Source organism: Sorex fumeus, unplaced genomic scaffold (genome assembly GCF_029834395.1).
Source record: "Sorex fumeus unplaced genomic scaffold, SorFum_2.1 ptg000086l, whole genome shotgun sequence".
NCBI classification, from domain to species: Eukaryota; Metazoa; Chordata; class Mammalia; order Eulipotyphla; family Soricidae; genus Sorex; species Sorex fumeus.
Window position 1 is genome coordinate 36,233,082 of NW_026606143.1, and position 60,948 is coordinate 36,294,029.

At 43.1% G+C, this 60,948-nt stretch overlaps 1 protein-coding gene across 6 annotated transcripts; it reads left to right on the top strand.

The window, feature by feature from the left end:
• The first annotated feature begins 28,803 nt into the window (after nucleotides 1-28,803).
• Nucleotides 28,804-59,821, top strand: AP1S2 (adaptor related protein complex 1 subunit sigma 2). Of its 6 annotated transcripts, XR_008794857.1 has the most exons (7): nucleotides 28,804-28,946; nucleotides 31,118-31,296; nucleotides 39,449-39,557; nucleotides 40,420-40,557; nucleotides 46,279-46,326; nucleotides 57,194-57,245; nucleotides 58,357-59,821. XR_008794857.1 is itself a non-coding variant. In XM_056131201.1 (6 exons), the coding sequence occupies exons 2-6, from the start codon at nucleotides 31,118-31,120 to the stop codon at nucleotides 58,362-58,364; spliced, it is 486 nt and encodes a 161-aa protein (XP_055987176.1). In that variant the 5' UTR covers nucleotides 28,804-28,946; the 3' UTR covers nucleotides 58,365-59,821. The 6 variants fall into 6 exon arrangements, 5 of the variants coding, with proteins under 5 accessions (XP_055987176.1, XP_055987181.1, XP_055987177.1 ...); XM_056131201.1 differs by lacking the exon at nucleotides 46,279-46,326; XM_056131206.1 differs by lacking the exons at nucleotides 57,194-57,245; nucleotides 58,357-59,821 and adding an exon at nucleotides 53,561-53,813.
• The last annotated feature ends 1,127 nt before the right edge of the window (nucleotides 59,822-60,948 follow it).

The following is a 60,948-nucleotide window of genomic DNA, read 5'->3' on the forward strand; positions in this document are numbered from 1 at the left end:
AACACAGGATGTTCCTCTCGCCCTTCGTCCGGCACACTGTGGGACAGGACACTCCCCACCCCCTCAATTTCTGCGCCAGTCTGCAGCAACAGGGGAGCAGGGCCCCTAAAACTAGAAATCTTTGAGAAAAAAGTTGAAGGGTAAACCAGGCCTTTGGATTTGGCAATATGTTCTTAGACATGAGACCACAAAGCACAAGCAAGTAAAGTGGTGGTGGGGAAGTGGAAACTGATAAATTAAACTTCAACATTTAAAAATGTGAATTAGGAGGCAAAAAAGTACAGTCGAAATGATATCTGCACTTCTATGTTCATTGCTGCACTATCCACAATAGCCAAAATCTGGAAAAAACCCGAGTTCCCAAGAACAGATGACTGGTTAAAGAAACTTTGGTACATCTACACAATGGAGTACTATGCAGCTGTTAGAAAAGATGAAGTCATGAAACTTACATGCAAGTGGTACTACATGGAAAGTATCGTGCTAAGCGAAATGAGTCAGAAAGAGAGGGACAGACATAGAAAGATTGCATTTATCTGGGGAATATAAAGAAACAAATTGGGAGACTAACACCCAAGAATAGCCAAGATAAGTACCAGGAGGTTCATGCCATGACTTGGAGACCAGCCGCACGTGCTGAGGGAGAAGGCAGCTCAGATAGAGAAGGGAGCACCAAATAAAGGGTGTTGGGAGGATCCTCCCAGGATGGGAGAAGCATGCCGAAAGTAGACTATAGACCAAACATGATTGCCATTCAATACCTCTTTTGCAAGCCACAGCACCCAAAAGGAGAGAGAGAACAAAAGGGAATGCCCTGCCACAGAGGCAGGGTGGGATGGGGGGTGGGGCGAGGGATTCCGGGAGCATTGGAGGTGGGGAATGGGCATTGGTGGAGAGATGTATAAGTGATTGGGCATTGGTGGAGGGATGCATAATCATTGTATAAGTGAAACCCACGCACAAAAATCTGTAAGTCTACAACTGTACCTCATGATGTTTCACTACTAAAAAAATAATAATAAATGTGAATTAGGAGCTAGAGAGATAGAGCAGAGGGTAGGGCATTTTCCTTGCATGCAGCTGACCCTGGGTTGATCCCCGAAACCCCATAGGATATCCTGAGCCCTGCTAAGAGTGATCCCTAAGCACAGAGCCAGGAGTGATGCCTGAGCACAGAGCCAGGAGTAAGCCCTGAGCACAGAGTCAGGAATAAGCCCTAAGCACAGCGTGAGGAGTAAGCCCTGAACGCAGTTGGATCTGGGTGTGAACCAACCTTCTTCCCCTCAAAAAAAAAAAAAAACCTCCAAAAGTCAAAATAACCCAAAAGTTTCAACAAGTGTCCAGGATTTGGGTGACTGTGTGGCAGCTAAGAGCCTCAAAAGCAGGTCACCATGAGTTTGGTGGCTGGTGTTGCCCTCCACCCCACCCCATCCCTGCCCTGACCCCAGCACTGAGCACAGTTCCTGTGGCCCAGCTGTCTGTAAACCTGGAGTTGTGACCGAGTGTTGTCACAGTGACTCTGCAACCAGGTACTGCTAACATGACACCCAAAGAGCGTGATTCCTGGTGAGTCTCAGCACTGAAGATGCGCCGAGGGGGTATGGTGCCACCAGCAGGTCAACCTGTACCTGTGAGACGAGTGCATCAGCAGCCTCATGGTGCCTTCAGACTTCCAGATACCCCAAAAATTGCTGCTGTGCCTTTGGCCAGACCCCAAAAACTTGGGGCAAAGTTTACCAAGAAAGTAAATGGCCACAAGTTAGGTATGTGGGAGACACACCCACAAACCACCTCCAGATGAGCATTATAATTGGAGGCATGGCCTCTCTGGTTCCTGATTGAACTGCTTAACGGCCGTGATCCCAGAGACTCAGAAACGAATCTCGGAACCCAAAGGCTTTTGGCAGAAATGCATGCGGTCCTGCAGTAGGTTACCGGCGCTGGGCCACCCCAGGTGGGAATAGGTTTTGTGCCTTGGCCTTTCCCCCCTGGTGGCCCAGTGACTGCCATCTTCCAGAGGCCACAGGACAGTCAGGTTTGGGCCTGCAGTGATAAGACACGCGGGGCCTCACCAGATGGGGGTGGAACCGGCCCTTTCCTCCCCATCCCAACGAGACCCCAAGTCGCCACCTACAAACGGCCTCTCTGGCTCCTGATGGCATTTGTAGGTGGCAACAAGACCCCAAGTCACCACCTACAAACGGCCTCTCTGGCTTCTGATCAAACATATCAACGGCCATGATCCCAGAGACTCATAAACAAATCTCAAAACCCAGCGGCTTTTGGCAGAAATGCATCTGGACCGCATACAAGGTGTCCGCCGCCTCAGAGCCAGGTATGAGCCGGAGGTGATGGGGCAACTGCAGTCTCATGGGAAGGGGACAGTACCGGCTCGTCCTTCACGCCCTACTGAGTTGCCCCCCATGAGCGGCTCTCTGGCATAGCCATGGTGCCAGAGGCAAAAAGACTTAATCCAGAGCCCAGCAGTTTGTGGCAGAAAAGTGAATGGACCATGTGTTAAACTACAGTGCCATGCCTCCCGGGGAGGGAAAGTGTGTTGCTCCCTTCCGCCTCCCCTCCCCCACTTCCCCCCACAGCAAGGTGGCTGCCGCCTTGGAGCTTATTGGAAAGCCAGGTATGAGCCTGTGGTGACTGGGTAACTGCAGTCTCATGGGAAGGGGGATGGTACCAGCTCGTCCTTCACGCCCTACTGAGGTCACGAGTTGCCCCCCACGAGTGGCTCTCTGGCACAGCCATAACACCAGACACACAGAAACCAATCTCGTAATTATCTGGCTCTTTGCAGAAATCCAAAATCATATGACATTATATGATTCTCATACCAGCTATGTAGAAAACAAAGTATTTCACAATGCCTTTTCAGCAATTCTGATTGTTGGAGGGGGGAAATTCTAAACAATAATGGTGCATCTTCTGTCGAAATAATGAATGTAATCAATGTAGAGAAGAGTTAAGTAGAAATCATCTGCCTCACAGGAATTGGAGGGGTGAAGGGGGGTATATTGGGGTTCTTGGTGGTGAAAAATGAGTACTGTGAAGGGAAAGGTGTTTGATCATTGTATGACCGAGACTTAAACCTGAAAGCTTTGTAAGTTTTCCCACAGTGATTCAATAAATAAATATAGGAAGAAAAATAAATAAATAAATAAAATTATGGAAAAAAGATGTGCTGGTGTCACAAAACACCACAGCAAGAGGGCTGTGCCCTCCTCCAGAGAAGGGGTGCAAGGAACCAACTCAGCTGTGCAGCCTCTGCAAGCACTGTGGACAGGCACTGGAACGCCCTCATGGGAGGGCACAACCCTGGTTTTCACCACAACAGCAACAAAGGGAAAGGGAAAACACAAACACACACAATAAAAAGAAGAATAAAAACAGGAGCATGGGGAACGGTAAAGCACCCTGGGTTCAATCTCTGGCATCCCCTTCAAATAAATGAATAAAAGGAACATAAAAATGAGTGTTGAAACAAAAACCTGCCCAGAAATGTTTATAGCAATACTGTTCGCAGCCCAAAGGTATAAACAACCCAAATTTCTATCAGCTAGATAAATGGATAAACAAGATGTGTTCTAGTTCATATAACGTAATGTCATTCAGCTATATAAAAAAACAATGAAACCATGATATGAGCTACAACCTGGATGGACTCGGGAAAGATGATGTTTGGTGAAAGAGGCCAAACAGAAAAGGTCACAGCGAATACGACCCAGTTCATAAGAAATACCCAGAAGCAAATTTATAGAGACAGAAAGCAGATGGGTGATTTTCTGGGGGCTGGAGGGGGAGAAGGGGGTCGTTCCCCTTGAGGGTGATGACAAACTTCTGAAACTAGATCATGGAGGTTATGTGTTTTTTTTTTTACTGCAATCAGCAAAGGCAGTAATATATTTTTCCCCAAAAGAGAACCATCAAAAAGAGTGACCATTCAGAGTATTCATCTTTGTCCAGGAGGATACTGAGACCTTTCTAAATACCATGCAGAAATCTCTGAAGCAGATGATACCACATTAGTTTGATCAAACAGCCTAGCATTATCAGCGAAGGTAAGTCTAAAAGGAAATCTAATGACGGAGTGAGGTTTTTTGTGACCCCCATCATCCTCATCTCACAGCTCACTAATTTCCTCTCTGGGTACTTGCAATTATTCTTTGAACATTGTAATCAATTACCTGGGAGTAACATCAAGGAGACCAGACTGTTTGGACAGTGTGTCCTTTTATAGAATTAGGGCCCCCGCACATCCTGCCTTTTTGCCTACTTCAGGATACCATTTGTCAATTTTCTCCGATGGTTTCTCATATTCTCCTGGACCTAAACCCCAGTACTTAGAGCAAATTAGTGCTACTTCTTTTGTCTGCAATTTTCTCCTTTTGATCTCACCTCTCACCACTCTTCACTCCTTTACTCCATCGACTTCAATTCCTGACATCAAATACCACCCCAGGGACCGGGGGCCAGAGGCCTTTAGCCATGAAGCCTGAGTTCAATCCCAGGCAGTGTCCACCCGTGCTGAATCTTGGCAGCTATAGATTCCAGATTACAGTGCTCAGGCCAGATAAATCCTTCCTAATAGCACAGCGGTAGGGCATTTGCCTTGAGCGCTGCCAGCCTGGCCGAGCCGGGTTCAATTCCTCCGCCACTCTCAGAGAGCCTGGCAAGCTACCGAGAGTATCTCGCCCACACAGCAAAGTCTGGCAAGCTACCCGTGACGTATTCAATATGCCAAACACAGTAACAGCAAGTCTCACCATGGAGATGTTACTGGGCCCGCTCGAGCAAATCGATGAACAACAGGAGGGCAGTGCTATACAGTGCTATACGGTGCTAACCCTAGCAGGGTCCTAACCTAGTTGTTACTTTTTAGATCATGACAGAATTTGTCCATGACCATGCTCTTAACTTATAATTATTATGGCGCTTTGGCCTGGACCATTTCTATGGCAAGGTAGCTCACAGTTTGTCCTGGATCCATCCAGTCCCTCGTTGAGACCCTGCTTTTGGGGTGCTAGGAAGTAAGGGCAACTGAAGTTTTTTTTGTTTTGTTTTTGGCAATTGAAGTTTAAGTCAAGAGAACAAATGCCCAGGAATGAATATCATTCGGAGTCAATGAGCTCCCAAGTTACAAAAAGCACAGCATTAACTGTCTTCCTGTGTCCATACATAAAGGACATTACTCTGAATTAACTATGCAAAGGACATAAGGCGAAGAGAAAAGCAATATTTACAAGTTAACAGAGTCTGATTAGGAGATAAAGGTGACTGACTGGTTGGGGGAGCAGAGCACAAAGAAAGAGGTCACAAATACACACAGATGAATGGGAGTACTGTGATGGGAGTAAACCCAATAAGCCTAAGCTCCCTATGACAAGGCAAAAAGGACAAAGCAATGTTACCCTACAGTCTGCAATTTTCTCCTTTTGATCTTGCCTCTTACAACTCTTCACTCCTTTCCTCCATCGACTTTCAATTCCTGCCATCAAATACTACCCCAGGGGCCGGGGCCGGGGGCCTTGCACCTTAAGGCCTGAGTTCATTCCACAGTAGTGCCCACCTGTGCTGAATCTTGGTAGTTTTGCTCTTTGGGATCCCTGGTGCCTCGACAGAGTGTTTGGCCATGGAGACCGGCCAGGTGTCTGAGAACCCTAGGGGCACCGTGACTAATGCATGAGCACTGTGGCCAGAAGTCTGAGCCCCCACCAGCCACAGGCACCAGCACCACAGTGGCCCCCAATGAGCACTGAAGCCCTAATGTGAAGTGCGGGTCAGTCGTGGCAGGTGCTATGGGCTTCGTGTGCAAGCCCTGCCATCAGAGGTGGGAGCTCCACACTACGCCATCAAAACATCAGCAACCAAGAGAAAAGAAGGAGGTACCCAGTCCACCTGGCCTTTCCCCAGCCTGGCACATGGCACGCACCTCTTGTTCTGAAAGCTTCCTCCTGAGAATGAACCAGTCTCTCCCTTTCTTAGGTCGCTAGAGTGATAGCACAGCGGGTATGGCGTTTGCCTTGCATACAGCAGACCCGGGTTCAATTCCTCCACCCCTCTCAGAGAGCCCGGCAAGCTACCGAGTGTATCTCACCCTCATGGCAAAGCCTGGTAAGCTCCCCGTGATGTATTTGATATGCCAAAAACAGTAACAACAAGTCTCACAATTTGTTGTGAGATGTTACTGGTGCCCGCTCGAGTAAATTGATGAACAATGGGAGGACAGTGCTACAGTGCTACCTCAAACATGCCGTGGCAAGGAGGCCTTCCCCTCCACCTCAGTCTGTGCTGGCATTTCTCTCCGGCTCACACCTGCTGCCTGCGACTCCTCCTCTTTGCTCCCTTCCCTCAGGTCTTGGCAGGTCTCAGTACCTGATGGATGTCTGTGTTGATTCTAGGGTTGTCTGGCTCCCCAGAAACAGTGTGGGGGTTCAGTTTATTTGTGTCACAAGTCTAGATAAGGCTTGGGCTCTCCCTGCCCCCACTTCATTCCATCAACCAGAAATGACTGAGGGATAGCATAGCCGGAAGGGCGTTTGCCTTGCACATGGCTGACCCGGGTTCAATCCTCAGCATCCCATATGGTCTCCCGAGCACTGCCAGGAGTAATTCCTGAATGCAAAGCCAGGAGTAACTTCTGAGTATCGCCGGGTGTGACCCAAAAAGAGAAGAAAAAAAACAGAAGTGACCAGGCAAACTTCTGATGTCAGGTGCTGTGCTAAGTCTCTGAGCCAGAAGATAAAAAGGCCAGATGTGTGTAGGGAAGGACACTTGAGGCTAGTAGGGTAGACTCCAGGTTATAGGCGGGGCACGATCAGGGGGACTGAACGGTGAAAAGGGAAGAGCATTTCTCTGAAGGCACAACCAAGGTTTCTGTGGTGTTCAACTGAGCCCCTGAGCTGGTGAAGCTTGTGGTACATTCAGTGATCTTGGCTTTGCTGAGTCGGGAGTTGGGGACGCAGACCGTGAAATGCAGCATTTCCAGCCACCTGCTTATCCGTCGAGCCTTTATCTGCCCCCCCGCCTTCCTGAGCTTAATGCATCCTGAGCCCCAGGAGCCTGATTCTGAAGGGCCCTCACCCAGGGGTTCAGACCTGCAGGCAATTGAGTGTGGTCAGGAAGAGAGAAAACGGAGAGAATGAGGCAAGAGGGCCAGCAGCGTTACTGTTGCTCCAAAGCTCTCCTTCTTCTCCCGGCTTGCTCATTGCGGTGGGGCTTAAGACAGCTGCCAAGGCAGATTAAAATCAATCAAGAATGTGAAATACGGGTCTTCGGTTCAACAGACAGAACTAGTGGCCAGGGAGTGGTTGCTATGCAAAAGCTTCTGTATTTCAGAGGAGGTGGAGGCGGGGCAGCGTTCGGGGGAAGGCTGGTTAACTGACACAGCGTGTAATTCCGTTTCTGTTTTTCTCTCTGTTCTACTAATGATTCATTAAACGGAGAGGACCCCTCGCTGTGATCCAGCTCCTGACTTCAAATCAAACAGAGAAGGCCAATTTCGGCAAAGTACCTGATGGAAAGTATCAACGCCCTAGGCTTGGTTAGGGCAGCATCTAGCAGCAGGAACCCTGTGGAAGGCCTTGGGGACAGTTTCACAACTAGGTAGAGAAAGGAGCCTAGGCCGGCGCCTACTGGAGAGATAGTCCAGCAGGTAGGGCACTTGCCTGTCATGCAGCCGGCTTGGGTTTGATCCCCAGCACCTCATATGGGCCCCCAGGCCTGCCAGGAGTGATCCCTGAGATCAGAGCCAGGAGAGAGCCCTGAGTACCGCCAGGTGTGGCCCAAGAGATGAAGGGAAGAAAATCTGGGCCAGTGTTTCCCAAAATGGGGGGAACCACCCCCAGGGACTCTAGAATAATCTAAGTAGTAGCCTTGGATGCCACTGAGGGTGTTTTCTGTTTGTTTGGCTGAAAGAAGGTAGATTTCCTGGGGGGACACGGACGAACTCTTCTTTTCTAAAAAGGGGGTGGTAGACCAAGAAAGTTTGGGAACCTTTGAACTAAGATAAAGGTACACATGTGCCTTGTCCTTGATCACCATCACACCAACATTTTAGAACAAGCCTGAGATTATATTCGAGAACAAAGCAAACAACTGGCACTAAATATTTTAAATATAAACTCTATAGCAGTAAGAAATTAACGTTGATGTTACATGATGATACTTGATAACCTTTCAGTATGTGCACTGCAAACCATAATGCCCAAAAGGGGAGGGGGGAGAGAGGAAAGGGTAGGAGGAGGAGGAGGAGAAGGAGGAGAAGGAGAAGGAGGAGGAGGAGGAGGAGGAGGAGGAGGAGGAGGAGAAAAACAAGAAGAATAAGAACATGAAGAAGGAATACAAGAAGAAGGAGAAGGAGAAGGAGAAGGAGAAGGAGAAGAAGAAGAAGAAGAAGAAGAAGAAGGAGGAGGAGGAGGAGGAGGAGGAGGAGGAGGAGGAGGAGGAGGAGGAGGAGGAGGAGGAGGAAGAGAAGGAGGAGGAAGAGAAGGAGGAGGAAGAGGAGAAGGGAGAAGGGAGGAGGGAGGAGGAAGAAGTGGAGAAGGAGGAGGAGGAAGACGAGGAAGAGGAGGAAGAGGAGGAAGAGGAGGAAGGGAGGGAGAAGAGGAAGATGAGGAAGAGGAAGAAGAAGGAAGAAGAAGAAGAACAACAACAACACAACAACAACAACTAAAACCCAGTCAGGATCAACTTTGTACCTCGCAGTGATTCAACAAAAATAAGTAAACAAACCATCACGTTAAATACACACACACATTCACATCCACACTCTGCGACTTGACAGAGAGGGAAGAGGAAGGACCCCTGCATGTGTAAAAAAAAAAAAAGATACAATTTTCAAGTCAGCAGGAAAAAAAATCCACTTTGAGGCCTAAGGATATATGCCCATGGTGGAGTGTCTGGCTGGCAGCCATGAGGCCTCAAGTTCAATCCCCACCACCATTCTCAATCACTGGGTTTGATCCCTGGGAACTGCTATCAGGAACCTTGGTGGAACATGAAGGCAATCCCTTGATACACTGCAATTGAGTTTGCAGCTCTAGGAGAACTGCAAATGAGTACACTATCGCCAAATATTTCAACAACAACAACAACTGGGAACAACTGGGGTAAAAAGAAATTAACTTGGGCCTGTTAATTTATGGAGAGTCGAGAATTGTGGCAATATGACTGAGTGAAGAATAACTATACTCACATTTCATTGTATATGTTTTATACATTCAGCATTAACAATAGGTCCTTAATAAACTGTATTTTGGGGGACTTCAAAATAATTTTCCGAAATATATTTAAACCACCTCACTTAACAGATAAGTAAACTGAATTTCTGAAAGATTAAGCAAACTATGAAACACAGAAAAGTCAAGATATAAAACCTGGAAATGTCTGACTTGAAGCTCTACACTTTAAAGGTTTTGTAGCAAACACCAAGTACCTTCCAAAATAAAATTTTACTGGATATAGAACAAGATGAGAATTGAAGGAATATTTTCACTCAATGTAAATTACCAAGGATAGAAATCACAGTGAGCAATACTGGTACTTTCATAGTTGTAAAAATGCATGATTCTCCATTCTTAAATTTGCACAAAAATCTAGAAGCAGAAAGAAAGCAGTCAAAGGAAAGAAATCATCTCAATTCAAGGTTATAAATAAGGTATAAAATAAGTAAACATCTTCACAAAAAACACAGAATAGCTTCAAGAGATTTCCTGTTAGGTTCCAGGGTACAGCAGGATACAGCAAGGTACAGTACTTAGGGCATTTGCTTTGCACACAGCCGACCCAGGTTCGATTCCCAGAATCCTTTACGATCCTCCAAGCACTGTCAAGAGTAATTTCTGTGTGCAGAGCCAGGAATAACCCCTAAGCATTGTTGGGTGTGACCCTCAAACCGAAAAAAATAGATTTCCTGTTACAATGAATTTTTATTATAGTTTAGGTAGTATGGTTATGATAGTAGCAACATTTGTGGTATTGATGTAAGAAGTTCTTATACCCCACCACCACCAATGTCTCCAAGATCCCCCCTACTGTACCCATTTCACCTCTAGTTCATCTCTTCCTTCCCTCCAACCCATTTCTCTCTCCTCTGTTTGTTAATCTGAGTTTTTAAATCCAAGACCAAGGGGCTGACACCGTTCAATATTGTCTATTCCCTTGTTTGTCTATTTATATTCCATGAATGAGTGACATTATGTAACATTTGTCCGTCTTCCTCTCCTTGGACTTATTTTGCTTAACACATCACTCTCCAGTTTGACCCATGTTGCAGCAGACTGCATGATTTCATCTTTTCTTACCACTGCAGAGTATTCCATTGTATATATAGACCATAAAGACCATAACTTCTTTATCCGTTCATCTGTTCTTAGACATTTGGGTTGTTTCCCTATCCTGATATTGTACAAAGTGCTGCAGTGAACATATGTGTACATATATCTGTTCACAGTAATGTTTCTATATTGGAGGGGTTGGGTAGTGCCATGAAGTATAATCACTGGGTCATATGGGAGAATAGTTCCTTCTTGAACACCTGTGCACTAAGATGATGGGGGCAATTAAAGAGAATTCTAGATGCTTGCCCATGTTTGCTAAGTTATTCTAGATTTCTGCCATATAACTCATGAAACATTTCATTTCTGTATCTGCTAGAGAGAAACAACACCAATCTCCTTTGTCCATGCCTCCCAACCCCGCTACACACACACACCCCAAACAACAGTTTAAAGTGGACTTTTCTAGATCCCTGAATTGAAAGGAGACTTAAGACTCTGAGCTTCCACATCACGGGGGGTTCCTACCACCATATCATGTATTTAAGCATCTCACACAAACTGGGGTTCATCTACTGAGATCAAGACTCCTACTTACTAGCAGAACTTGTTCACACACAGACACATACATACACACACACATATAGGTTTCAGACCACATCCCATATATGTGTGTTTATATGTGTGTGTGTGTGTGTGTGTGTGTAGCACTGTAGCACTGTCATCCCGTTGTTCATCAATTTGCTTGAGTGGGCACCAGTAACGTCTCCATTGTGAGACTTGTTATTACTGTCTCTGGCATATCGAATACGCCACAGGGAGCTTTCCAGGCTCTACCGTGTGGGCAACATACTCTCAGTAGCTTGCCAGGCTCTCCGAGAGGGATGAAGGAATCAAACACGGGTTGGCCGTAAAGGTAAAGGTAAAGGCCCTCCCGTTGATCGTCGATTTGCTCGAGCGGGCCCAGTAACGTCTCCATTGGAGACTTTGTTGTTACTGTGTCTGGCATATCGGATACTCTCGGTAGCTTGCCGGGCTCTCCGAGAGGGGCGGAGGAATCGAACTCGGGTCGGCCATGTTGGCCGCTTGTAAGGCGAACGCCCTACCCGCTGTGCTATAGCTCCAGCCGTGTGCAAGGCAAACGCCCTACCTGCTCCACTATCGAGAGTATCCCGTATATATGTGTGTATATATATTTATTTACCCACACATATATTTGGAGAACACACCAGGCAGTGCTCAGGGCTTATTCCTGGTGGTACTTGGGGGAACATCTGGGGTTCCAGGGAGTGAAATAAAGGTCGGCTACATGCAAGGCAAGTGCTATACCTGCTGTATTATCATTTCGGGCCCCTTATATTTTATATGAAATCTACCATTCTTCAGCTTTCACCCCCTTCATCCTTACCTTCCTCTTGGAAATGGAACACAATTCTGTCTCAGAGTTTCCTTTTAAATTCTTAAAAGGAGACATCCTTTTGTTCTTAAATATTTTATTCTCTTAGCTAACTATCCTCACTCATTCCAACTGTTGCTCAACTGTGATGATTTATAGCACTCTATGATATGACTCCTCCGAAGGAGCTGAAGCTGGTCTACTAGGTCCCTCATGAAATATGTTTCCCAGAATTGAGCATAATAAATCACCATATAGTAAGATTGACTCCCAGAAGTGTAAAGCAGTTAGAATACTCTATTTCTATTTAAACAGTCCAAGATATGGACATGGAAAGTCTCATGCTAAGTGAAATGAGTCAGAAAGAGAGGGACAGACATAGAAGAACTGCATTCATTTGCAGAATATAAAATAACATGAGACTGACACCCAAGGGCAATAGAAACAAGGGCCAGGAATACTGCCCCATAGTTGGAAGTCTGCCTCATGAGCTGGGGGAGAAGGAAGCTGGAATAGAGAAGGGATCACTAAGTCAATGATGGTTGGAGGAATCCTTCCGGATGGGAGATGTGTGCTGAAAGATAAAGGACCAAATGTGATAACCTCTCAGTATCTGTATTGCAAACCACAATGCCCAAAAGTAGAGAGAGAGTATGGGGGAAACTGTCTGCCATGGAGGCAGGGGGAGAGCTGGGATGGCGGGGGGATACTGGAGACATTGGTGATGAAGAATGTGCACTAGTGGAGGGATGGGTGTTTGATCACTGTATGGTTGAAACTCAAACATGAAAGCTTTCCTTCCGCCCTCCCCCCTCTGGAAAGAAAGATGGCGGCCGCATGGGAGCCTTGTGGAGAGCAGGTATGAGCCGAGGGTGAGGGGGCGACTAAAATCTCATGGCAAGGGCGGCGTTCCGGCCCGTCCTTCACGCCCTACCGAGGTCACCAGTTGCCCCCCACGAGCAGCTCTCGGGCACGGCCATGACTCCAGAGCACAGAAACCGATCTCTTAATTATCTGACTCTCAGTAGAAATACTTCCAGGGTTAATAAGTAAAATAGCAGACATCATTTAATTCTTGAACCCAGCTGTAGAAAGCAAATCATTTCACAATGCTGTTTCAGCATGTCTGATTTGGGGGGGGGGGGTAAACTCTAAATAATAATGATGCATCTTTTATCGAAACAATGAATCTAGTCAAAGTAGATAGAGTGTTAACTAGAATTCATCTGCCTCACGGGCATGGGGGGGGTTATTGGGGTTCTTCGTGGTGAAAAATAAGTATTGGTAAAGGGAAATGTGTTTGATATTTGCATGACTGAGACCTAAACCAGAAAGCTTTGTAACTTTTCCCACAGTGATTCAATAAATAAATTAATTAAAAATAAATAAATAAATAAATAAATAAAAAGTTAAAAAAAAAAAGACATGAAAGCTTTGCGACTGTATCTCACGGTGATTCAATAAGAAATAACCAAAGAGTCCAAGATTCCCTCTTTCCCATTTTGCATCCTCCTCATCCTCTTGGCTCTCACTGGCTCTGGCCATAATATCTCTGCCTTTCCCCACCTGTTGCTATTTAGTAAGTTCTCTTTCTACCTTTAACTTTGGCATTTCAAGGGGAGAACACTACAATTTGTTTGAATGCCAAACACAGTAACAACAAGTCTCCTGATGGAGATGTTACTGGGCCCGCTCAAGCAAATCGATGAACAATGGGAGGACCGTGACCGTGACTTCCAGAGAGGAGCATTTATGTGTTTCCTTTGGCTTATTCTAAAAAACACCAGATGATCTATTGTTCCCCCGACAGTGCCAGCACGGAGCAGGTGTATTTACATCCCTCTCATCTTCTTGCTTTCTAGACACGGTCCTCTCAGTCAGTGTCAAGTTACTTCAAAGGGATGATGCGAGAGAAACATGCGTGCTCAATACGGCCCGCAGACAATTTGCCGGGTTCAATCGAGATAGATCTGTTTATCAGCAGTCTTAGAATAAAGTGGTTAGACTTTATAATCATCCTCTCAAGAACCCACTTTCTCCATTATTTCCATAAGGAAGACATCTGAAAAAAAAATGACTCGTAAAATGACAGGAGTCCGATATCCCCAGGGTTCCTTTATCAGGGACCCTTGTTTTCTGCCAAGGGCCATTTGGATATTTATAACATCATGTGTGGACCCCACAATGCAAGCAGACAGGCCGTGGGCATCTGTCCTGTCACAGACCAGGGCCAGACCACAAGCTGTCAAAGGCCACAGAAGGACGTTCCCCCATCCATGTTTTATCTACTTGTTAATAAACGTATCATCAAATTAATGAAAGCCATTCTGCCCTGCTCTTGGTAAATTCGCGCTGGTTCCTTTAAGAATACCCTTGTGTCAGGCCACAGGAGTAAGGTGCTCGCCTTGTGTGCTGTTGACACTGGTTCGATCCCTGGCACTGCCTCTGGTCTCCTGCGCACGGTTAGGAGTCACTCCTGCGCACAGAGGTAGGAGTAACTCACGTGGACTGCCAAGTCTGGCCCCTCCCCAAGCCCAAAACCAAACAAATGCCCTTCAGATGCCTCCATCTGTGCAACTAGTCTTTCTGGCATCAGTGATCCAGTCTTTGCTCTCTGTGTGTTCTGAATGTACCATGGCAGTCTCACCCCTTTGAGGTGTTTCTTAGTTTCTTACCATCTTACCACCTCAGAGAGTCCCAGTGCTGCTCGCTAGCACAGTCTCCCAGATTACTTCCTCCTCTCTTATTAATAAGAACCTCCAGTTGTTTCATATGAACAACAGATCCTGATTCTGATTCATAATTGATATTTACTGGAGGTAAGTGAATTCATTGCATTTTATAGCTTTCTGTAGGCTCTCTCTCCCGATTTTCACAGCTCCGGTTCCTAAAAGGTGGCTGGAAAGTGGACAAAGATTAGCGAAGATGAAGCCATTCAGGGCTTCTGAGGTCACGAGGCCAGGAAATAAATAATTCTATTATCAGGATGAAACCTGAATGCTCGCATTAACCTTCCTAATTGCTTGCTTACCTTGTTTTTATATTTTCTAAGTGAATAGGAACAAAGCTACTTGCTGTGTTTCTCATTAACACTAATGATCAATAAGTAGACAAAAAATTTTGCTGACTCTTATATTTCATTGAACATTCTGTATGCTTAATTTAGAGCTTATTAGGGCATTGCCAGTTTTGCTCATTATCTCTTCTACAAGATGAATGTGCTTCTGAGGCAAGTAGTTAACAGGAAGCAACAATGACTGACTCTGTTTTTGTAATTAAGCAAGGCTTTCAGTTATATGTACTGCTGGGGGCAGGGAGTGAAGAAGCAAGCATTAGCATTGAATATAGATTTATTTTAGATACAGCGGTAGGGCGTTTGCCTTGCAAGCAGCCAACATGGCCGACCCGAGTTCGATTCCTCCGCCCCTCTCGGAGAGCCCGGCAAGCTACCGAGAGTATCTCACCCGCACGGCAGAGCCTGGCAAGCTCCCCAAGACGTATTCGACATGCCAAACACAGTAACAACAAAGTCTCCAATGGAGACGTTACTGGGCCTGCTCGAGCAAATCGATGATCAACGGGAGGGCCTTTACTTACTTACTTACTTACTTACTTCTAAGAGAAAGAAATGACCATCTCAGAACTGAATGTTAATGACCAGTGCTGACTTGGCATCAGAGGGGAGTATTGGCCTTGCATCCTCCCCTAAGCTCTTCAAGGTTCCTTCCACCTGAAAATCATACTCCAAAATTGCATTCGGATATTTGCTACTCTACGGATCAAACTCAAAAACTCTCTGTCGGGGCTGGAGAGATAGCACAGTGGGTAGAGCGTTTGCCTTGCACACGGCCGACCCGGGTTCGATTCCCAGCATCCCATATGGTCCCCTGAGCACCGCCAGGAGTAACTCCTGAGTGCAGAGCCAGGAGTAACCCCTGCGCAACGCTAGCTGTGACTCAAAATAAAAAACTCTCTGTCGAGTGAAGGAAGGCAGACTCAAAGAACCATAAAGTGCATGTTTTCATTTATACAACATCCTCAAGCCACCAGCAAAAAACAGGCCGTGGCAGGGCTAGAGGGTGGGGAGAAGAGGTGCAATGACTAAATTGCTGTGGGGATTCTTTTTGGAGTGATTAAGTTATTCTGAAATTGATTTTTGATGGCTATCCAACTAGGTGACTTGTGGGGCACATGAACTGTATCTTAATAAAGCTATTTTTTTTTAAAAAAAGATCATCGTTTACACCTCCTGTTGCCGCCATATACCACGTATGTCTTTCTTTGGAATTTTTATTAACACTTTATTGGAAAATTGACCCCCTATCAAACAACAACAACAACGAAAACAGGGCTGGAGAGATAGCATAGTGGGTAGGGCGTTTGCCTTGCACACGGCCGACGCAGGTTCGATTCCCAGCATCCCATATGGTCCCCTGAGCACTGCCAGGAGTAACTCCTGAGGGCAGAGCCAGGAGTAACCCCTGTGCATCGCCGGGTGTGACCCAAAAAAGTAAAAACAAAAACAAAAACAAAAACAAGGTTGAGATATTCCCTCATGTAAAATAGTTTAGCTCTTAGAATGTAAAAAGTTTGTAAATGTGCTCCCAGCAAGGCACATAATACCTGGAAAGAATAGAATAGATGACAGATATCAGCTGGCTCTTGTGCTCAGGTTAGAATAAGACTGCTTTAGGGTATTTTAGATGCAGGGGCAGCACAGGAAAAATAGAATAGGGAAATGCCTGGGCTTTATATTTTAAGGGTGCCTTCTGAGAGCTGTGTAAAATACCCCAGCTCTGCTCTTGTGTAGCTATTGAATGTTGATGTGCTTACAAAGCCCTTAATACCTCTGTCAACAATGGCTCACCCGTCCAGAGCTTGGAGTCCAGCGGGTGATGGAGAGCAATACTGTATTGAACAAATGGCTTGGATGGTCTCTGTGTGTTTGTTTTGCCGCCTTATATGTTTGCTTGTCTCTTTCTATGTTTGTCTCATTCTCTGCAACCGACGTCCACTGGCTGGAGGTCAAAGGTGCCACAATCCAATGGGCATTAGACAACAGTCACCTTTTCCATCAGGTCCTGCTACCATCCCTGCAGATGGCCTATCAGCGTCCAAGGGAGCCCCTTTCTTGGTGCTTTCTAGTGGCTTTCACCTCCTTTCCACTCCAGTCACCCCTTTTGCCTGTATTCATTGCCCCTAATCGTGCCTGAAAATATGATGATTGCATACATCTAGAGTGATCTCATCCTCCGACTCAAGCATTGATAGTCCTTTGTTGATGAACTTTGAATCACAAGCTCCAGCCCTGACTTTACTCAGGAGTCTTCAGACCTATATCATCAATGCCCACCCTTGAGATCTATAGGAGGGTGAAAAATAGGTTCATTTTTCCACTACTCTGCTTTCACACTCAGTTCCTTCTCTCAGACACTCATCCCCCAGTGCCATCCTTGAGGTCATACACTCTCTCCTTTCCCTCATGTCAAAGCAACATGCACCAACCTAACCTGCCCTCCTAAACTCTTCCCAATCTAGCCTCTCTTGTTTCCTTGGTCAGGCTACTTTCTGCTCTCAAGTGAGTTATCCAACAGCTTCACCACTGGTCTCTCAGACAAAGAACACAGGCAATGGACATACCTTCACAACGGACACAGTGGATTTTCTTACTTAACATCCATTCCAACCTCTCCGCAGTGTTCCTTTAGGAAAACAAGCAAACCCCAACCCCCTACATTGATTAGCTAGGCTTTTGAATGGGAGGTAGATTGCAATAATCAGGTGCTATCATGTAAATTGTGGAAGGGGAGTGATGTGTGTTAAGGGACCTTGCCATTGCTACTTCTGCCGGGTAGGCTTATGGAAGCATTTAGCTCTTTGTGACACTTGGAGAGGAAGTTCAGTGTCTAGTCCCTAGACATATAGATGAAAAGAGGGAGGGCCCAAGCATGTTTTCCCAGGCAGTAGCTTCCTGATTTCTGGCTGACCACAGATGGACGATCAAGTCCTACAACCAGCAATTATGAAGATAACTTCCTAACATTACAGCTCACTGATCACAGCTTGATACAGCAGTTCACTGGCAGTCCAAATTCTACAGTGGTATCCAGGAAGATTTTTCAGGGAACTCAACAAAGACTCCCCCTGCCCCCCACTTGCCAGCTATTAGCAATCATTTCTAGACTATTCCCATTATATCAGAATGGGTCTCTTGAGTACCCTGCAATGAACTGCATTTCATCCCGAGTGAACTATCTAGAATTCTCTTAGATGTAATTTTAGTTTTGTTTTCTTATTCCCCATTCTCTTCCTCTACCAATGATGTTCTTACTGGGGTTTGCACACATGCTTGGTTGAGGTGCTCACACACTCAGCCACCATGCTCCCCAGCAGTCAAACTCCTTTAGTTGTGGTGCTTGCAGATATGCACTCCAGGCATTGTGCTTCATAGCCACAGTCTTTGACATATTTTTCGTTGTGGTGCTCTCTGGGGATCACCCCCATTTAGTTGTGGTGCTTGCATACACCTGGCTGAGGTGCAGTGCCAGGGATCTCAGATAACAGGGATGCCAGGATCGTGATGGTCACATGCAGACAGCACCGGGAATCAAACTCACAGCCTCAGACTTGCAAGGCAGAGCCCTCACCCATGCCCAGAGTGAGCTTCCGGAAACTCTACACCTCAAATCTAATAAAGGCACCACTCCTGCTTAAGATATCTCAATGTGCCCCCATTTTCTCATATGCAGCCCCAAATATTTTCAGGTTGTTCACTAAGTCCTGGCTGATCGGGCCCTCCTGTTCTTTAGAGTCACCTTTTCCCAGGTACTCTCCTGCCACACTGATCATCCAATCCTATCTCTAAGATCACTCATCTCTTTACCACTGCACTTGCTATTAGCCCCATGTGAAATACTTTGGTCCTGTCTCCTCTGGGCTAACTTTCCAGACTGCAGGCTTGTGCGCTCCAGGGTACCTTCTCTGAGTCCATCACTACCACCCAGACTGGGGGCTAGTGTTCTGTGTTCCCACAGCCACCTAGCCTTCAGCCTTGGGACACTAATTCCACTACAGGGGTTGCTGACCGGAAACTTCCTCTGCCCCCAGGTACCGTTCACCACATGAACCTAGTGGAAGGCTCTATGTCTGAGTTTCTGTGTTTGCGGGGGGTGGGGTGGTTGGGGCCACCCAGCTGTTCTCAGGGCTTACTCCTAGCTCTGAGCTCATGGATGACCCCTGGCAGTGCTCAGAGGGCCACACCAGGTACCAGAGATCCAACCTGGGCTGACTTTGTGCAAGGCAAATGGCCTACCTGCCGTACTATCTCTCCAGTCCCTAAGTTTTTGTCTTCTGTCCCTTATACTCAGTGAGTTCTTTGCATGTATCTAGGTATAAAACTTGAATGACATTATAAAAGTGGGAAACGGGCTGGAGAGATAGAAGAACAGGTAGGGTGCTCAATTCCCACCACCTCATAGGGTCCTCTGAGTCGTGCCCAGATTGACCTCTGAGCACAGAGCCAGGAATAAGCCCTGAGAACCACCTGGGGTGGAAAAAAAATAAAAAGTGAAACATTTTAAGCAGACAGTCTAATCTCTATTGGATTTATGTCCTGGGAAAAACGCTCAGATGACCAGTGCAGAAGCAACTGTAAGGGATCAGGTGGAGGAAAGAGGTTGAGATAAAGTCCATTTTGTAGGGCTGGAGCAATAGCACAGCAGGTAGGGCATGTGCCTTGCACGCGGCTGGCCCAGGTTCGATTCCCAGCATCCCATATGGTCCCCTGGGCACCACCAGGATTAATTCCTGAGTGCATGAGGTAGGAGTAACCCCTGTGCATTGCCAGGTGTGACCCAAAAAGAAACAAAAGTCCATTTTGATGATATGGTCTAACACAATATTAGTGGACTGGAAAGAAGGAGACGACATTAGGAAGTTGTCAGTGAGCAGAAAAACTGCTAACACAGAAGTAGTAAGACAGGGGCTTGTGAAGTTTTCTTTTTCAAACGGGGAAAAGACATGATGAACATACACTTGCCCAAAGCAGACAACAGCCACATTGGAAAATGTTCAACCACTGTTTCTTCTATGGATACCTTTTCTGTAGCATTTTCAGTGGCTTTTTATAACAAACAATACAAAATAAATTATTTCAGTTCTGCTTTGGGACAGGGCTTGGGGCTTGGGATGGAAACATCCCAAATATGGTGGTGGGAAAGTGTAATGGTGATGGGGCTGGCATTTGAATAGTAAATGCAATCAAATATTGTGAACTACCTTATAAAATAAAAAAATCTAAAAAAAAAAGAAACATATTCAACCTACTTATTATTTGGGAACTGCAAATGAAAACCACAATGAGATATCACTTCACACCCCTCCGAATGGAGGATATTAAAAGGATTGGAAACAAGCTTTGGCAAGGATATGGAGAAAGAAGGCACTTTGATACACTGCTCATTGGAATGCAAATCCATGCAGCCATCACATAAAACAGCATAGAGATTCCTTAAAAAAAAAGGAAATTCCATATGGCCCAGAATATCGCACCTAGGTCTTTATCTGAACAATATGAAAACACTATCGAAAGGATATTTGCACCCCTTTATAGCAGCACTATTCAGAAGAGCCAAAATATGGCTTCAACCAAAATGCACATCTCCAGATGACTGGGAAGGAAGCAGGAGTCTATATACTCAATGGACCACTCACTGTAGCACTGTCCTTCCGTTGTTCATTGATTTGCTCGAGGGGGCACCAGTAACGTCTCACAACAAATTGTGAGACTTGTTACTGTTTCTGGCATATCGAATACGTCATGAGTAGCTTGCCAGGCTTTGCCATGCAGGAGAGATACTCTCGGTAGCTTGCCGGACTCTCCGAGAGGGGTGGAGGAATCAAACCCAGGTTGACTGTGTGCAAGGCAAACGTCCTACCCACTGTGCTATCGCTCAAGCCCAATGGATTACTATTCTGTTAAAAAAAAAAAGATAAAATTGTGACCTTTGGGACAAACTGGTAGGGTCTTGATGTGACTATGCTGTGTGGGAAAAGTCAGGAAGTGAGTGATAATTACCGGATGAAACCACTCATGTGAAACAAAAATAACCAAAGCTAAGAAACAATAAAACTACTGAATTCTGTGAAAACGATTGTGGTTTGCAAACAGAAAGGGGGGAGGCTGGGCAGAATGTGGAGGGGGTCTCTTTAGTGGGATGGCCCTGGAAGTTTGGTGACTGAAAGCTACATTCCATAGAGAGATGTGTGAGAACCAAGTTCCCCAGATTCCATAATATTATAAACCAAAGAAAAAGTTAAGCACTCTTCTTTCGCATTCTAGTTCAATTCATATTTTAACCATCTGCTCTGTGCCAAGTATTTTAGTAGGTTCTGTGATATGGAGATGAGCAAGCATTCCTGTTGGCTGGCAGAGACACAAGTACTTGACTATCGGGGAAAAGAGAAAAGTGGCACTGACACAGTGGCCATGCTTGGAGAGGGACACTTAGTTTGTTTGCTCATTCTTTTTTTTTTTTTTTGGTTCACATCCGGCGATGCACAGGGGTTACTCCTGGCTCATACACTCAGAAATTATTCCTGGCAGTGCTCGGGGGACTATATAGGATGCTGGGAATCGAACCTGGGTCGGCCGCATGCAAGGCAAACTCCCTACCCGCTGTGCTATTGCTCCAGCCCATTTGCTCATTGCTCGTTGCCTAAAGGTAATGGCTAGTAGTTCATGGGCTCCCGTCAGTGGTGCCAAAAAATGTGCCTAACAATAGAACATGGGGGATTTAGAAACAATTTTCTTAATTTCCTTATGGTCACGGTCACGGTCCTCCCATTGTTCATTGGTTAGCTCGAGCGGGCCCAGTAACGTCTCCATCGTGAGACTTTGTTGTTACTGTGTTTGGCATATTGAATACGTCACGGGGAGCTTGCCAGGCTTTGCCATGCGGGAATTTCCTCATGCATGAAAAAAAATTTCTTTTTTGCTTTTTGGTCACACCCGGCGATGCACAGGGGTTACTCCTGGTTCTGCACTCAGGAATTACTCCTGGTGCTGCTCAGGGAACCATATAGGATGCTGGGAATCGAACCTGCATCAGCCGCGTCCAAGGCAAACATCCTACCTGCTGTGCTATCACTCCAGCCCCATGCATGAAATTTTTTGAGTGAAAGTTTATGAGTAAAAGTTTTTGAGTGAGATGTCCTTTAAAATTATAGCACTGTGGCACTGTTCTCCCGCTGTTCATCGTTTTGTTTGAGCGGGCACCAGTAATGTCTCCATTGTGAGACTTATTGTTACTGTTTTTGGCATATTGAATATGCCACAGGGAGCTTGCCAGGCTCTGCTGTGCAGGCGGGATCCTCTCGGTAGCTTGCTGGGCTCTCTGAGAGGGATGGAGGAATCGAACCCGGGTCGGTCACGTGTGCTGTCCTATCGCTCCAGCCCTTTAAAATTATAATCACTTTAAATATTTGTTATTTTAAATGTTTGCAGCTATTTCTTTTAACAATTTCAAATAATCCAACTAAAATGTTTATGAATTGCAAATAATGTCTTGGATAAATGTTTTATCTTTGTCCTATAGTAGTTAGAAGACAAGGACAGGGCTGGAGTATACGGCGGTAGGGCGTTTGCCTTGCACACATCTGACTCAGATTCAATCCCAGCACATTATTTGGTCTCCCAACCACTGCCAGGAGGAATTCCCGAGTACAGGACACAGGAGTAATCCTTGAGCATCACCGGGTATGGCACAAAACCCAAGCCAAACAGAACCAGAAGAATACCAGAGCACAACCTGGATTAATAAGCTTTTGTTTCTTAATTCTAAGAGATTGATGATACTATCTACTTTTGATGAGTAAGCAGAGTTTAACAGAATATATTCCCTCTCTTTTCTGGGCATTTTCAGTCTTATGATTTGAACTTTTGCCTTATCTACTGCCTGGTACAGATGGAAAGTTTTGTCAAAGGAACGTATAGAAAACCTTCAAATCACTTTTTCCCTTTTGAGATGGCTAGTTTTAAATTCTGAGCTGAGATTGAGCATTCTCCTGAAATTTCAATGGGAAGGTGACATACAAAACAGCACAAAAGTTGGTTCAGGGGTGAGAAAGAGCTATCCACTTGAAAATTCACCTCCTTTCTCTAGCATCACGACCCCTTCTTTTTGTAACCAAGCATGCAATGACATGAAAGAACGGCTAGTAGTGTTAGCAGTCCTAACAGACGGCCTGAAAATTCAGTGGCTGAAGCCAAAGTTATTTCTCATTCATTTAAACTACCATAGGTGGGAAGACAGTGGCAGAGGTCAGTGTTTGCCTGCCCCATGTGGTCATTCGGGAACCCAGACTGGCCGACTGGCAGACTTCTACCTGCAAAGCCTCTCAAGGTCACCCTGGGTGTCAACATCCACGGGGAAAAAGCTTTAAATGTAAGGAGGGAAGGAGGTTCTGAGTTTCTTCTGAGAGATTTTTCTGAGCCTGGCTTAATATCACTTCCATCAACACTGTGCCAGCCTGATTCCAGATCCATGGGTTCTCTAACTACACAGGTGGTGAGGAACGAGGTCTAGCTGTGCGCCAAGGAAGAGAAAGGGCATTCTTGGATTGCTACAGAGTGGTTTCTGCCTCATCCAGGGATATTGATTCTGTTCAGCTCTTTCTTGACAACTATTTCCATTCTCTCTCATATCTGCAATTGCTGACAAACTATTTCAAAGGTGATTCCTACTAGCCCTGAGGAGTTAGAAAATATTGTGAGAGGCAATTTCAAGTTTTGTTACAAGTTCTAATTTTTCCCCTTTTGTTTTTTGGGGCGACGCCAAGCAATGCTTGGGGGACCATATGACGCTAGGGATATAAGTATAATTTCCAACATAGATGATGAGAGGACACCAGTTTGTAGGGGACATACAATGACCACAGTCATTCTAAGCTGTAGACACAGATTTAACTTCATGTTTGTATAGCAATATTACCTAATGTAAAGAGGTCAGCCACAAAAAAAAAAGTTTTTATCTCAAATTTCACTTATCATTTGTCTAGTAAATTGTGTCATCATTTTTGGCTTTGAGAACTTTCCAGTGACATAGCATCACCTTTTTTTCTGGAAAGAATAAGGGGCCCTCAAAGTGTGGCCCTTGGACCACAGCAGCAGCAGTACCTAAGAACTTGCTCTAATTATATCTTCAAAGGCCAGCTGAGTCAGAAACTCTGGGAATGGGGCCCCCATGGTCTGCTGGAGAGATACCCTACTGTAATGGAGTTGGATTACTGCTGAAGCATTTCATTTCAAGGACCAGGTCAAAAGAATATTATTTGAAATTGTTTTGCTGAAAACACATTAACTCTGGCTCTTTTATCGTCGTGAGTTAAGAGTCCTGTAGAAAACTGAGAATGAAAAGATTGCTAAGAGCTCTCAGAAGTTATTAGGGCAAGGAGTTTGCAAAGGTGGCAGTCAATGGAAGCCTAAGGACCTTTGAACTCACACTAGGAGACTGGGGGCATATTTCAGTCCGTAGTAGAGAGCATGCTTTGCAGCATGCGGACCTGGGTTCAATTCCCGGTACTCTCCCCCACCAATAAAAGGGGAATGAATCTCTAGGGAGTTCCTAAAATAAAATGTATTATCCACATTGATGTATGTATTATTATACATATGCTTGGTGACTGCTCTTTTGATCATCCAAATTTTTCTCTAAAACGACTCTGAATTATCTGTCAGAAGAAAATGGTTTGGGGACTTCTTAATCATCTTTGTGTCCTCATTACCTTCCAGAGTGCTCGGCACAGAACAGATACATAATAAACCTTTATATTAAATGAATTCGTGAGCAGAATAGTCATTTCATGTATTCAGGCTCGCTTTGAAAAAAAAATCCCCTTTGAATGGGTTATTTCAGTTACTATTGAAGAATATTGGCTGCCTTGGGCAATATGGACAGTTATTTTCAGCCATTAAGGATTGTACTTCCCCAACATTCAAAACAATAGCTACAGCTTTTCGAAGAGAGGGGAAGACCCTTGTATAGAGAGTGCACAGTCCACATCTTGAAATGCCTCAAAAAATGGGGCTGGAGCGATAGCACAGAGGGTAGGGCATTTGCCTTGCACGTGGTCAACCCCAGTTCAAGTCCCAGCATCCCATATGGTCCCCTGAGCACCGCCAGGAGTAATTCCTGAGTGCAGAGCCAGGAATAACCCCTGTGTACCGCCAGGTGTAACCCAAAAAGCAAAAAAAAAAATTTTCATTGCTGCTGGTTAACCTTTTCAGTGACGGGCAGGTTTGTCAGTGTGGGCTCTGGGGGCTGGATAATTCCCCCAGAATTGGTGGTGGAAGCTCTTCTGGACATTGCTATAGTATCCTTATCATCTTTCTCCACTGTGACCAGCAAAGTGTCTCCAAACACCACCAAATGTCCCTTGGAGAGTTCAAATTTGCCCAGGTAGAGAATCACAACTCTAATCTTACATTAGAAAGTGTAACTTTCATCATTCAAAGCTACAGAACAAGCTTCGAGAAGGCATATATGGTCTACTTTTCTCTGCAGCTCACTGTTGGGGACTGTTCCCTGACAACCTTGCTGACACTCTCACTCAGGGTAGTGTCCCCCCCCCTTACTGTTCCTATGATATTTGCTTTAAATATCCCTCCTGTTTTCATTTAATGTTTTGAGGTGGGGGAGAAGAGGCGAAAGCATATAGGCATCACACACTTTACAAGAATACCTCTTTTGAAAATTTTAAATAGATTATATTTGTTATATGCCTGTCAAAGGTTGGTGGGGTGTTCGGGGGGGTAGCAGGAAACCTGGGGACACTGGTGGAGGAAAGGGGACACTGGTAGTGGGATTGGTGTTAGAACACTGTGTGTATGCTTGAAACAAATGTATTATGAACAATTTTGTAAATCAATGTTTTCATAAAAAATTATATAAGTCAAACTTTTGTTAGAAAATAGAAACCTTATATCACTCTCCTCTGTTTCATCTAGCAGAAATGAAAGCTAGGAGACAAAAAACATTTTAGAGATTTAAGTACCTTTCTTTCAGTCCAAACCGTTTTCCATTAAGTCACCAAATTAACTAGCACAACATACAGGCGCTTACTAAATACTCCCTAAGTGCTTTAGCCACTGACATTTGAATATACAAGAAAGATTGCAGTGGAGACACCCAAGGAAATATGGGCACTGTTCAACAAGGACAGCCCCACAAACGTTACCATGGCAAAACTAGACGAGTTTATAGTGTTACCACGCATGCTGTTGGCATATGTTGTAAATAAACAATGTAAGGGCCAGATTCTTGACAAATGAATGAATACACATATTGAGCATATGAAGCACTCTGAAAGCCGAAACAGTTTCCTGAAATGTGTGAAGGGAATCATCAGGAGGAAGCCAAGGAGAAAGGTACTTGGTTTCAACTTTCACTTAGGAAATCCCAGTTCATGAGAACCAAGGAAAGTAAGGGTTTCAGAACCCATTCCCTATAATTCAGGCCAGACCTGTCTGGGAAAACAACACACCACTAGCTGGGGGAGAGAAAAGAAAGAAATATAAATTCTGATTTTTAGTTTTTCATAAAAATTTCATACCAACTAATCGGAATCCCTCCAAAAGGGGAGAATTAAAAGAAAAAAGAAACCAGAACCCATCAGCAAACAAGTAGCGGATTAAAAAAGATAGCCTATTAACATGACAGATGAAGATACGAGGTGAGAAAAAAACATGTCTATAACAAAGCCCATAATTTGGAAATTGCGAAATCAAAGTCAAGCAGTTAATTACTAACAAAGACAGCAACAGTGCTTCTTTTGTCTTCCATGGTGAATGCACAATTAGCACTTAATACTAAGACTGAGGAATAAACCATCTATAATCTACTGAAAAAGACCATCTGCTTCTATAAATTTTGTTCTTATACACTTGCCAAAAGAAGAGAACATATTAACAAAATAATGGGCCCTGCACTGTTAATTGCTGGGTTGTTTGCAGTTGTGCTGTTGCTATTAGAATTTAATAAGCCATTCCTTCTGCTAAATTAATAAGCAGCCAAGATTATGTAATAGCTGCTTTCAACTGCTAATTATTTTTCCCATAATTCCTTTCCCTCCTTCCCCCCTCCAACTGCCACCTTTGGGGGGGGGGGGTAGGAACATCAGTGACTGCCAGTGTGTCACCAGCAGTCCTGTCCTCATTTTATAAACTAAAGATGTGCGTCAGGAGCATAATTAATGAGTTGAAATTTGAAGGTGGTTACCTTGGGAGGCTTGAGAAGATCAATGCTTTGTATAGAAAAAGAGAAAAGCAGCATTGGGATTTGGAAGGTGAGTTTCATTGCACAGTATTGGATGTATATTTGAACAGACTAAAGGCGTCAGTTGAGTGTAGTAAGGTCCATGAACAAGGACCTTTGGGGCATGATTAGTAAGGGAGCAGAGAGAAATTTGGGTAGGGAGCCAAAGACCTACAAAAAGCCAGTTTTGTGTCAAACACTTTAATATTACAGTACACATTATTCATATTCGTTTGTAGGCAATTTTCCAAGCCACACAGTAGTGCTTATGCGGAGGGGGGTATTAGACATTTTTATTTTGACAAGAGCACTTAAAATGTCTACAAATACTAAGTTTCATATCCGTTTTACCACACACAAAAGAACACAAGCCCTTCAGATTGCTTAAATTTAGCGGCATGAAAAACTTCGTATTTCTTTTTCACTTTGGGCCATTAAAAAAATTCTGTCGATTATGTTTGGGAACCTCTGCAAAAAAAAGGGCGCAGTTCAACAAAAGCAATTTTCTAGCTTCCTTTGTAAGAACCCAGTGACGGGGTAATGTATAGCATTCGACATAAGAAACCCGCGGCTGTTCAAGCAAGGTCACTTAATCCCGTGGGGCTCCCGTTTCCTCATCTGTAAAAGATGAGTCAAACTGATGATCCGTTCACTCTTTCATTCAAAAAAAAAAAAAGCGAACATCCATTATGTGCCAGGCACAATGCTCAACACTATGGCTTTTCACAAAGCGATCACTCTATAGTCCTTATCAGTCAACTCACATTTATTAGTGTTGCACATCAGTGCACGGGGGTAAAATGCAAAATTGGATAAAATGCAAGGATGCTAAGTGAAGGCTAATTGGGCAGGTGGGCTGGAAGAGGGACTTGCGCTTACAGGGTCTGTGGGGGGAGGCTTCCGTAAGAGCTGTGACATTTGACAGGAAGGGCATGCCCGGCAGAACCAGTCATCTGCAGGACACCCCGTAGTCGGGGGGGGGGGGGGGGAGCCGGGTGCGTGTAAGGGAATCGGGATCTTGAAGACGCGCAGTTTGGGTGTTGGGGCAGAGAACCAGACAGTAACTCAGGTCGGCGGCTAAGGACGGGCGAGGCTAAGCCCAGGAAAGAGCACCGCTTGGGGACAAAACGTGGCTGCGTCTGTAGCCGGCCGATGGGGGAAGAAAAGGGACAGGATTCCGGACAGCTTTGTGGCAGGATAACTGCAAAAAAAAAAAACCCTCAAACGCTTTCGCAAGCTGCACTACCGAGCCGATCTGTTTACTCTAGAGTTGCGAGTTGCGGCACTCGCTCAGCCGCTGTCACTATCAAAGCGGCGATCACACCTCCCCGGCTCGCTCTCTCGGGGGTTGCGGGGCGCTACCGGAACCGACCTCGGCTCTTCACGGGCCAGACCTCCCAGGCTCCCTGCGCAACCCCCCTCCACCTCCTCCCAGCAACCGGGTCGACAAAGGGCAACGCGGAACCCTGACCTCCTTCCAACAGACCGCCAGGGCAGGCGCCCGGGAGCGTGCGTCCAGGAAGAGCGGCCAGGGGTGCGCCGGCGCGCCGGCCGGGCCGAAGCCGCTTCCGGGTCACGTGGCCAGACTTCCGGCCGGCGGGTCCCACCCCCCGGGTAGAGTCGCGGCCAATCGGCGCGCTCGGCTCGTGCTGTTCCCTGCGCAGGCGCGGAGGCCAATGCCCGCGTCCCCCCGCGGCTTCCCGCCCGTCGCTGGGCCCGCCCCTGCGCTCGCTGCAGCCCCGGCTCCTCCCCCGTCCGGCCCCCAAGGCGGGGTCTGTCGGCTTCCCTCCCCTCGCTGCCAGCTTCTCGCTTCTCACTCTGCCAGCCGGCTCCCCGCCACTCGGCACCACGGCTTCCCTTCCCGAGCCCGGCGTGAGGGGCTTCCCCGTCGCCACCGCCGGTGCCACCATCTCGTCCACCGGCCAAGCCCCGCCGCTCCCGCGGCCCGCGGCCGCCGTAAGTCCCGGGGTGGGGTGGGGGGGTGCAGCGGACAGCGCCGGGGACCGGGAGGTGGGAGCGGGAGGCGGACGCGCCCCCCCCACCCGGTCCCCCGAGTGCGCGCCCCGACGACCCCGGCGGTCCCCAGCCGGCCGCTCCTCCGGGGATGCTCCAGCGCGCCCGTAACTCACTTCTCTCCGCGCCCGCGCCCCTCACTGCACTCCGCGCGGCGCCCCGGGATGGGGTAGGGTGGGGGGGACCCGTGCCCGGCGCGGCACCTGTGGGCCGGGGAAGCACCCTAAGTTTTGCCTTGGCATTTTTTGCGGGGAAAGGGCCGGCGGGGGTGACGGCGGCGGCCGATGCCATTGTCTGCCCCGCGCCCTCCGGCCGCCCGGGGATGGAGCGCGGCTGCCGGGGCGCTGGGATGGAGCGCGGGCCCCGAGCCATTGTCTGGAATGCCACCCTCGAGGAATCGAGGTGCCCTGTGATTTGCGGCAAAATCCAAGCCGGGGGGAGAGGAGGGTGGCGGCGGGTGGGAAGCGGGGAGAAGGACGCCCGGTGCCCGGCGCCCGCCCGGGGAAGCGTCCCGCGTCGGCGCGGGGATTGAGGGTGAACCGATCGACCGGGGGAGGGGGGTGGATCTGGGGATTCGTCCCATAAAGTGTGCTCGGGGGGCGCCCCGGACCCCGCTGCATGCCTCCCGGCGCCCCGGGTTCTTTCGCTGGCACCCCGCACCCCTCCCGGGCACCGGGATCCTGGAGAGTCTGGAATGCGGGTCCATTCGCCAAGTTCTCTGCTAACGGATTTGCAGCGAACGGTTGTTGAGCGGCGGTTTTCCGTTGTTGTTGTTGTTGTTTTTTGGTGTTTGGGGATTTTTTTTAGTTGATGCTGCCCCCTTCGAATGCCGTTAATTTCAACGGGACTTGCCGGGCGGGGGGGGTACTTTTGATGGCACGGAGGCTGGTTCCGTTTATTTTATGCCAGCGAAGCGTTTTGAAGTGTGCTCTAATAAGCCACTTTCAACTTGAATAAAGTTAAATTGCTGCATCGCAGATTTCCTCGTAGCTCGTTGATGCCCACTTGGGCTCTCCCGAAAAGCGACAGTCATTTCTTTTCTCGGCGAAATTTAGGGCTCGTTTTCTTCTCGGTTGGTTTTGTGAAATTCCCCCCCCCCACCCCCACCCCGTGTTCAAATCCAAGATGGTGTGGTGAATATTAAGAATCAGACTGGCGGCTTACTGGCTATAACACTATTAGAGGAATTTACAACAGTTGAAAGGGGGAAAGGCTGTTTGAATTCTACCTTCAAATTATCTTTGTAGAAACAATGCTTATCTGTCTGCAGTTGGGAAGACCAGTTGAAGTACAAGGTTTGCCTAAACATGCCAACAACAGACTTCCAGATTTCAAATAAATATACAAAATAGTTTAAGTATGCAGTGCGTTAGAAATCAACATCCATTCCATCTGTGGTTGCTCTTTTGTTGTTTTAAATGAAATATTTATTGTAATATCTCTGGATGTAACTTATTTTGGCTTTAAAGGTTTATATTTTTTCATGATATTATCACTCACTCCCTTCTTTATGTGCATATTTCTGTTGCAATTTTTCAGAAGAGATCTTCCAATCAGACTTTATTCTGAAAAAATGTGCATTTGAGGGGATGGGGTGGTAATTTCAGGTCTTTTGCTAAAAATTTATAAGCATTACCTGAAGACACCATTCAAAATGATGGCAGTCTGTCAACAAGTAATTTACCTAGGAACTAAGACAGCCTCAGATTAAAAGATGGCAAATCTGCTATTTTCAAATGTACCTAAGCCAGTCGATGTCAACAATTGTCTTTGGGTACAGAGGAGTGTAGCACAGGTAGACAACAGTTTCTTAATCTCAAGAATTATCTTTCTTTTATCCTCCAGATTTACCTGTTTTACTTGTTTGTTTTTTCACTCACACTTCTCTAAACTTACTGTGAATAGGGTGGGAGTGGGGAGATTTGCATCAAAGGGAAAGATCTTTCTACAGGAATTTCCTGCTGTTTTAATTGGCATACAGAAATATTGATGACTGCTAATCGGTTTTGTTAAACACCTGGTCCCCAGAGCCTCTCTATGAAACATGTCATCTTAATCGTAACTTTACTGAATCAAAATATTGCATGTAATCTTGGTTCTGTTTATCTTAACAGATGCAGTTTATGTTGCTTTTTAGTCGTCAGGGGAAGCTTCGCCTGCAAAAATGGTATGTCCCACTGTCGGACAAAGAGAAGAAGAAGATTACAAGAGAACTTGTTCAGACCGTTTTAGCCCGGAAACCTAAAATGTGCAGCTTTCTTGAATGGCGTGATCTGAAGATTGTTTACAAAAGGTATTATTTTTATCAGAAAGGTGAAATGCAGAATCAAATGTTAGCTTATTTATAATATAGAAATTGCCCTCTTGAGAGATGACATTTATAAATCGCAATAAAGATTTAGATGTATAGGTTTAAAGTAAACCTTTATATTTTAAAAAATGACTGATGATTTTCTTGGTTACCCAGACTCGATGATCAAAATCTAGGGATTTTTTTAAAAAAATTATTTGCATAATTAAGGCAAAAATGATTTCCCATGCTTAATCATCTGTTTAGGAAAATACAATAAATTCATGTCTTTACCATGGAAAATAGGATTGGTATTTCCAATGTGTGACTTGTTGACTGAATTGAAATATGCTTTGTGCCTCTTTTTCCCCACCCTCACATCTAAACTGAATAGCATCTAGCATGCCTTTTATCTGACTTTAAAATCTTATTAATCAACACCTCGGATACATGGACCATATTAGTCATATGTTAAAAACTCTATCTACAGGATTTATTCTTCATACTGTTTATTAATTTGAAGTCCACAGCGTTGCTGTGGTGGAGGTGAGAACAGATCTGATAATTTCCCCAAGAATACATATTACAATTTTTGATGTTGCAAAATGACTCAGATTGGCTTGTACACTGAGCTTTTGTGGAGGTGGGGGCGCACCCTCTGGCAAGTGCTCAGAGCTTACTCCTGGCTTTGCACTCAGAGATCACTCCTGGCAAGGTTCTGGCTGCCGGGTGCCAGGGATTGAACCCGGGTTAACTGCATGCAGGGTCAAGCACCTTATCCTTGTACCATCCCTCTTGACCAAACACTAAGGTTTTTATTTATTTATTTAGCTTTTTGGGTCACACCCAGCGATGCACAGGGGTCATTCCTGGCAGCTCTGCAACTCAGGAATTACCCCTGGCGGTGCTCAGGGGACCATATGGGATGCTGGGAATTGAACCCTGGTCGGCTGCGTGCAAGGCAAACGCCCTGCCCGCTGTGCTATTGCTCCAGCCCTACACTAAGGTTCTTAAACAATTCTATACATCTTTATTAGTAGCTGAGGCTCAGTTTCTTAAATTTCACAAGATTGCTTTAATCTTTTTGAAGAAATATCCTTATTGTTCTCTATTTCTGTTCCCTTATATAGAACTTCTGAATTTAAGAGCATTTCTGCAAGTAAAAATTTCTTTATTATCTGCATGGAACTAATTTTTTGGGCTTCCAGGATTGAAGAGGAGTCTGAATTTTGTCTCATTTTCCTTTGTTTCATGCCAATAATTTTTGGGGGAAGGGCGCTACATAATAGGAAGTAATGGAGATTACTTAAGTAGTCTTAAGTAATCTCTTCACGGTGGGATCGTCTTTGGATTATTTTGTATTCAGTGTTACTTGTTGAGAAAAATCGTTCTTTTTTGGGGCGGGGGGTCCACACCTGTTGGTGCTTACTGCTACTGGCTCTATGCTCTCAACAGTGATTCCTGGCAGTGTGCATGCAGCTTACCAAATGTGCTACTGAGGAATTAGATCGGGGATTGGCAGCATACAAAAGCCAGCACCTTACTCCCTGTACTCTCTCTGGCCCCTGTCATAGCATTTTAGAGCTGGGAACTGTCTCAGAATAATGTAGTCAAATGATTTTTGTTTGTTTGGGCACCATGCCAGGAGGTGCTCTTAGGCTACTCCCAGCTTTATGCTGGAAGTCACTCCTGGCAGTGCTCAGTGGACCAGGTAGAACCGGGGTCTTTAACCTAGGTATCCTGCATGCAAAACATGTGCTCATTCTGATCAATCTCTTTGGCCCCTCAAGTGACTTTAAAAGCGTTTTGTGCCAAGGATAGAAATTCAAATGGAGCTGTTCCTATGAGATCAGGAGTGGTATCCTAAAGCCAAGTTTGAAAACCATTGCTATTGAAACATCAAATTTGTGTAAAAAATGAGAATTTGGGACAAGTGCCTAGTTTATGGTCCTCTGCTAGTTAGTAACTGACACAGGAGTTTAGAACTCAAATCTTAGGGATGGAAAAAAGATAATTAACATTTCTTAACAGATTGTCAGTTGTGAGGCTGGAGAGATATAGTACAGTAGGTAGGGCACTTGCCTTGCACTCAAGCCGACCCAGGCTCAATACTTGGCATCCAATATGGTCCCTCAAGCACCGCCAGGAGCTGAGCATCGTGAGGTGTGGCCCCCAAACCAAAAATAAAGAAAGGAAGATTGTCATTGGGAAATGGAGGTGGGAGGGAGGAATGGTCAAGACTACTTCATGCTGACGTCCTGGAAGCTGACAGCTGCTGGGTGCTCAGCAGACGCAGGGGAAAGACAGCCTTGACCCTGGTAAGTTCTAGAAAGCCTGATAAGTCTTTGAAGTGGGGAGGGTCTGCAGTGAGATGATTCAGCACTTCAAGTTCAACTCATGGCTAGTAAGAAAGTTGACTTGGAGGGGCCTAGTTTTGGAGGGAAGTCAGGGAAAGAGGCAGAGCGTCAGCTCAGAGACATTCAAGCAGCCGGTAAAGGGGAAGCCAGGAGAACATAGTGAGGATCCTCAGGGAAGGCGAGGCTTCAGAATAATATTTGGGGTGCAGGGAGAGAGCTCAAAGGGTTGCAGGGGATGCTTTGCATGTGGGAGCCCCACGTTTCCTCCCACCACCTGGTACCCTAAGCACTGCAGGTATGGTTTTTCTACCTGCCCCCCTCGCCTGGAGAAGACCAGCGCTCCTGATGGGGCTCAAAGGTAAAACATACGCCTCCTATCCAAGAGATCTGGGTTGATCCCTGGAATCACACACACACACACAAAATTTCCAGTGCCACATGTCACGTAAAATTCAGTTAAAGTCAAGAAAGCTTTGATTAGATTTGGCGAAGCCTGGCAAGCTCCCCGTGACGTATCCGATATGCCAAACACAGTAACAACAAAGTCTCATAGTGGAGACGTTACTGGGCCCACTCGAGCAAATCGCTGAACAACGGGAGGACAGTGACAGTGACAGATTAGATTCAAATATACCAAACAGCATTTTGTAAAATATCCTTTGTTGGAGCATTTTCATTGGCTTCTTGTGAAGAAATGGGGTTAAGTGTAAAAAGGTAGAGACATTTAAAGAACAAGCGTAGACTATTTGGGGGAGCTTTTTTATGAAGAGCTGAAGCAGTGGTAACCACCCATAGACATAGGGACAGAGGACGGAGGAGTTTTTAAAAAAGCGTGAGAGTGATTTCTAGATAGGAGAAGGACTCCCCCGTGTGGAGGAAGCTAATACTAGCAAGGGAATCAAGATCCCTGAAGGAGCGGACGCTGGTTGGCTTCCTGCAAACAGCATTCAGCCGAGCCATTTGGACCACTGCTTTCCCTTTAAAGACAGTGAAAGGCTAATCTGCCTGGCTTTGATACTGCCATCAGGTTCCAATAAATAAAAGGTGGACTTAGAAAAATAACAGCTTCTGGGACTAGAGCGAGAGCATAGCGGGTAGGGCATTGTCGACCCCCGGCATCCCATATCATGCCCCGAGCTCTGCCAGGAGTGATTTCCGAGTGCAGAGCCAGGAGTAGCCCCTAAGCATTGCTGGGTTGGCCCAAAACCCAGTAAAAGGGGTTGGGGGAAGAGAAAATTAACAGCCTCATTGATACATAGTTCACACGCACATGGAAGTTAGAATTTATAATTAGCTTTTTAATGCCTCCCCTCATTTTAGACCGGAAACCTCATCTATTGTACCACAGAAGAACTATTTTTTATTGATATTGGCAATTTGTCTTCTCTAGGCCAGCTGGAAGATAAGACTTCCAAAGCAAAATAATTACAGCTTCACTCCCGAGAAATTCTAAACTAGCACTGTTCGTATTAGCAAATGATCTTTGTTTTCCTTCAAGTGGTATCATTTATATTCTTCATCCTGAGTACTTTATAAATACAAATTCCCCTGTTTTGGAGGGAAGAGTGGGAGAGGAATAAGATAATATAGGTAGGGAAATAAAAAAAAAAACCTGGGTGCTTGAGTTCCATGTGTTCATGCCATTGGCTACTTCTGTGACTGTCACAAATGTCATATTGCCTCTGTTTCATTTCTGAAATAATGTTCCTGAAGTTCCCTTGAAAACAGAACAATATGCTTTCTGAGATTTCTATTTTGTGCAGCATTTTAGGAAGAGGCACCAGATTAAAGTCTTAGCATTATTTTAAAGATACATATCTGAATTACTAGCTTGAGAATTTATCGAGGAGTTCTGTATTGATTTTCCTGAACAAAAGAATTTTTAATGACATACCCTGGGCATTGGGAACAGTTTAGTTACATTCACCCACGGTCAGCTGATATTTAGCTGACTGCAGAAAAGTCATGTGTTTTGAATATAAGAATAGGCACTTTCAGATCTTTGGACTGCCAGCAATTAAAGCCTTAATCCACTCTGCTAAAAGTAACCTAACATACCTTTCTTCTTACTAGTGTATTACTAATTTTACTTCAGATTTAGAGTACAAATATGTGTGAAGAGAACAAAATCAGCTCCTTGAACTTTTCAAAGCTGTTTTTAAAAATAGGGAATATACTTCAGGTTCTCTTGGTGATCTTTAGCTAAGTCAGCATAACAGTTTGTATTTCTCTCTTTACAACACACAAAATGTTGCTTTGACTGTGCTTTAATTTTTGCCAGCTGCAGGATGTTTGATTTAGTACAGTTCCTAGCTATAGTTTTTAATATAAAATTTGGTCTCTGGAGTCAAATCACTGTTCCTGGACAGATTACTCAATTAAGCCTGGGTCTCCTATAAATGCAAGTAATAACCATATCTCTCTGGAAGAGTTGTTGTGGGGATTAAAATGGCAACATATGTCAAAGCCTTAGCCAACATTTAGTTCCTCACCCTGAATGAGTACCCCATGAATGTTTTATGCTTCTGTTTCTTCCATAAGCATTCTGGGGAAGAGGTGTCTTCTCATGATCCTGGTGACAAGATGTTTTTCTACAACAAAGAAAGCATAACTGAATAGCACTTTCCCTTTTCTGAATGAAAACAAATACTGAGATCGTGTTGCGGGTTTTAAAAAAATGCTAGTTGATACTCAGAATGTTTAGGTTAAATATTCAAGTAATTTAGGTTGTTGACTTGTGTTCACATGCTATGAAAGAGAAGTGAGAATGATCCCTGAGCACTGAGCTGGGACTAGCCCCTGACCACTGCCATGAAACAAAAACAAAGAGTGAGGATGATGCAAGCATTTAATTAACAGCGCTGAAGAAACCTTGCAAATCAGTGTAAAGGGGAACAGGGAGGTGGCTTCCCGGTAGAGAACACGCCTCAAACGTGCGAGGCCTTGGGTGGGATCCTGGCACCACCAACACTACAAAATGAGTTAAAGGAACTTTAGCCCAAGCTAGTAGTAAATTATTTGTAATGCAGTCATTAGCACTTTATTTATATCAAGTTTTCAATCTAACATCTATTTAGTGAGCATGAATAATGGATAATGAAAAGTTGGAATGGCCACTGGGCTACTACTTTAGACAAATGGGCCTTTTAGATAAATAAGCAAAAACCAGGGTAGTGATAAGAAAGAGGCAGTATTCAGCTAAGCTCGGAGGCTTTGTGGTAATAAACGAACGCTTCAGAATGCCTCCTCGATAAGAGCACAGAAGGCCACTATTTCCAGTGGCTGACTGAGGTAGGGATGATGGTAGAAGGGGCAGAAAATTATGCCGAGTGTACGGCGGAGAGTGATATGCCGAGAGTGATAAAGGCCTGGAGATAAGGTCAGAAGATCAGGTTCTTCTTGTCCTGGTACTACTTAGTCTAACCCTTGAGCCTCACGCCTTTCCACCTCTCTCCCTCCCTTCACTCCCTCCCTCTTTCCTTCCTCTGATCCCCAAACTAGAATTGTGCATCTGTATATTATTCTACATTAATGTGATAAACAGTCATTTCCCATGGTGGTTTCTAAAAAATCATTTAAGATGCTCCTAAATTAAAATCATGATTTCAATTGAGACTTATTTAGATCTCAGATCTCAATGTTTTCTTCTTTTTTGGTGCCAGAAACCCAGGACCCGTACACGTGTGTCATGAGCACTACTGCTGAGCTATATCCCAGCCTATTTTGCTTCTGTGAAAGCACGAACTATACTTAAAAACCATTTAAAATACACTTCTAATCCTCCTCAAAGGATGTAGTCAGCTTTTGCCAGGCCTCATGGATGCATGTTAATAGCTTCTGACTTCTTGCATCAAGTGTAACAATCCTGTGTGCTAGAACCCTAATTTGGAACCGAACGTGTTTTCCAGCCTTATTTCTTGATCAAGGCTAAGTAACTTAAAGTTTAATTCAACAGGAAAGAACTTGAGAAATTTGAGGACAAGTCTGAGTTTTATCCTGTTCCTTTTTAAAACTTCCACAGTTGGGGCTGGAGCTATAGCACAGCAGGGAGGGTGTTTGCCTTGCACGTGGCCGACCCAGGTTCGATTCCCAGCATCCCATATGGTCCCCCAAGCACCGCCAGAAGTAATTCCTATGTGCAGAGCTCAATTCCTGAGCATCAGCGGGGATGACCCAAAAAGAAAAAAGAAACTTCCACAGTTACATCTATTGCCAGTTTTTATCCAAAATCCTGTAACTAGTTTTTGGGAATTCATTGCTCTTAGAAGTAAAGATAACAGTTATGGGTGGGGGTTGGGGCCGGTGACCTGGAGAAGCTAGGAGAGGGACTCCAAGAATTAATAGGCTTTTTATTTTCTCTTTTTCACTTTTTCTTTTGTGTTTATTTCTTTTGGCTTGGGGACCACATCCTGTGTTTTTTAGTTGAGGCTCCTGGCGAGGCTCAGGGACCTTATGTGGTACTTGGGATGGAACCTGGGCCCGACCTGTGTGAGTCAGTCATTCTCTCGTACCTCCTGTGCTCTTGCTCTGGCCCATATTTAAATTTTTTTAGGTGCAAGGGGGTTGAACCCACCGGTCCTCATACCTGCAGAACATGGGATCTACCACCAAACTTCAGTATTTTTTTTCTTCACCTGGGTGCGAGTCTATGGGTCTCTTCATGTCAAATCCTTGAGTCAAACACATTTCAACTATGTTCTTCTCTCTGTGTGTATTATACCCAAAACTTTTTAGCATATTGACTGTGTTAATAGTATCCTCAGTAAGTGTTTCAATGGGAGAGCTCGTTTTTTTCCCCTGTTGAAATCAGAATTAATCACAGTGCATTTTGTAAGTGTCAAACAACATAGGTTACTCTAGGTTCCATTTTTCTTTCCTTAACAGTTGCCATACCCAGCAACGATCAGGGCTAGCAGGGCTGTGTGTGACTGCGCTCAGAGGACCGAGCAGTGCCAGGAATCAAATTCAGGGTATCACCCCTATTAACCATGTGCTCTCCCGTTTGAGTGACAGTATCTCTCTGTACCCGTGGGTCACTTCTGTTCAAGAACAATGGTTTTCAGCTGCCATTCCTTGCACTATGCCAGTTCGCAGGATTAAAAAGGTAGGATTCCAGTGCTCTGCTGGTCACGGTCAGTCTGCAGACGACGGCTCAAACTGGTCGTGATTTCCAGAGGTGTACAAAAAGATGGTAACTGTGAGCTGGAGCGATAGCACAGTGGGAAGGGCGTTCACCTTGCACGTGGCCGTCCCGGGTTCAATCCCCAGCATCCCATATGGTCCCCCGAGCACCACCAGGAGTCATTGCTAAGTGCAGAGACAGGAGTATCCCCTGTGCATCGCTGGGTGTGACCCCCCCAAAAATAAATGATGGTGACCACTATTTCAGATTATTCTGAGACGGAAGAAAAGGAAGAAGAGCCTCAGGGAAGAAAAGAAAGGTACTCTTTTTAGATCAGGTGATTAACTTTTCTTCCTGGTTTGCCTGTCTTTTTCAAAATTTCTTTTCCATACCTGTTTAGCGGACGGGAGGGGAACATCCAGCATGGGGGCCTGAAAATCCTGTGGTCTGGCCCTGACCCATGACAGACACAGATGTTCCTCCCTGCTGCCTCTGGCCGGCGGCCTGTATTGGATCAATGTGACAGTGTGATGGTTCCCAACCCCTGCTCCAGGATTCAAAGAATCTGTAAACAAAGAAATGAATTCTAAAAGGAATGCGGTCTTTGACAACAGGGTATGAGAATGTGTTTAGAACATATTATTATGAAGTTTTCCCACGTTTGTTTTTGTTTCAGATATGCTAGCCTGTATTTTTGCTGTGCGATTGAGGATCAGGACAACGAACTGATCACCCTGGAAATAATTCACCGTTACGTGGAGTTGCTCGACAAATATTTTGGCAGCGTGAGTAGTGTTTTAGGAATTGGAATGCCATTGTGTTTCTTTTCATCTTTTCTATTACATGCTTGTTAATGGATCATTTTGAGAATTGTTTGAAAATAATCTGTGAAAGGGAAGGGAGTGACTTTCTCGTCAGTGTGCCTAGTCAGTTGCCTGCCAGAATTCTTGACCTCATTTAATGATGGTGCTGAGTATGAGATTTAAAATAGTAGAATAGGAACGGAGTACAAGTAGGAGCATTAATATTCTGGAACTATTTGGTGGAGAATTTAGGGTGGGTTAGCAGCTATAATCACATTACCCAGAAGATGTGTGTTTTTCAAAGATCTCTTTTCATGAGCAGAGAATTAAGTTGCTCTGTTGGGAGCTTGCACAGTCAAGTCTTAACATGCGGGCATTATGTTTTCAAGATTTTGAGGTTTGAAAATTAAGCTGACTAAATCGATGATGCTTATTTAGCAAGGTATTTATTTTTAGAAAGAATTAAGATTGATTCGCTTGAGTCAGAACTTTCTCTCTGCCTGATAGGTTATGTGTCTTTTGCTTCCATTTTAAATCTGTATTAATATCTGCATGTGAATTATCTCATTCTTACTTTGGACAACCTGGCAGGCTACTGAATGTAACCTGCCCACACGGCAGAGTCTGGCAAACTCCCCGTGGCGTACCCAATATGCCATATACCAGTAACAATGATGGGTCTCATTCTCCTAACCCTGAATGAGCTTTGATCTCAGGGCTAGGACAAAGGAGACGTTACTGGGGCCTGCTCGAGGCAATCGATGAACAACAGGATGGTCGTGATCGTCATGATCGTGATGTGAATTACATATATACTGTGTTTTATGTGCGTTTTGCTTTTCAGGTGTGTGAGCTCGACATCATCTTTAATTTTGAGAAGGCTTACTTTATTTTGGATGAGTTTCTCTTGGGAGGAGAAGTTCAGGAAACATCCAAGAAAAATGTGCTGAAAGCAATTGAGCAGGCGGATTTACTGCAGGAGGTAAGTGACCTAAGCGTCCTCTTGGACGGACACCAGCATATTTTTGTTCTTGGTAGAGAGGTCCCAGTTGTCTTCCCTAGTTCTCAGTTTTACAGATGACTCTGAAGCGTGCTTGTCACATAATGCCTGTTTGCAGCTCATTGACTGGAAGATGTGTTGGTCATGCCCACTCTTGTGGTCGTTGGGTTCACATTGGAAGTGGTCTGTCTCTAAGACCCTCATTGATGCCCATTTTAGGACTCCAAACACTCAAGTCTAAGCCTTAAGGTGACAGACTGTAAGAAGGGGAATGATCCTTCAAAAGTAAGAGTCATTTGGAATAATCGCTTTTTCTCAGTGTGGCGAATCAGAAGTTGACTGTGAGATTTTCATTTTCATTCCATATTTTCATTTTCATTCCAGATTGCTTCACATCACTTCATATCCACTATATGCAGCCAAGCAAATGAGTGTTACATTAATTTTTGTAGAACCCTCTAGTTTTGTGTTAGCAAAACTAATTATAAACATACTCGTACTTTTTTTCACTCCTAAGTAACAAACCAAGTTCTATCAACAGACTACATTTTTTCAAGGCTTTGCAGCCACATCTCAGGGGTTCCTCCTGGTTCTGCACTCAGGAATTACTCCTGGTGGTGCTCAGGGACTCTATGGGATGCCAGGGATTGAACCCGGGTTGACCCCATGCAAGGCAAGTGCCTTACCTGCTATACTATAGCTCCGGCCCCAACAGACTGTATTTCCACCTTGCTTCCATGTCACCAGAACTAGTAACAAACCCTTTTACTTAGTAATCTCTACCGTTGTCTTGGCTTAATTGTATATTTTTTATATATTTCATTTGTGAAGTTTAATATTTCATAAAGTCACCCTTTTCTAAGAAATGATCGACAACTTATGCACCAAGTTAAACTTTAATGATAAGTATAATTTTTAATCAAATAGAATATTTATAGCATGACAAAAGGGGACTAAGAAGTATAAAAATGTGTTTTATGGTAATTATCTTTTATTATTAAAGAAGACTTTAAAGTCAGTATTTGAGCATTTCTGCTTTAATGGAAATATGAAGGGAAGAAAAGGAACTATCCTTTTTCCATTGGCCTCCATCTCGGCCTCTATCGGGATGGGAGCTACTCTAAGTGCTTCCTCTGCATCGTGCACTCTATGGCTCATTGCGGGGACTGCTCCAGTTGGGATGCCATCATCTGAAATCTCCCCATATTAAATTGGAGGCAGTGTATTTGGTGTGTCATGGTCTCGCGTTGTCAAAATAGGGATAGAGGTGCCCGCCGAAGTCAAGTACTTAACTTCCTCGACAGGCAGCCCTAATAGTGTCTGCTGTTCAGCAGTGAAATGAGCACAACACCTTTTCCATTTGTGCAGTTTGCCACGATTATTAAATGATTGCAAACGTCATTGTGAATTATTTTTTACTCACGTTTCTTCACATCGTGTGTGCTGGCTTCAAGCTCATTCTTTTGTTGTAAAATTGGTTTTAAAAGCACTTTTGCTGTTCATTGATCCGACTGTTCTAGAAATTGGAGCATAACTGGGATCAGGAATTAAGTTTTTGTCCTACTTGTCCCTCCCCTTGATGACAGTCACACTATGGAACTCTGCTGTGTCCTTCCAGATCCTAATATTTCTTCCCAGTCCCCCCTCATTTTCTAGTGCATTACGTTTGCTTTAAAATGACTCTCAAGTTATTAGGTTCTGCTTCTAATGTATTTTTTTCTGGAAGGTAATATTTATGGCACTAACATCTTATGCCCAGACTGCTTTTTCAATTCTACTTGGAAATTGCTACAGATTTTATAATAAGGATACACTAAATTTTTCTTAAAGCATACATTGAGTATATAATGTATTCAGATTTAAAAAGCGATTAGAGGCCCATATTTATTTTGCAGTGTGTAATTCCCCTTTTGAAGTATCTTATTAGGAAGTAACATATTCATTTATTTTGGTTTTTGGCTACATCTAGCAATGCCCAGGGCTTATTCCTGGCTCTCCACTCAAGGATCACTCATGGTGGAGGGCTCAGGGTAGCAGATGGGCACCGGGATGGAACCCAGGTCCACTGTGTGCAAGGCAAGTGCCTTACCCTTGTACTATCTCTCTGGCCCAACATCTCCTTGATACTGATATTTTTATAGCTTTAATTGGGAAAAATAAGATTGAGGGGAAAGTATAGGATCTCATTGGTCCCACATAAATAAAATTCTCCTTACACTATTTCACTCTAGTTCAAAAATGTTGACTATTGTATTTACAATTATCTGTCTCTAGAAAAAAATCTTTGGTCCTATTTCTTGTTTGATTCTTTACATTGTTTTGTATGTAAACCAAAGTGAGTAGTAGATTAACACTTTTTGTTTCACTCTGTTTGGGTTCCATACCTGGAGATGCTCAGGGGTTACTCCTGGCTTTGCACTCAGGAATCACTCCTGGTGGTGTTTGGGGGACCAGAATGTATGACGGGTATCACTCTGGCCCCCATTAAAACATTTTTTATTCAATAGCTTGAAAAAACATTTTTCTTATTTTTGGGTCACACCCAGCGATGCTCAGGGGTTACTCCTGGCTCTGCACTCAGGAATTACCCCTGGCAATGCTCAGGGGACCATATGGGATGCTGGAAATTGAACCCGGGTCGGCCACGTTCAAGGCAAACGCCCTACCCACTGTGCTATCACTCCAGCCCCAAAACATTTTTTTCTTAACCTTTCAATTCTATAGGAGGCAGAAGTGGTCCATTCTGGGTTTTATACAAATAATACTAAACAGCAGGTTAAAGGCTTTCTGCACCAACCTTAGAAATCTATATAGGGCAGTAAATCTTCAAGGTAGACAATTCAGCTTAACAGCCGAACCTGCTATGCAGATTATTCGTCAACATACTGTCAGAAGAAATCCAAGCATGACAAAATGCTTTATGCATCCTAAAATAGATTTGTTTCTAAGATAATGCACGGTACATGTTTACAATTCCTTTTGTTTGGTTGGTTTTAGTTTGGGGGTCACATCTGGCAATGTTCAGGGCTTACTCCTGGCTCTGCTCTCAGAGATCACTCCCAGCAGGCTCAGGGACCATCTGGGATGTTAGGGATCGAACCTGGGTCAGATGCATGAAGGCAATCCTCTTACCCGCTGTAACTATCTCTCTGGCCTAGCATGTTTACATTTCTGCAATGGTATTTGAATATGAGGTTTATAAAATAGAATGCAAAATGAGAAAAAAATCATTCCACCAACCTCTAAAAAAACACGTGTCTGAACACCGTGACAACAGAAAAGAAATGATAATAGCGACTGCTTCCTGAGTGCTTAGGAGTGGGTCAGCCTGTGCCAATCCTCAGGACCCCGAGGAGGGGTCAGCAGAGCCTTAATTCTAACAGATGCTCCAGAGTTTCTCATGGCTGCTTTGAAACCACCTAGTTAGCAGCTGGCACGGCCCAGATCCCAAAGCCACATCTGCTAGACTCTAGAGCTGTGTGGTGTCTGGACCACTCTGCTCTCTTCTCCCCACTGATGGATTGTCACGGTGTCTATGTTTTCAACATTCTGTTCTGGATATCCAATTCCTATATTTCTCCCTACAATAGAAAAGAATATAGTAAATGGTGTTGCTTCTAAAGTTATCTAAACGCAGCTCTAAATTTGTAGAAGCCCTAATTGTTTTTCATCTAGTTTTATATGTATTTGAGTTTCCTATTTGGTGTCACGTCTTTGAAGCTCAACCCCTAAGATGACTTTATAATGAAAATTCCGGTTGATCTTAGGCCTTTTAAATTCTGTGAAAAATACATTCCTATCCATAAGGATGTTTATTTTTTCAGATAGTTTTCTATAAAATTTCCCTTGTACCTAATTTGTATCAACAATGTGTACAGTTTAGGTAGGCCATATAGTGGATAAAGTAGACTTTCTATTAGCGTATCATAGTAATGAGAAAAAGATGTATTTGAATAAAATATCAGATATAATAAAATTTGAATAAAATATCAGGTATAGATATAATATCAGATACAATTAAACAATAAAGATGCTTTTTACTTAATCACATAGTAAACAAAGGTTCGGTTTTGACATTTCTAGACTGAATGGTTTTTATTCTTTTTAGTATTTGGTTGTATTAGTACATAATTAAATTTGGGGGTAAAGCACAGAAAATTAGTCCATTACCTAATTTTTAGTGTTTGGCTGTTGAAATTTAAAATGTTTTCTTAACATGCCACTGGTATTTAATTTGATTCTTTAATTATTAAAGTGCAGCATCCTGAAATTTCTAAATTGACATTCATTGCAATACTTGAAACATTTCCCACCATCGCCAATTAAATCCCTGTTCTAAACTAGATTCTTTTGTGGGGAGAGAGTGTTGGATTTATTTTGTAACATACATATGTACCGACAGAGGGAATATGTGGTGTTTTTTTTTGTAAAGACAGGCACTTACCAGTTTTTCTCTGCTCCTTAATTTTTTAGAGCCAGAATGAAGAATGGGGAGGTTTGTCTGAGGATTTCTTATGATAAAGCACAGTCTAAGGCTTTAGTTCGTTTCACCCCCAACTTATTTATTGGTAACTACTAAATTTACCATTTTTTGTGGCATGGATAAAATGGAGTGCTATGCGAAGACTGTTGCACGTGGGATGATTTCAACTCCTTGCTTGATCCGTGAAGATCAAATCCTTCAATCCTGGGCATTGGGCTTTAACCCTCAGCGGTGACTGCATGACGGTGCCGCCCAGCGCTTTGAGATGTGTCAGCCTTTCCTTTTTATACTAACAGCATCGTTTTGAAATTTGTGGGCTTTTCCTTTTGAGCTTTGTTTGCTGTTGGTATTGTTTCTCACTAGAGTAATTGAAGAAATGAAAGATGAGTGAGATACCAAAAGCAAGCATTACACTCATGAATTTGCTTCTACTTCCAGACGATCCACTGTATGAATAGTTTTACTGGATTTACAGTTGTTAATCTGTCTTGTCAAGAAAGTGGTGCTCTATGGAGAATTAGTGCTGCTAAAATTGATTTCTTTTAGTGCTGGGGCTGCATGATATATATCTTAGTATTTTGCAACATCTCTCTGGAAGTAATTAGTAGATCTGTTGGACTTCATAAAAATGGCAAGGTAAGAATTTTAGGAGTAACAGTAATGTCTTTTAAAAATGAACCTTTTGTGATTTACAATTATTTTAATACATATTTTGGAATATTTATTTATTTGGTTGGGGGGGCACACCCAGCAGTGGTTCAGGGCTTATACCTGTCTCTGCACTCCGGGATCACTCCTGGTGGGCTCGGGAAACCATATGAGGTACCGTGGATGGAATCCTGGTTGGTCGCTTGCCAGGCAAATGCCCTACCCACTGTACTATCACTCCGGCCCCTACTTTAGAATATTTAGTAATAGCTTTTTAACATGAAGTTTTGAGATCTAAATTAAACTCTTGCTGTAATGAAGAATATTTAGACATGCTATTTAAAATTGGGTCTTACATTATTTTTAAACATGCTTATAAAATATGCAGTATCATTTAACAACAAAAGTATTTTGATATAATTCTTAGTATTTGCTTTAATATGATAAACTCCAAATTATAAATTCCTCTGTAATTACCACTGTTTAAATTCAAAACTTTAAGCCTAAACTTTTTTCCTTTCTAGTTAGTGCTGTAGTTTCTTTTCATGCCAATATTTTTAAAATCTTTATAGGTAAACTTGATCGGATAACTGAAGTTTGGTTACACTGATCCCTGAAATGTAAGATATAAGCTACATAAGATATAAGATCTGATTGACTTTAGCTCCTAACGCAGAGCAAAACAGCTTGTGGGATATCACTATATAATTTGATTCCTCAATACACAAGGGTAGATACAGAAAATACATAAGGCTTATACAGTACAAATATGCTTTTCATTTTGTTTAATAAACAGTTTGCCGAATGTCCTTGCTAAGTGCTTTTTCATTTTGTAGTCATTTGGCTATATCTGTTTTAAGCTCGTTTTGCCTGCTTTTCAGAATTCAGAGTATTTCCTTCTCTTGCTTTTTCATTTTAGCTTATTTTGAGCTCTTAGAAGTCTGGGCCATTTAAAATGAAAAATTGAGAATTTTAAATATTCACTAACTATAAACTGATTTTTTTAAAGTATTGAAGTAGAAAAATAAATACACATGATATCAAATAATGACACCAAACAGAAGAAGAAAAATTGTTAAATAATATCTGTATCTTTTTTGTAGTCTCCATTTTTCTATTCTTTTCAGTGCTGATGCTTCTCCACTAAATTGGCTGCATGAGCTGCAAAAGCGCACTCCTAGGTGTTGGTGATTGTTTTTTCTTTAAAAAGTACTTTCTGAAAATTATCATGGTGTGAGTCCCTTTTTTACCCCTACTGACAATTCATTTTATGTTCCTTCGTTTCTACTGTTGCCTTTTTAAAAACAAATTTACCACTATAGAAAAATTGGCAAACACAGAAGAGCACACTGGAACATTAATCTTAGCCAGCAACCAGAGAAAAAAATAGGTTAACTCAGTTAATCTTGATTCTCATTTGGGGTGCTGATGGTAGTTCTCCTTCCTTCCAGGCCTTTGGGCATTGACTAGATAAGTTTTTGTTTATCGTTCCAACTGACTCTAGGGTGTACCTGGCATTTAGTAGGTAAAGATCAGATGCTGGTAAACGTTTTGTGGTGCCCAGGACAGCTCTCCCAGAACAAAGGATCTGGTCGAAATGGCCGGCAGTGTGGTGCTAGAGATCCCTTCACTTCATTTTACACCCACAGACTGCTACATCTTTTCAGGGCTGGAGCGATAGCACAGCGGTAGGGCGTTTGCCTTGCACGCAGCCAACATGGCCGACCCGAGTTCGATTCCTCCGCCCCTCTCGGAGAGCCCGGCAAGCTACCGAGAGTATCTCGCCCACACGGCAGAGCCTGGCAAGCCACCCGTGATGTATTCGATATGCCAAACACAGTAATAACAAAATCTCCAATGGAGACGTTACTGGTCCCGCTTGAGCAAATTGTTGATCAACGGGAGGGCCTTTTACCGTTATATGGTCCAGGCTATAAATGACTGTGTGAAAATGAATCAAAGGAGGAATTTTGAAAAGGAAATCCTAAAAGTCGTGGATAGAACGATAGATATGGTTAAGGATGCATAAATTACTATTAAAATTTCACCTCTTTCAGAGACTAGGGGATAGCTCAAGGGCCGCAGGCACAAAGACTGAGTGACCCTCTGAACACCTCTAGGTGCTGTGTGGTTCCGTTGTCTCCTAGCACTGAACCATTTAGCCTGTTGCACCAAGTATTGCGGGAAGTGGACCCTAGGCCCCTAGCACTGCTAAATTAAAAAATAAATCACCTCATTCCCTGAAATTACCTTGACTTGATAACCAGCGCCTGTGGATATAAGATCTGGTTGACTTTAGCTCCTAACTCAGAGCAACAAAGCTTGTGGGATATCACTGTGTAATTTAATTCCTCAGGAACAACCCACATCTTCTAATGTCTGTTAAGGTAATTGAGTTTTTACCTGGAAACAATTGAGTTTACCCTGTAGGCAGGCAAAACATATTTGAATTTTCTGCTGATTTCCCCCATTCGCTTTAGGGATTTGATCATAAAGGAGGAACCGTTTAAGTGGCCAGGATTTGTATCTAGAGACTCACTCTATATATCGGCCTTTGTTCTTCAATACCTTAAAAATGTTACTTAGGGGGCCAGAGAACCACCCCCACAATCCGAAGCTGAGGGAGGCTCCTGGTTCCTGCACACAGCACCTGGGACCCTGGAGCACTGGGGTGGGACCCGATTGCCTGACCACCCAAATTTTACATCTGAGAGTTAGAATTTTTTAATTCAGTCACTCCAAGAATTGTTTCGTGTATGGAAAACACCTATATTAAATTTAGTGCAATTTAAGCGCTCCAAATGATAAAGGCAAATATAATACTATAGACTTGAAATTAGTTATATTTGTTAAGATTCTGGGCTGGAGCAATAGCACAGCGGGTAGGGCGTTTGCCTTGCATGCAGCCAGCCTGGCCAAGCGGGTTCGATTCCTCCACCCCTCTGGGAGAGCCCGGCAAGCTACTGAAGAGTATCTCGTCTACACGGCAAAGCCTGGCAAGCTCCCCATGACATATTCAATATGCCAAACACAGTAACAACAAGTCTCAAAATGGAGATGTTACTGGGCCCACTTGAGCAAATCGATGAACAACGGGAGGACAGTGACAGTGACAGTACTAAAATTCTACTTTTTATTTTAAAAAAAAGTTAAAATTGACTGCCAGCAAAGGTAATATGTCCTTAGTATTCTATCACTAAGAAATTTTAGAGCAGTGTTTGTAACATGTAGTTATCCCATCATCATTTTTCAGCCTTATATAAGACATCAGGGAATTTGTCCAACAAATACACAAATGCTCTCAAAGAGACACATACTCTATAGACATATCTCAGGGAAATGGGGTGAGGAAATTACAGTACAGCCATGTATGAATCCACTAAATGAGATCAATTTATATGCACTGTTATGAAAATATACTCAAAGTCCATCAAGTGAGTAAAGATCTAGAGACGGACTTTAACATTAAGGTATTATCATTGGGGAAAAACCTCATACCTCCCCTGCCTTTTCCTAGAAGTTTGTTAAGACAAAGTTGCAATTAGTATTACAGTTTTTAAGAGAAAAATGCTGCTGTGTAAATGGAAGAGTATACGCTGTGCTACTCCAGGAAATAAAACTAGAGTAGAATTTGCTAAAAATAAAAATTTCAGCACATAAAGTGAAACAGTTGTGTGCTTTTGGCCATTTTAGACACTAACCATCTGGAGCTGCCAGATTGCTCTTGCCACGCCTTGCTAATTTAACCAAAAAAAAATCACTCCACTTTCTTAGTGTTTCACAATTGGTCATGAAATAAGACTGACACCGAGAGTCCTATCAAATGAAATTTGATTTAAAAGTGTTTTCCGGGTTTCTTTTTTATTCATTGCTATGAACATAGACCTTAGTTTAAGAGTAAGGACTTTGCATCTTTTGTCACAGAATTCAGTAAGGGACATTCAAAAGGACGTTTGCATTCTAGAACACAAAGGGCAAAAGATACTCACTCTAGTTCCTTTATTAGGAAAACCAGAGTAGAGCAGTAACTCCAGATCACACTGATTTATATTTATTTTAATGTAAATTCTTTTCTCTTTTACCACATATAGAGACATATCAGATTAGATTTTCAATTTTGGATCCAATACCATTCATTTACTTCAGCACTTATCTCAAGACTTAATTCTTCTCACAATTGGCTGACATACCAGTTTTCCTTATAGATTCGCACTTTGTTTTATTTTCCAGACAGTCGCCTACTCTGGTGAAGGTCGGGTGGGGGGCCAAGTAACAGGGTTTGTCTTTTCTTAGGAAGGTGATTGAGAACATGTATACTTTAATTCCTCTCTGCTGTGTTCGTCATCCTATACTTGAGCATTCTTCAGCCTTTTAAACCTGCAGACCGACACCTGTCCTACACAGCAGTTCACAGACCAGTGTTCGCACCAAGGTGGTAGACAGTGGTTTCAACTTTTGTACCTCTGCGAACCGGGACGGCAGCTGAATGCTGCTATCTATCACATTCCAACTGGCCCTTTTCGTACGGGAGAGAGGGAAGGATTACTTTCGCTGTGGAGGAAAGTTGAGCATGCTTGTCTATTAAGGAGAAGGGACTAATGCAAAGCGATGAAAAAAAATAGGATAAGAGGGAAAGTATATTGGGAGGAAGAATGAAAATGGAATGAAAAGCTTTGGTGTAGGCAGGAAGAGCCGTCTTCCTTCTTTGCCCCAAGATGCTGGTGTGGAGTGAAGCTGTGTCTCCTCAGGAGAACAGTTTCTTGACCTTGAGAAGCTACATCATGTAGAGGAGAGCATCTGAGGGTCTTAGGAAAGAAAGAATTGAGTAACAAGGAAAATGGTGAGAGTTTGAAATGGACTTAATGGGGAACAGATTACTGATGAGCAAAAGGATTGCCCTGGATTGGAGGCACATTTCAGGTGGAATGTAAGTGTAATTTGTTCCCAAAAGGGGGCTCTAAAGGCAACTTGCAGCTGAAATTTTTTTTCAAAACAATTAAAAACATTTTTTTCCCACTTATCATTCTGGCCCATACCCCCATGTAATTTGAATCACTGAAATTTTAGTGTAACAAAGAACTGGATTTGAGGCTGGAGAGATAGTCCAGGAGTTAAGGTACTTGCTTTGTGTGAAGCTAACCTGGTTAGATCCCCAGCATTACATATCATCTCCTGAGCACTGCCAGGAATAGTCCCTGAGCACCGCTGGATGTGGCCCAGAAACAAGCAAGTTCTTTTCTGGGCTAGAGAGATAGGGCATTGGTTAAGGCACTTCACTTGCCTTGCACGTGGCCAGATACAACAATAATTTGAATCCTTGTACCTTATATGGTGCCCCAGCACTGCCAGTTGTGGGTCTGAACACACAGGAGTGACCCCTGAGTTCTGCCAGGTGGCTCCCCACCATAAACATCCCCTGGGCTTTCTGGGTAATAGAAAGTCAGAGACCTAGTTAAAATATACTTTGCTCTTACCTAGTTCACAATTAATGTCATTTTTCAATGGTTCATAAGATATACTAGTGGTTTGAGGGTCCAGAGTACTTGAATTCTAGTTAATCCTCTATAATATTATTTTTGTATGAGAAAAAGTAACTTACTTATCGGTGTATCTATTATTTAAGTAAAATCAACCATAAATGGTAAGTGGTCATTAAGGCATTTATTTATAGTATAACTTATTCATACTCCAGCGTCTAAACTAGGGGGGAATATTTAAAACGTGAACTATTAATTTAAAGCGGTAAAACAATAACTTATTTTTGTGTGCTTTCTTTATGAAGAATGTTTTTCCAGTGGCAGGGTTTTCTCAGCATTGTACTTTCCACAACTAATGGATGTGAATTTCTTTAAGTACAGTGAAAGGATCATGGGCTATAAAAGAATACTTTTGCTTATCATGAGCCCTTTTCTAAAAGCCTGAAAGATGTCTTGTTGGTAAGAATTGTCTATATAGGTCTTCACTCTCTTTCTTTCAAAGCCTGGGGAGGAACAACCCTCTCAGAAACTACCTTTCTCTTTTCTTATAACGGGCACAAGCTCTCCACATTTACAGCTCATGATGTAGTGTGATAACAGATTAAGCGAGCGGACAAAAGATTAAAAGCTACAATATAGAGGCTCAAAGGTCTTTATATTATAAGATATTATTTAGGTGAAAGATTATTTGATAGTCTTAAACTTTTCTTGTTCTTTCTCCAGAAAACAAAACGTGTGTCATAAAAAGAGTTTAATTGGATATAAACTAGAATACATGGTGAAATAATGACATGCACCAACATGTAGTAGGGTATCGTATATGGATTCAGTTTGATATTGGATTCAGTTTGATATTCGTTTATATTTTCAGCATTACATAAGAAGTATAATTGCACTAAGTTCCAGGAATAGCCCTAGTTGCTTCATTTGCTGATATTGCCATAGGGAATTTTGCTGTGATAATGATCTATCTTTCAGGCTTGTGATTTTTTTTACACAAGAGAGTATTAGAATAGTTTCAGAGGTTCATTGACAGAAACAATATTAAATGCTATGAATCTTTAATGCTATTGATAGAGATAGAATTCCCATATGAAAATAAGAGATTCTTTAATAAAATTAAACATCAGGGTTAATTTATTATTAATAATACTGTTTTAACTTGCTGCTTGATTCCTCTATAATTTATTCGGAGTAGGGAAAAAGGCAGTTATCTCTCTTAGTTGTTTTGGAATGATTAAGGATGAATATTTAAGTGGTTTCCCCCTGTACTTTGGTATTTAGTGGTTATATCCCCGTACTTTGGTGTTCAGTGGTTATATAAGAGTTTTGTGACATACTGGAACACTACATGATGGTGTAGCTGAGCTGCATAAATATGAAGGTTATAGAATTGGAAAAACACATACTTTAACTCTGGACTCCTGGGTCAGCGTAAAACCTCACCTCAGTTTACCTGATGTGTTAAGCATATTTTCAGATACATTTTTAGGCATACACACTTAAATACTTTTGGAGTTTTTTTTTTTTAATCTATCTTGAGGATGGATGTTTTTAAGCACGGTGATTTACAATATCGATACTGATCACGTTCCATACACCGTGTTACGACACCACACCCTCCACCAGTGCCTACTTCCTGTCTTGAGGATTATGAGGTCACACCGTTGGTCTCAAAGCTGAGTGGATTCTTCAAACCTTCAGGGCCATCCCCCATCCCTTGCTATGTTTAACTGCCCTGGTGAGCTTTGGCCCCAACGTGGGTGTGGTGTTGGAGTATATGCTTGAAACCCTCCCAGTGACTCTTAGAAAAGCCTAAGGCACTGTAGACACAGCAAAATTTGAAGGGGGTTAAACAATTCCAGGAAGGAAAATTCTAACTTGAATTTTCAATGAACTCAGTACTACCCTGATAACTCTCTGAAATTCTTTCCAGTGTAGTATTAATACAAGGCAGTGCTTTGTGATTTTTGTAAGATATGGGTCATGATTTTGATTATCCAATCTATAGTGAAGTTACGGGAGATGAAGCTGAACTCCTGGGTACTGTTTAGAACATTCAAGGGCTGGAGAGAGAATGCAGGGAGTAAGCCGCCTGCCTTAATATGGACAACCCTTGCTCAATCCCCGGTACCCCACATGGACCCCAGAGCCCTGCCAGGAGTGACCCGTAAGCACAGAGCCTGGAGTAAACCCTGAGCACTGCCAGGTGTGGCCCCCTAAACTGGGGGGAAAATGCTAAATATTTAGCCAAAGCCACAGAACCAAACCACAAAAAAAGTTTCCATTTTCTTTACTATGCACTAGCCATTCTAGAAATCTGCTTGTCGGTGTTAGTTTGTATACCGTGTGTAAGAATATTGCATTTCTTTTGTAGCCACGCCATGAATATTTTAATGTCCCTGTGTACTAAATGACTACTCATCGCCCATGCAGAATTTCACGAGGAAATAGAGCTGATACACTTATGAAAAGAAAATATCCTCAGCTTGGTGACTGGTTATCTTCTAATAATAGAATCAATAACCTGTAGCATTGTAATTTTTCCTGTTCTCATTCTTTTTGGTTTTATTTTCATTCTCTATGTGTTCTTAATACAGTTTGTTCCTGCTTGCAGATGATTTCATTTTCTTCTTGAAAAAAGTGACCTATGAATGTTTGACACGTGTCATCATTTATGAACTATCATTTACGAACTCTCTGTGATAAATCTTGAAAGAGGAAAAACCGAGTTGTCTTTAATGTGTTTACCAAAGAAAATACAACTGAAATGTTAGGTTGCAAAAAGCAGTGCCATAATATATAGCATGGTTTGTTTTTCAATGTTGGGTGGAGGGAATGAAACTCTACTTAGTATGGTGTTATTACTGTCTATATGAACTAATATGTATAAAGGGTACTTGGAAATAATATAAGAAAATAACATCTGTACTATTATATAATATTTAAATATTCACTGTCCTTAATAATTCATAACATCACATTTATGGCATTATATTTGCATTATACAATATTAAACAATCCCTTTAAGAAGTCTCAGAAAAGTATCAGAAATATGTCCACCATATCTCATCTTCAGTCTATAGTTCAATAGTAATCAACCATTTCAAAGTATTAAGACTGAGCTTGTATAGTTAAGATGATAAGATTTGGTTTATGTAGAAATATTGTTATGGTTCTTATGATATAAAAAGCCTTAAATACTGAATATATATTTCTGAATAGTAAAACCTTTGATATCGGTCATTATCATACTCTCAAAATACAGTATATTTTATTGTACGAGGAAAAGTAACAAATCATTATGTACACCCGGAGAGTTTAAAGCCCGAGTCTAATAAGTTACCATCAATAAATACAAAAGATGCTTAAACTAGTTTGCCACTAAGAGAAGGCCTGTAACAGCACACACTAGGACAAGAAGGCATATTGCGTATTTCCATCCTTTTCATTCTCACTGTTCTACATGGCATTTCAAGCACCTGGATAAGCTATCAAATGAGGATCCATTGAGGGCATTTGAGAACATTGGTCTTTTGTTTCCATTTTTCCCTCCATCCTGCTCCCTGCCCCGCAATATGTTATTCATCCGGTTTGAAGACTGCAGAAATATGCCCTGTGTCATGCCTGTTTGCTTTGAATGTCCTGTGCTGTAACAAAAAGTTGCTTCTTTTGTTATCTGTATACAGCTGCTTGCTTTAAATTGATAGATTCTGAAATCGCTTTCCTTGCATGTCTAAAATAAAAGCATTGCATGTACTTTGATGTGAATGACTATTTTCTTCCCCCACTCTTTTGAAGTGTGTACTTTATGTTTTATCTTTCTAGATAATTCTTTAAAATTATGGTTTAAAAATAACAGATTGACCAGCTTAACCATTTTCAAGTATACCATTCAGGAAAGTATATTCACATTGTCATGCAACAAATCTCTCACAGCCTTAGCTTGCAAACTAAACTTGGTACCCAGTGAGCAACACCCCCCCTCGGCCATTAGTAACTACCATTGTACTTTTTCCATGAATTTGACCACTTTAAAGTCACAGCTTTTCTAAGTAATTCTGAGCCACACTTGCAATATGAACATGTAAAAAATTATATTTTATAATCAATTCATACACTTGTACTATTTGTACAATATCTAATAAAATGTGTAAATGAGTCTTTGAAACAAGGCTTTTTAGAAGGCCCATGAGAAAGACACATAATTTGAGAAATTAAGGTCTTTTAGAACGATGGAATTTAAACAATGCATTTGATAAGCAACATGATTCTCTGCACGAAATATTGTATGCAACTGCAGTCATAGAGCACAGAGGAAATTGGGCCAGCTCCAGGGAATAGATGAGACATGGATGAGCTAAGAATGTTAAATGATATCATTTAATGCAGGCATCCTTGACTGAAAACATTAACGTTTATTTGAGTTTTAAAATCATTTAACATTACATGGAAATAATTACATTAAAATTGTTTCCTTCATTTAACATGTTACTGAGATGTGTGTACTTTCAGTGTATGTAGTGCTTAAAGCTAAGTAGTATTAGTGAAAGCCTGACATCACTCCTGGAGTGGTGCATCGTTTCCTTTAGACTTCCCTTAAACCCTTTTTATTATGGGGCCAGGGAGATAATTTTTTTTTAAAAAAAAGGCTGTGGCACATGCTTTACATGAGAGAACCCCCAGTACTGGATAGTTCCCCCAAGCCCTGCAGGAAACAGCCCCAAGTACCCTGCCAGGAGTATCCCCTAAGCATTACTAAGTCTAACAAAAAGCAAATAATGTTCATCACGAAAACTCAAGATACGTGAATAGAATCATCTAAGGAAACCTTATGTATGCATCATCACTTGTTTCAAGTGTCAGTAACCATTCACTCATGTACTTGTTTCATTGGCTCCACCCTCATCTTTGCCTCTATTGGAGAGCAAGCCCTACACAGCTATCCTGTCATTTCATCTTTAACGCTTCAGTATGCATCTGTAAGGGACAGGCCCCGCCCCCTTCAAACTAATGACTGTTCCTAATATCTTATTCCTGGTTCACTTTTTCTGTTATCTGACAGTGCATTTTTGTAGTCAGTTTGTTAGAATCACAGGCTGAATGTTTTTTTTTCAAAAATATCATTTGTTTATTATCTTCCACATTTAGAGCTGTAGTTTGCCTAAGTGCAATCTGGTGGTAGGGCAAGAGTGCTTGATGGGTTAGAAGACTGTCTTTTTAATGCCTATTTTTGATCAGGGATGTAACTCCGTGGTAGAGCACTTGCTTTGTATATCTAAGGCCCTGGGTAACATCTCTGGCACGACTGCGGGGGTGGGGGTGGGGGAAGAGAAGACCTTCCCACCAAAAGCAGGTCTTGCTAATATTTAAATACAAAACACAAAATATGTCATCAAGGGCCAGAGAGACAGTACAGTGGGTAAGGCACTTGCTTGCCTTGCAAGTAAGTGATCAATCTGGGTTCGATCCCTGGCATCCCATGTGGTCTCCCAAGCACTGCCAGGAGGGATTCCTGGCTGCAGAGCCAGGAGTAACCCCTGGACATTGCAGGGTGTGGCCCCAAAGCAAACAAACAATCAGACCCCATCATATTAAATTTCTATGATTGGCTTACAGTGCTTTATTCGGCACTAAATACCAAATACCTTCAAATTGCTGTTGCATAACAATATCAAGCTAATATTTTGTGAGCGTTTTCAGTAAATCAGGCACTGAGCCATCGCGATCTCAACACATAAAAGGTAAGTACCGTATTTCTTTCCACTTTAAGGAAACAGATCATTGAGTTTAAGTGTTTTACTTAAAATGATCCCATATGGCACTTTACATATAATTAAATTAATATGAATTTATGACTTAATATAATTTTTATTTTCCTTGCTTTGTGCTGTACCACAATTAGGATGCAAAAGTAAGTGTATTATTGGATACTGAAAACAGTAATTCATAATCTTGTTCTTATTTCAATTTCTCCTAATTGTCTTTAAAAATGCCTTTTTATAATCAGTTTGAACCAGATTCCAAACAAGTCTCCATCCCAGCACTGTTTCCCTCCATAGGTAATATGCCTTTGTTGTTTATTTTTTCGATCACACCTGGCAGGGGTCACTCCTGGTGGTGCTCGGGTGATCATGAGGTGCCAGGAATCAAATCTGGGCCTCCAGCAGGCCAAGCATGCGCTCAACCCATTGTGCTCTCTCTCTGCCCGTGTTAGGATGTCTTTTAATCCGATCGTTGCTAGAGATACCTGACATCTCAGCTACCTTTCAAACCTTGCAATGTGCCAAGTCAACCTTTGGGAGCTTTGAAAATTTTTTTTTGCAATTCTGCTTGCTTTGTTTCCCTTTGACATTTCGAAAAGAGTATTTCAGGGCGAGAGAGAGAGAGTCCAGGAGCTAAGTCGCTTGCCTTGCATGTGGCTAGACCGTGGTTTGATCTCCAGCACCACATCTGTTCTCCTGAGCACCGCCAGGGGTTGCTCCTGAGCACAGAGCCAGGAGTAGCCCCTGAGCATTGCTGGGTGTGGCCCCAAAACAAAAATATATGCAATAGTTTAAATTAACTAAGAGTATTGTTACATAAGACAAAAATACCTTTGTTCCAGAGCATTCTTTTGTGTATGTATGGTGCCTCTGGTTGCCCCGAGGCTGACTGGGAAGGTGATTATTTCTGAAGCTCTGCTGCCGGAGATAGTTAAGTAAAAACTGAGTAAGAGCTCAGAGGAAAAGACATTTCAAATACAAAAGCCCCCAAAGAGGGCATGGACACCAAAATTAAGAACTCAGGGTTTTTCCCCCGCGCTTTTTTGTTTTAGGGGACACTTGGAGTTTGACAATGAGGGATCTTTCCCGTAGATAATTTGGTGTCAGTAGTTTTCCTGAATCACCAGTGGGGTTGGCCTCAGTTTGACAGCTTTTTGTTTTACAGCAAAAGTGCCCAGGGATGTGGGTAGGTAAATCAGCAGGTATTTCATGCATGATAAAATTATCCCCCAGTGGTCTCTGATTTTGGGGGGCGCAAAACCCTAAGTAGCCTGGGCTCTCAGTGTAGAATGTGTCCCCACCACTGAACTGCTTGCTTTCCTCTTCGGAACTTGCACGGCCTTTCATGTCAGTTTCGCATCCTTAAGCTTCCTGGATCTGCTCATCACGTCCCGTTTTCCTTCCACAGGAAGCTGAAACTCCGCGTAGTGTTCTTGAAGAAATTGGACTGACATAAGCCTCCTCCCCTGTTGACGACTTCCTGTGGCATTTCACACTGTAGATGGTCACTGCCTTCATGTTCATGTTAGCTAATGGTGTAAGATGACGTCTTGTCAGTATTACTGTTTTTGCTAAGCTGCTTCATTCAGGCCTACACAATTTTTTTAAAGGAACTTTGGGTAATGAAGTGGTAACTTTAAGGGAATTAATATGAATTACAATAATGCAGAAAAAGTACCTTTTTTTGGATATTTTCAAGTTTATAGGCCCGTTTCCCTTATTTTGATTATGCATATGAAACTGACACAATCAGGAAATATACATTTATTATTAACCACTGTCTTTTAGCAAAGGAAACAGTTAAATTATGCAAAATCTGGTTTTATGAAACCAAAGACTAGTGTAGTACTTCAGTATACGTGCAAATAAAGGGAATTACAATATCACATATAGAATGAAAATTTAACTCTTGACACATCAAATGTACTCCAAATTTATACCAAAGACCCTTATTAGAAGCTTATTACAAACCTTAAAACAAAGGGAACACACAAATGACAAAATTGGAACGATGCTCTTTTAGCCCCAAAGATTTCTTAGACATTCGGACCCAGGGACAATGAATAGAGCTCAACCGTTTCATACTATGGCACACGTTCATTTTTAAGGTCGAGGAGTGTCTGACTCCTGAGAGAAATGGAAAACTATCGTATGGCAAAATGTGTTCTTTTCTTCACCAAGTGTTACATTAAGTCTTGGTTAAAGCTATTAAAGTTAAAGCTTTTCTGGGGTGCTAGTTACTGCCACGTTAATTTTGCTTCCCTCCACTTAGAAGTGCTGCCAATGCTAAGGCAGTTTTCTTCCCTTCCGTGACACTGCCCAGTATCAAAAGTATTATAAAAATAAAAAGGGACACCGCCTTTCATATAAAAGGGAGAGCCGAATGAGGTAAAATGACATTAGTGGGCCCGATACTTTCAAAGCTGTCAAATCGTTTTAGTGTCACTTTCATGTATCTTGAATCTGTGGAAACACGTTTTCATCATTGCCATTTCACTTGTACCTGCTGGGCTGGATTAAGCTTCATTGTGATTCTGACCAACATTTAGGCCATGGGAACTCTGTCTTATCCCATCACCCGTTAGCTGTTGTAAAATGCCCAACACATACCACTGTAGTGTGCTTTTCTCTTTCCAAAACTGACCCAGTGTGGAAAGCTGCAGAGAGTTTTGAGTTTTTGTTTAGTAGAATGCTGAAAATAAACCTCCATGTGAATGTGGTGGTTGTTAAAAGCACATACAAGATAAATGATGCAAGATTTAAGGGATGTTCATGTACTTCAGGCTCATAAAAAATAATGTGGATTCCATGCTACTGAGAGCTTATCTATACATTTATTTTCAATCAATAAATGCCGCTTTTAAAACCCTGAAGCATTTGACTTTTCTATTCTTTTGATGTTACTTGCTAATCACAGGCACTCTTAATCAACTGGATCCCCACCCTCATGAATGAGAGGTGCTGGAAAACGCCCCCACATGAACTGATCTTTGCAAATGACGGCATGATAGAAGCAGCAAATCAAATCCTTGGTTGTGATAGTTAAGGAGTCTCCTGTTCATCACAAATGGGAAATGCTGCATACTAAAGCTAGGATATCTAAGACTGAGAAATCTACAATAAAATTAAGCTGTTTACCTGAGAGCCCGAGAACAAAGACTGGATAAAGAATGCTACATCTATGGAAAGTATCATGCTAAGCGAAATGAGCCAGAAAGAGAGGGATAGACATAGAAAGATTGCATTCATCTGGGGGACATAAAGTAACAAAATAGGAGATTAATACCCAAGAATAGCCGAGATCCGTACCAGGAGGATTACTCCATGGCTTAGAGGCCAGCCGGGCATTCTAGGGGAAAGGGCAGCTCAGATAGAGAAGGGAGCACCAAATAAAGGGTGTTTGGAGGATCCTCCCAGGATGAGAGATGCATGTTGAAAGTAGACTATGGACTGAACATGATTGCCACTCAATGCCTCTTTTGCAGACCACAACACCCAAAAGAAGAGAGAAAACAAAAGGGAATGCCCTGCCACAGAGCCAGGGTGGGATGGGGGGATGGGGGTGGGAGGGATACTGGGATTCATGGTGGTGGAAAATGGGCACTGGCGGAGGGATGGGTATTTGATCATTGTATAATCGAAACCCAAGCACAAAAATTTGTAAGTCTACAACTGTACCTCATGGTGTTTCACTAATAAAAATTTAAAAAAGAAGAATGGTACATCTATCTACACAATGGAATACTATGCAGCCGTTAGGAAAAATGAAATTATGAAATCTGCTTGTCAATGGATGGACATGGAGAGTATCATGCTGAGTAAAATGAATCACAAGGAGAGGGACAGATAATAGAATGACTGTACTCATTTGGGACATAAAAAACAGTATGAGACTAATATACAAGGCCAGATAAAACAGGGGCCAGCAGGACTGGTCAATGGTTGGAAGTTTGCCACAATGTGTGAGGGGCAAAGGAAGTTAGGATAGAGAAGGGACCAG

What these genes read in the sequence shown, in the direction of transcription:
- AP1S2 (XM_056131201.1), top strand. Translation starts at nt 31,118, where the DNA reads ATGCAGTTTATGTTGCTTTTTAGTCGTCAGGGGAAGCTTCGCCTGCAA. An exon ending in CTGAAGATTGTTTACAAAAG is followed by an intron (nt 31,297 to 39,448) that starts GTATTATTTTTA and finishes TTTTTGTTTCAG; the next exon opens with ATATGCTAGCCTGTATTTTT. An exon ending in TCGACAAATATTTTGGCAGC is followed by an intron (nt 39,558 to 40,419) that starts GTGAGTAGTGTT and finishes TTTGCTTTTCAG; the next exon opens with GTGTGTGAGCTCGACATCAT.